General features: G+C 39.0%; 1 protein-coding gene across 1 annotated transcript; it reads left to right on the forward strand.

The window, feature by feature from the left end:
* Window positions 1–13,024: 13,024 nt before the first annotated feature.
* Window positions 13,025–32,389, forward strand: LOC140342312 (annexin A2-like). The gene is made up of 13 exons (XM_072428451.1): window positions 13,025–13,075; window positions 17,705–17,770; window positions 21,955–22,051; window positions 23,123–23,214; window positions 24,172–24,285; window positions 24,805–24,895; window positions 25,745–25,824; window positions 25,898–25,957; window positions 27,080–27,170; window positions 28,233–28,328; window positions 28,972–29,030; window positions 30,974–31,096; window positions 32,122–32,389. Exons 2-13 carry the CDS (start codon window positions 17,723–17,725, stop codon window positions 32,182–32,184), a joined length of 1,014 nt encoding a protein of 337 aa, XP_072284552.1. The 5' UTR covers window positions 13,025–13,075; window positions 17,705–17,722; the 3' UTR covers window positions 32,185–32,389.
* The last annotated feature ends 39,700 nt before the right edge of the window (window positions 32,390–72,089 follow it).

Raw genomic sequence — 72,089 nt, forward strand, 5'->3', positions numbered from 1 at the left:
GGATTCTATTTATAAAGATTCTCTTGGTGCAGAATCTTTCAGGTCCATGTGTTTCAATGGCAGTAGTTGATTCTCCACTAGGGAATCGATATTCAGGGAATGTCAGATTCACTGCTTTATTATTAGACTCCTCAGTGTACTATATCTATGAAGAAGCAGCAGTGTCAACCTAGAACAGGAAGTGTTCCACTTTACTTTGTCCATAATATAGGGGGTGAGGGCTGTACTTGCCGGATTACTCTAGAAAACTTTGGTTGCCAGGATGCCCTGCAATCCTGACATGTGACCGATGATCTTCGGAACATCTGTGCAGGCCCTGCCAATCAAAATGGCCAAAGATTGCATTCAGAAGGAAGAGCATGGTGGCTCTTTGTGACAGAAAAGAGACAGGTAAGTATTGTGGATTTAGTTCCTCTTTAACAGGTATTTTTGCATACATAAAATAAATAAAAAATAAAACTTTTTTGTTTGATTGGCATTTTCAGGTTAAACAAAGTCTTGGTTTATACTCGAGTATAAAAGTTATAGCTTGCTTTCAGTAAGAAAAATCAAAACCCTACATGAAGGGGGTGGTTGATAGATGTGGACAAAATTTTAGCACTTCTTTAATCAAATGTATTATGCATTTGAGGTTTACTGTCCCATTAAAAGCTTGCAATCAAGTATATGTTTTCAAGAGAGAAATTTCTGGTTAGCAAGAATTTTTTGCTTGTTTTTTTTGTGCTTCTGAACCATGTCAGTAACAATTAACTCCAAGGTGGAAATGAAATGTAATTACCAGTATATCCCACAACTTTGTGTAAAGAATAATTTATTCAAAACCAGCCCTATAATTACACGCTGTGCTGCCTCTGTCATTAGGTGAAAGTAAGTGTAAATACATTGGTCGACCTATCTGTAATTAAATCAAACTATTATACATGTGAACCAATTGCCAGGTACAAACTTTTCCTAAAAATAACAAACGCAAGCAAAACAAACATATAGGGCCCAAGAGAACAACAATCTAAGTGCTGTTGTTGGCGTTCAATCATTAAATTAGTTAAATTATTATTTGTTTTACTGGATAATAATATATTATTTATAAAGGAAAATCCTGTTTTAATGCAAATTGTTCACATAACTAAATATAACTAAATAATGCCTGACCTACTTTTAGCAGAGGAGCAGCAAATATGGTTAAATGTCATGTGACACTGTAATAAATTATAAATTACTAATAATGCCTATACCCCCACCTAACAAAATGCAAATTAAAGTCCAATTCTGATTGGTCCTTTTCTAGTTTTATTAATGCCCAAGGTTAATAAACTTTCTTACTTTAGGTGTTGGGTGCCCCCTAAGGTTGTGTCAACATTATAACCTGAATTCACAGTACAATGATGCTTGGATTTGTGCTCCCTTTATTACATTAACAACATCCTTTGCATCAATGAGGACCAGAGGAGGCACAGAAGAAGCAGATTCTGCATATCCATTGACCGACCTGAAGGTATCTAAAAAAGGTGAGTATATAAAATTAGTTGTGCTGCAGTTTAGTGAACATGCTTTTAGAAGGAGAGAGCAGGGTATAAAAAAAAAGAGCTCATCGGTCTGCTGTTTATTCTTTCACTGTCCAATCATGGCTGGGGGAGGGACAAGACCTGTGGGTGATATCAAACTATAACAAAGAAAAATCAGGTCTCCTGTGCTGCCGGGCTGAATTGTGTACATTTCAGGACTGAATAGACAAAATGCAAATCCTTTAGCTCTACTATATGTATTTCATCCATCTGTTAACCTGGAGTTTAGATTTAGGTAAGCTTTCCAGTTTTTAGTTGGTTTTTAGTTACAGTTGGTGTTGCTAATACTGTCTAAGCAGTGACAGCTCAGGTTTGCTTAGTTCTCTCTTTGTTAAAATAAATTCTTTATGATTACGTCTTATAATGAGAAACTTTGAAGTGTACACATACATACACACACACATATAGCAGTATGCCCCAGCCCCCAGTTCTGTATCAGTCGGACCTGCAGATTATGTAAACTGCTTTGAACAAAGTTGCTGTTATCAAAAGTATTTATGACAGAAGCTGTACAAACCTTTGCTCTCTTCAGAGTAAAAAACATGTCATCAGCTCATCCAGCTATCTTGTGTAAACTACAAAACATCTCACCCTATGTGATGGGAAAAAAGAGAGGGAATAGTGCTAGTTTAAATCAGGAGGGCAGACTACAGTGACAACACTGCTCCTCAATAGGTATAGTGCTGTGAAAGTTGTCATCCAGGGACAGGAAGTATGTGATTGACAAAAGCAACAGCTGAAAATGATAGAAGAATGCCTGAAAAAGAAAGCTAATGTAGCCATATCTGAAATATATGCACATTTTCCAATGTTTTACCCCATTTAATATGCTACACTTGCAGGAAAATACCCGTTTTTTGGCAAATAATTAGTAAGCTTCTGACTTTCAGCACTGACAACAATGCTCGGAACTTTTAAGGGCTGGTACAAAAAAGACCATTCTGATGCCAACTTTTCATTGGACTGACTGAGTTATCTAATTGGATTTCCAATGGGTAACTCTTTGAGAGTCCATGGGCATTGAACACACATCTGATTTCCCAATCAATTTTAACAGATAGGAAACTGATCAGAACATAGGTTAAATAATTTTTAATTCTATAGAAGGTTTTGTGTGTCCATGCAAAGTTTGCTACAAAAAGCTTGTCTTTGACATCTCTGATTTGTCAAACTAGAGGCAAGTTAAGTGTTAAGTCACAAGTTAAAGCACTAGGTGTCACCTGGGTATAAACCAAGATTCTTTTTCTAATGACATTTTGAAGGCACACATTTATGGTTTATACTTGAGTATATACAGAAAGTAATGTGCACATGGGTACCCAGCCTAAATAAGTGGTGTGAGCCGTACCTACTTTATTTTTGATGCCTAACAAAAAACATAGCTCTCCTTTCATCCCACCTTTGCTCCTATTACTATACCCCTATAATTATAATTATTCTTCCTATCATAATTCATAACTTATTCTCTGCACAGGCAGGGAGCACAGAAACATATACTGATATAACAATTTACTGTAAATTGTATAGTTGGCAGGCCCAAAAAGAGCACATTGAAAACATTTATTGTTAAGGTTTTAATACACTTTAAAGCCCCTCTCTAAACAAACAACGATGTCTGCTGCAATCTGATAAAGCGGTTTTTATGGGTCAGTGCCCTTCACATATCATCATTACTCTTTATCCTGGCATATAATCCTTAAGTGTTGGTGAGAAGAAAGTAAACATACAAATTAATCTTCCAAAAGAGTCTTAAAAAAATTAAATCACACGCAGAACTTCCTTGGTACCTGCCTAGCTGGCATTGGTGTAGTCTAAGTGATTTAAAGAGTGATCAGGTCACCTTAACAGTCCTTGGCATCAGATGGCATTGCATTATCATGTGCCAACATATTGGATCAACTCGTATGATAAATGCCTATGGTGTCTTGAATTCCCAGGTCATATCAACAATTTCTTTTTTAACTGGTTTAGATCCAGGCCCCACCTTGAAAACTTTACCAATCACCATGGCAGGCCAATAGTGATGCTTAAGTGGTTTCAACAGTAAGGGTAAATAGGTCTTAAAACATAATAGTAGGTAAATCAGTTTTAGCCAAAAAGTTGACATTAGATTATGTTGGGAACATTAAATTAAAAGTCTATGACTAAATGACCTCTGTAAAATGTGTTATTATTATAATAATAATAGGAGGTGGGAGGGGGGGTCTGGCTGTGAACCAGGATAACTGATTATTATTTTTTTAATAAGATGTGCACAGATCCAGTGCACCCCAGACACTGAACTGACAAAGCATATAGGCAACCGGACCAAAAAACCTGCTGAGCTTCATTGTGCAAATAATGACTTTAGTGTCAAAGTCATGCTCCAGTTTACGCCCTGCAGCCTCCTACGTCTCACTACAATCACTGAAGATCTATTGAGTCAAAAGGTAATCAAAACCACTTAGGTGCCACCTAAATAGGCATTTAGGATTTATTTTTATATTTGTGGCCATGATGAAATCTTGCAATTATAAAAATAAACAGGAACAGGATAACCAACTAATTATATATTTAGACCTCAACATTTTCACAATGTTGTATTCTCTGCAGTATCTTAATCCTTGTAGTAAGAAACTTTATGTCTCTGGTAAAATTTTGGCCTAGCCTTGCATTTTATTGTCCTGCTCCTGACCAATTTTACAATACTGTATCAAGTTTTTTTTTAATTTCCATACTAAAACACTTGCTTGCGTCCTTTTTTCTAGCGAGTATTGGCCAATTTTGCCCTAATAAAAATATCCTGCCGTCAGCTAATTTTAAACTGTCGTATCCTCTGTAGTACCACAAATATTCTTACAGCAAAATATTTGCTATTAGTGTGTTTTTTAATGTGCATAATAAAACACTCTCCCTACTTTTATTAATTTTTTTTTGCTTTGATACATTCCCCTGTGGCAGTATTTCACCTATCAGCCCCTAAAATGGCCAGTATCTGTAAAAAGGATTCACCACCCACCCTTAACATTTTTGGATTTGCAAAGTTTAGGTTTGTTGAATTTAAAGCAGGAATTGTATAACTCTTGGCAGACAGACAAGAACAATTTAGACAAGAAGGGGCCCAGAACAAAAATAGGTGGTGGTCCACTGCCATTTTGTTAACTGGAGCCCTGAAATTGGGGGGGGGGGGGCAAATGTCTAACTAGCCCTGTGGAACTATCCCTAACTTGCCCATTCCTTTTTACATCTGCCAGCCTTGACCATTTCCATTTTTCCCTGATGTTTTCACTTTATATATTGCAGCATATAGTTCCCACATTCATATTGCATCATTTACAATCTATATCTTTCCTTTTCAAGTTGCTATATCTAAGTAAGTGCTGCCATCCTATGACTGCAAACAATAACACAGATTTTATTTAAATGTTATGTTTAAAGCAGAACTCCTCAAAGTGCTATACAGCAGATTTTTTGAAGGCAAGCAGTATCTTTAATTTATTAAAGTTCATACACTGCTTGCATAAATGTCTACAGAGCAAACTACTTCAATTCAAATAAAATATGCTATACTGGAAGCCTTTAATGTTTGTTATTATAAATATTGGTTAAAGTATTTAAAGCTAAAATTCCAGGTAAATATATTAGCCAAGAATTAATGCAGCTCTGTAATCATTAATGCTCCTAAATACAAGTAGTAATATGCATTCAGCTAAGGCCATATGGAAATATCAATATTATTACTCTAGTTAAATGATTAAAGTTGATCTTGACAGTTTGATGGGCGACATCAAAAACCACCAATCACTTTGGATTGAATTTTTACTGAAGGTAATAACCTCTGCTGTTTTTTTTAACCAAATATTCAATTTTAAACTAGTGTCATAGAATAAATGTGGTTCCTAAACAAGTAGGTCTCAGCTGGAATCACTAGCTTTCTGATTGTCTCTCTCTAATTGAAAACTTTCAACCTTTCAACCTTAACACTTGACATATTGGACCTGATTTATTAAAGTTCTCCAGGGAAGGATACACTTTGGATACACTTTCATGAGTGAAGCTGGGTGATCCAACAAACCTGAAATGGATTTCCTAAAAGTAATTTGCTATTTGTTAGCAAATGTTTTCAAGTCTGGACCAGATAAATTTCAGGTTTGCTGGATCACCCAGCTTCACTAATGAAAGTGTATCCTTTTCTGGAGAACTTTAATAAATCACGTCCAATATGTCAAGTGTTAAGGATGAAGTAGAGATGGGAAACAGCTTTGGAAACATCATTTGTAGCCACCCCATTGTGCTGTAAAGCTGAGACAATGGTAAAAGTCTAAACACCCCCATCTGTCAGGATAATGCAAGAAATCATGGGTGTATGTAGTTACCTTATAGGCAGGAAGGTTCTGCCAGAAATAATAGCACCAGCAGTATCTACACAGTCTAATTACATAAAGGAACATTTAAAAAAAATAATAATTTCCCATTTATGACTTTTTCATATATTAATGTAAGGACTGTGACTTTAGATCTTATTTAAGCATATGCAACATCATTCAGAAGTCAGCACTGAAAATTATTGCAATATAGTGACCCCATCAGATCAAATTAGGAACTGCAGGAATTTCATGTACTCTATAATCAGTGTGCTGATATTCTGAAGATAACTTTCTCCCTGACAGGGAGTAAAAGGAGAAGGATGCCTTTAGTAGGTTAGGAAGCAGTTGATGACCGGAAGATGAAGTCTGAATTTTGGTGCAATATTGGAGAAATTTGGTCCAGGTCTGCACAAAAAACTGACTATGGAACAAGGAACCAAAAGCAGAATTGTAGTCAGGACAAGCAGGAGTCAGCATGAGCTGGACAGCAGAGGGAGCAATTTATTCAGCCTTGGAGAGCTTTAATAAATTAGGGCCACTGATGGGGACAAGTGGCTGTTTCAACAAAAAGCAAAAGTAACAAAAAATGTTGCTATTATGCTTTGTGTCTTTTTATGTAGAACCAATGTCAGCAAACGCATGCAAATATTGCTTTAGAACTTTACATTTTCCCTGTTCATCTTTGATGCACAAAATAATGTGAAATTTGACTATAGGTGTGCCTGATCTGGATAAATGCCTAGTAATATGACATCAAACTACTATCCTATCTTGGCAAGATTGGTGGGAATATCTAAATAATTTGAAACTATATCTTACATATATTTGAAAATATCCTAAACATTTGTACAATATGGCACCCCTATAAATGCAGGACAGATAAGTTTATTATAAGCATCCTGCTCAGTGCTTATGTGAGAAATGCTCATGACACACTTATTTTGCAGATATTTCAACTGGATTACATCAAACTGGAGAGATGGATGTTGTTGGCGTCTTTGATCACCATACTCATATATAAACCTCTTTGTAATACAGTAGATAAAACATGGTAATTTTGCATAGGAAATATTGAAAACAGAAAATAAAGTTGAATGATATTTTGGGGCAAAGAAGGGTCCTACTCAACCTCTGTGTCTACTCTATTGGACATTGCCAAATAGATGGACTGATACAGACTAGACTGATTAAGCACAGTGCCTGGAGCAGACATAATAAAAGAAGCTTTGCAGTGTGAAGATAGTAGGAGGTTAGTGTTGGGCTGTGATAGCCCAGGGTGGTCAACAGCTCATTACCAAAAAGTAAAAAAAACATAGTGTTACACTTTATAGATGGGTTTTGGACTAGAATTATCAGGTGTTATATTTCATTAGTGTAGGCTATATAGCAGTGTTTATCAACTGGAGTCCCACCAGAGGCTCCTATGGGTTCCTTGAGCAATGAGAAGTTTGTGCGTTTTATGTCAACTTTAAGTTCCGTTTGACTATCTGTAAGGGTGATATTCTTCCCACTGGCCAGCAATGAAAGAGACAGTCTTCCCACTGACTACCACACTAATGTACTTGGAGTTGTGGATTATAGCAGGGGATTCCCTAAAACCAGAAATTCCAAGGGTTCCCTTGTGTTCAAAAGCTTGAGAAACACTGCTTTATAGTCTACAAAGGCAAAGTTATTTGATAAGCAGATGACACATGTTTGCTATAGGTCCTAAAGAGGGTACTGAGTCTCTGTGGCTAAAACATTAAGTTAACCCACCAAAAAAACGGTCTGGGCAAATGGTATTGTTTCCTAGAAATCTTGGAGAGTACAACCATTTGTGTCAGGCAAGAATCATCTGATTTGTGTCTGTAGCTCAAAGCTAGATAATTGTCACCCAAGACAAATGATCGCGATAATCCTAGGTTCTGGAGTTTATACAGCGGTCCACCAATATTTATCCATTCTAGCTGGCTGAGTTAGTGAGGACAACCGCTGTACTTTCCTATGGCAGAGAATATAGAGTGGTACTTCCCGCTCATCTTCCACTCTCCCCTTTTCAAAGAACTGAACTGTGCTGTGCGCAGAGTGCTTTTCGTTCTACTGTTGCTGGAAACGATCAGGAAAAATAATTTCCTGTGACATAAATCGTGCATGTGTACATTGCCTTAAAATGGAACTAAAGTCCAGGTGGTTATTACAGAAAGGGACTGGTGATGTGCCTTCTGCAATAATATGTCTTACTTGACTCAATGCACCAGGGAACTATCAAAAAAGTGGTTTCCTGTATGAGGGACACTTCTCTGTCATCCCCCCTCCATCAAAGCAACAATTATTGGTATTTCACAGTGCTTCCCCCAGACTTCCCTTCAGTCATACACAGGTATATGGGCTCCTGTCTTGTACTGAAATTTTTTAATAGTACAGATTTTTTGAGTAAGGGCAGATGGATTTGAAAGGGTTAAGCTACAGGTGGAAGAACCCAGTTGGGGTCAAACTCCTGCAATAAAGCACACTGTATGCGGTCTAACAAGTCCTACATGTTCTTCCTCGGGGCCCTTCTCCTGGTATGCTATGGCGCTGAGCCACTGCCTGCTGAATGCATGGAGATCTCTTTTTACAGGGCATGGAATGTGTTATATGGGTGTTGCCTGGAGCACAGAGATTACTGTGCAGGATCAACTGCAATTCTTTTAACATACCTTTCTTTCTATCCCCAGCTTTTTCTCTCATACACCATGGGAGGTGTATGGTAACACAAATTGCTGCATTTCTGCAAAATGCCAGATCAATAGTACTATATGACTACAAAGGGCTCCAAAAAATGTAAATTCTATCCAATCAGGTAAACTCTCGGTTCCTGCTACAACAGCATCTGACAATGTGTGGCCAACCTGAACTTTTCATAAACTTTTTTATTTACTTACAACTTAAAAGCAAACACCACTAGGTGCCTGCCAATGCATGAGGTTGGTGCTGCCACATTTCATTACTAAGCTCCCAGCACACAGTAGTACCCTCCTCTGATGCTTCACATTAACCCTCCCTAAAACTATTATTATTATACAGTATTTATATATTACACAGTGCTGTACATTAAATAGGGGTTGCAAATGACAGACAGATACAGACAGTGACACAGGAGTTGGAGAGAAATCCTTACACAAACCTTTCCAATAATCTCAACACTAATAAACACTTCATTAATGTTCTCCTTCAAACTTACATTTCCTATATTTGTAACTCTAACACTCACAATAACCTTCTCTATTATTGTAACATGAACCAATAACTTTTCCTATTATCGTAATACTAGTGCTCATACTACACTTCCCTAAAATCCTAACACTGACCCCCTTACTAACACTTATGCTAATCTCTCATATTACTGCAACTGATGCATGGTTACTTTTAATACTGATTACACTGGTCAACAAACATTTTCTTGCCAAACAGATTAAATTAATTTTAGGTTATGTTTGATGCACAGATTCCAAATATGGAAGTTGGTTTTGCTAGATTGGCTCTAGTTTTTGAAATAATGACCTCAATAATAACCTCATAGAAAACTAATGAGACATGAAAAATAAGCAAAATTAAACTAGACATGCCTATGTATACAAAATTAAATTTTTGAAATACTTAATGTCAAAACATTCTATATTCAGTATATTTACAGAACTAATCACAAAGAAGTAATTGAAAAACTGCTTTTGTATGATTTCCTTTTATGCTGATGATCAGGACAATCACTTTGAAGGCTCCAGCAGTAGTCTGCCATCATGTGCCCATCCCACCTGGCCTGATACCTTTCTTTCATCACCTTTATATCCTGATGGAACCTCTTCCCTTGTTTCTTACTGAAATTGCCAAGGTTTTCTGGAAATTTTTGCAAATAGCTATGGAGATAATGTGTCTCTATGCTCATAGTAGCACCCAAAATTTTAAAGTGTAAGAGCAAGTTTTGTGCCAGTTCTTCATAATTTTGTGGTTTATGGTTACCCAAGAAGTTCTTGACAACCCTGAGATAGCTTTGCCAGGCAGAAGCTTCAGTATCAGTCATGTAACTTGTGAAATTTGAATCATTTATCTTTTAATTTTTCAGTACTCAATCCAGAGAAGAATCTACAAACGTAATTGAAGCAATCATGGTCCTTGTTCAGAGCTCTAACAAAATTCTTTCATTAATCCCAACTTTATGTGTAGTGGAGGGAGAATGCTTTTTTTCTTTGTCAACCATTGGCTCGTTAATGATGTGCGCTGCACTTTTTTTCATGTTTTCCCTTGGAGGCCATGTCACTTTTTTTCCAGTGATCCTGCTTTGCTCTACTATCCCACAAGCAGATGAAACATGGGTACTTTGTGTATCTAAGTAAGAAGTTCACTATTTTTAGGTCCACACATATGGACTATTGGTGTTCATGATAGCAAAGCTTTTGTAAGACCATTTTGATATTTTTGAATTCTTCTTTAGGTTTTGTTGAGTGACCAATTGGAATTGATGCATAGCAGTTGCCATTATGCAGTAAAACAGATTTCAAACTTTGAGTGGAACTGTCTATGAAAAGCCTCCAGTCTTCTGCTCGGTATAGGCTAGTGGTCCAGGGATGTTACAACAGTACACAAGTCTCCATCTTCACTGAAATATAGTAGTGTAGTGTAACCTCTCTATAAACCGTTATTTTAACTTCCCGTCAAAGACAGTTCTTTTCTTTTAGCCTGGATGCTAAAAGTTCAGATGCTTGTTTTGACAGATTTAGGTCACATATAAATCACTGAACTCTTCTTGGGAGAACTGCTGGTTTCATGAAACTCTTTCTTCATATTTACTTCCCCTGCTAGCTCCTGGATTACACTCCAAACCCTGTATATCCTCCATGTCGGATACAGGAATATCAGGGACTGAACACTGGTATGGGTACATCAGCACCATGCGGCACAGGTCATCTTGCTGATTTCAAATCAGGGTACCCCCACTTGTTTTTCTTGTAATGATTGAAACCTTTTACTCTCACAGCACAAAAATAACAATCATTATGATAGTTTTTAGGCTCTCGCCATACCATATGTACACCAAATTACAAACTTTTCAGTTTTCCATTTTTCGACTAACATAGACACTCTACACAAGTTCTGCATACCATATGGGGAGCCCAATACTTATCTTGGTCCCCCAGTTTAATAACAAAATACGCAAGATATTCTTGTTTCACAAATTCTGTAATGTTTCTTCTCTGTTTTTGCTGAGAATATTCACCACAAATGTAACAAAATATATTAAAGTCATTTAAACAACTTCTTCTTGAAGAACTCATATTTCTGTAAAAAGAAAATGTCTGAATAAAAAGAAGGCAAATGAAAGTTTCATGAAAATAATGCTACATTTAATATATAAATGCAAAATATCAGTGTAAATAAAGATTGATAATATTATGCTGTGTTAACATTTGTTGTTGGTCAAATCGTCAATTCCAATTGTTGTATCGCAAGAACTAGAGCCAATTCAATGAAACTGATGTCATTTCTGTATTCAGCAGACCTTAAATACACTAAATATAATATAAAATCCTCGGCAAGTGAAAAAAAATTGCTGTGTTATTAATCAATTTGAGAAAAAAACATCAAATTGACTGTTCAAAGGCATGGGAAAAGCAACCAGAGTATGTGTAAATAAACCCCATGCACCCCAGAATACTGGCATCAAAATCCTGGCCTGCAACCACCCTTTTCCTGTGCCCCTATAACTTGTGTTTACTGCTAATGGCAATTCAGGAAAATTATTCTTTAAAATTATGAAAAATACAACCTATGAATGACCAGCTTGGCCCTCATACACCTCAAGATACTGGCACCAAAACCAAGGCCTTCTAACCACCTTCTTACTGTGACTTCTATAACTTGTGTTAACTGCTTATGGTAACAAAAAATTGTCTGGATCATCCAGGTTCTCACATGATAGCCTATCTTCTCCAGTCTTGAACAGCTTTAAATCAGGCCCATAGACTTAGTAATATGACTATGGACTCTGTAAAGCATTGCAATGGGAACCATGAGCAGCACAGAAGTGGAATCACTAAATCTCAGACTTGCATAGTGCCAAAGTATCTTACACATCAGACATACAGCAATGGGAGTGAATGTACATAAGTGCCTAGGAACCCTCACATACCAGTAAACATGCTTCTTCTCTAGGAAGAATTTAGGACATAGGTACATTTTTAAGCGAACTGCAAATGGGTCCCTATAACATAGCAAATCTTCCCTTTACGTCCACTTTGCTGCAGGATAACTGCCTTAAGCTTGTCAAATATTTTCTAAATACTTGTTGAAGCAGAAACTTTTCAGTTGGATCCACACCATTCTGTGTGCATTGCAGAAAGTGTGGTGACACATATGTGTAGGTGTAAATGGGCTCATATAGCTTACCTCTCCCCTTCACACTGAACTGCATTGTATAGATGTGAACCAGCCTGATAGATAAGATTAGGATTTCTACTTGTTGTGCATGAGTTTTGCTGCACCATTAGGATAGTGCTGGCATCCCAGCGCGTTGCTTTATCCCATTTGACGCAACATGCATTATTTTTTTTTTTGCGTCAAGGCAGTCCTTTCAATACACCAACATGGATGGAAAACAGTAATTTGTGTACAAATGTAAAATGTACACTTTAGTTTACTAATGCAAGGCCTCCTGGTTGAGCATAAATATACTTTTCTTTATGATAAGTTGTAAAGTACTAATAAGTACATATTTACCTTTACTACTTTCTTTCTTAAAAAGTATTGCAAATTTCAGGTTCCTAATAGTGCAGTGGTGGTGTCACTGTCCACCACCGGGACCGACCATGTTAGTCCATCCCAACTTATTTAATTGCAATCCCAATGTATTATATAATATCACAGGTAGCCAAACCTCCCACAGTTTAGGTTCTTGGTGATGAGCCCTACAGTTTGAGGGTATTAAAATCTGCCAGTTTACATGCTTCAAACAACAAGAAACTTTTGTATGCTTTGCTAATATTGCAGTGTGACATCCTACTCTTTTTTTGTACAGGTAGAGGAAGAAGAAGGTTAAGGCTTGCACAGGAAAGGGTGTAAATTAACATTTGGGCAGCCAGTCAACAGATTAGGAAAACCCGCCCTTGTGCTAGTGAATCCACATTCACCCTGACACTGATCTGCCTGTGCTATGTAAGTAGAATATTTGTATGTTTGTGTATTCTCTCCCTGCACCCTACAACGCATTTTGGATTTCCAATGCTTATGTACTCTACAGTAACTTTTGCTACTGCTTCTTTTTCCTACTTTAAACTACTTTAAAAAAGATGTCTGGCTCATCCTAACGGAGAAAGTGTAACTTTATGTACAGAAGTCCTTTTTAACTAGATTTACTCTGTGTCTTACTTTTTGGACTATTTTATTAACAGCAGCTCCCCTCACTCATCTCTTAACCGGTATTTGTTAGAATGGCAGATATGAACTTGCATATTTATGGAGCACACTGCAGCTGTTCTGAAAGTGGCCAGATTATGTTGGAATGTTGTTATAAGTAACCTATCCCCAATGTGAACCTCGTTCCTGTTGGTCTTTAAAGGCTGCAATGGACTGGGCTGTCTTATTTCTAAATCACCGACTGAGGCTGCACTCTGAAAAAGCATGATGACAGCAATTATTATTGATATAGAGTCTTTGGCATTGTAAAAGGTAAAATATACTAATAATGATGAATTATACAGATAATAAACAGACATAGTACAACTGAGCTATGAAAGACAGGGAACACACTGAAGCCGTAAGGACCTGTACCTACTATGCATTGGATTCTTGTAAAAAGGAACAAGTTGCCATGCATGTTGGTGTTTATTGCATTATTGCGTGTATTTGAATAGGTTGCCTAATGCACTGCAACATAAAAACTCAATGCTGTGCAAACATAAATGAATGAACTCACTTGCATGGTCATGTTAGATTATTCATGCATCCAGTGGCTAAGATCCTGAATTTGGAAGAAGCCAGTCAGAAAGCATGTGGATACCAACTCCTAACATACAGTTTAGTAATATTAGGATTTCATATGAGAGCTTTGGCACTTTGTCTCAGGAACGAAGGATGAGCCAGGGTACCTAGAGCTGGGCTTTAAAGCAACTTTGGTCCATTAGATATGCTGGCCGATTGCCAGTGTTATAATTTGGTGATCCACAAACTGTTACTGGTAATGTGTTTTATTAACCAAAAACTAAAAAGTAAAAGTTTACAGTGCTTTCCATAATTTTGGACAGAACAAGAATAACAAAACAATGAGCAATAATATATGAAAAGGATTGTTTGGCTTTAGTCTAGCGAGTAGACAGGCGCCTTCTCAATCTCCATCATTCATTACAACAATCACAATCATGTCAGCTAACTGCAAACCCAGCACCTTCTCTACCTCTGCTCTGCATTGTTCAGTGGCCGGCTGGGGCCAAACTGAGGACATTTGACTGCCTAGATTGCAAATAGTAATGAGATAAAATATATCTAATTGGAGTTTGTCATGATCTTTTTTTCTGAAAGTAAATATTCAACTGCAAGTTGCAGCAGAAGTAATTTCTGCAGGAGGCGCCCAGGGTTTTGTACAGTGTAGAAATATGCACAGCATGCATAAACATTATGGCACACTTGACTGCATTCTCCCCCTCCAGCGCCGCAACAGTTGCGATCTCTTCGCTTCTGCTGGCATCTTCACCTGGTCTTTTTCCAAGTTGGGGACTTCTACCATCTGCATTGCCATTGGGTTGGGATGGTGTAACTCCTGCACATGTGTAGGAAGCTACTTCAAAGAGAAGTCCACCCCCTTCTTTGGTTTTGGGTTTTTCCTGCCAGTGGTGAATGGGCAGCTAAACTGGGGTGTCAGTGCTCACTTCCCATATTGTCAGGACTATAGAAACAGTTCTAAATATAGGGATTATAAATGAGAAAGAAGCCAAAAAAAATGTTTTAAGACAAAATAATTTGTATTGTAATGGAACCCTTTATATTGTAATGTGACTTACCTAGCATTTGTTATATTTGTAAATGTATGACTACTAAATGTATATGCATAACTACAATACATAATATATTATATTGCCTAAAAAAACATTTATTGGCTTTTTTTCTCGTTTACCTTATATAATTTGGCCTAATTATAACTTTAGCAACTCACACAGCAGTGTGAGCGGGGTTTGGCTCCCTGCAAAAAATTACCTTTGGAGTTAAGTCTGTGATCTCCTATGTAGACTATAGAAACAGGACAAGACTACTGGAACCACCCTTCATTTTACTAAATAACATAGAATGGTAAGATAGGGTTCTGTTATTTAGAATAATGTAAATGATAATGCAGCACAGACAGAAAGCACAGGACAATATCAGCTGACAAGAGTTCTGGTAGAACCAACAGATATTTTCAGCAATGGTCAAATAGATGAAACTGAGATAGTATAGATAGCCCTGTTTCTTCTATAAAATGGAGGGGGGGGGGGGGGGGGGGAGAAAGCAAGACATACCCCACTATTTTAACCCATCAGATTAAGCAGCAATTGCCCCTTCTGGATATTTAGTGATCTGACAGGATAGATCTCTAAATGATATCAGGGGGTAGAAGCTAGATTGTTGTCAGAAGTAAAAGGCTCAGTATAACAGCCATGAAACCAGCATTCCAAAAAGCAGAATTTTTTAGTGGCAGCTTCCATGTTTCCACTAGGCAAGGTTTCCACTATACCTAAAGTTCATGTCTAAAAGCATGCACAAAAAGCTGCCTATTATTAAGCTGCTCATAAAGCTTTTTCGTTGTTACCCTCTGGTTACGAACTGCCTTTGCCATGTCCAACAATAGTCATGGAGGCATTCTCATTGGACAGGATAATGACCAGAATATTTGGTATTTTGTTGGCTGGTCATATAATTCACTCAGTCAACTTTTTAACAATAGAACTAGATTGCTGAACTTTTCTCAGCTTGCTGGAATCACCACCTTGTGTAGGTATGTGTAACACTGCACTGAAATTGCTATAAAAATGCAATGTTTATAAAAACTGCAACTCCGCTCCTTTGTCACACATATGAGTAGTTGTAAGCCCATCCTTTTTTCTGTTAATGCCATCTCTGTGACAGATTTCCTTGTATCACTGGAATGCACATAAATCTAGACTAGCATTCCTTTGTGATCAATGTATACATTCATTTTATGCTTGGAATCTGGAACATAGTAACATAGTAACATACACCGGGAACATAGTAAAATACAGGGGGGTGCCATGGCTTGTTCCCCAAGTTTGACATATTAACCAGGTCATTAGACACCCCAGTGATGTTTTTGAGAATCCCAATTGGTTTATCTTTAACCACTGAAGAAATGTGTTAAATGAGGTATGATTAGTAAGATTCTATACGTTATCCTCGCTCATGCAGGCTTTCTGTTTCTGTCCCTGAAGACCCTTCCCTTTCCTGTCTGAATAGTCACAGTTCTCTGACATCATCCCATAAAATGCAGGACCAACAATCCTATGTTGTACATGAAGATGCCAAATGCTGGCCCATCCTAAGCTTTGGACGCTGGAGAAGAGTGACAGCTGCTAGGGAGCGTAAAAATACGCTTATAACCTTATTCATCACCCCCTAGCAAAACTGCAAGGGTATATTTTTTTTTCTCTCCTTGGAATGAATTATATGGTGCTTTACGTTATTCCTCACTCCTGCAGACTTCATTTTCTTCGGCCAGTCGCCTAAAGCAGTGGTGGCCAACCGGTGGTCTGCGGCTCTGTCCCCCGTATGGACACAACCTGCCCACCGGCTCACTCCCCCATCGCAGGCTCAGACTTGCTTGTTAAACAACCTGGGAGTACAGTGGCGCAGAGATGTGGACACAACTTTTGTTGCATCCACAGCCCTGCGCTATTGTCCCCCCAGGATGTTCAGCAAGCAGGTCTGAGACTGCGATGGGAGAGTGAGCCGGTTCTGGCATCATGACGTCACTTGTTTCTTTCCTCTTAAGTGACACATGGCTCCCCGTGCCCTGTGCATGCACAGTCAGACCCCATGGATTTAGTGGTCCGTGAGGTCCAAAAGGTTGTCACCCACTGCCCTAAAGTCTCTACCCTTTGCTGCTTGACTGGTAACAGCACTCTGACATCATCCCAGATCAGAAGTCTGGCATTGTATATGAAAATGCCAAGGGTACCGGTAGTCTCATATTCCAAAGCTTCAGACAAAGGAGAAGAGTGCCAGCTGCATAGAGTGAGAGATAATATATTCTTGTCACCTTATTCATCATTCCCTATCAAAACTGCAAGGATAAATTAAACTTTCTCCGCTTAGATAGAATTTGTTTTTTTAGGTCTGTAGGTAAACAGCAACGCAGTGTTGCTCACTATACCAATTAGTACTAGGGTGAGTGGACATGTTGTACATAGCAACCAAGTTTAGGAATCTGATTAGTTGCTGAGAGCAACACATGCTTTTAATGTCCCCAACTTTTTAGAAGAATTTTGCTGCCTGATTGTTAAAGGCCATAACATTCCAGTGTGTTTGTGTTGGGTTGTGGGACATATCACCCTGTGCATAATATCTCCCTGTCATTACAGAGCTGCTCAGTTACTTCCACATTCCTTGACACTGTTCCATCTGAGAGCAAAGTATTGTCCACTCCCCTACCCTGCGATAGGACAGGCTGGTTGCTTGTTTAAGAACAGCCAAAACCAGTTATTCACTTTCAATAAACGCTTCATCCAGAGTTTCTGTAACCTTTGCAGGCGATCCCCCAAGCCTGCATTAACTTCACACATAACTTTTATATTCTAGAGTGACCAGCAACGAAAAATGACTTTGACTGATGAGATTTTGAGTTCTCTACACCTGGCAGATAAGGTGAGTGTGTCTTATCTCTTATTTTATAATGACTTTTGTGATATAACTGTAAACACAATATGACATCTCAAATGTTGAAGTACTGCAAATGTCAGACTACTGACCATACCATTTTTCTTATTTTGCCAGTATTTTGTGAAAAATAAATATGTTAGAACTTTTTTTTATTTGATGATGTCATGATGTGCTGGAGAGTACTTCTTATGCTATGCTATACATCTCACCCTAGTGGCATGGGAGTCAGTCTACAAATTAAAGATTCCCACATGTCATCTGATTTGTAGTGGTATGGTCCATGGGTCCCTTTTGGACAGTAATAACACAGTGTTGTACACCTCTGTAATCAACCAACCATACAATCTATGTAGGTGGAATATGTAGGCTGGGAAATTTCAGTTGTGGGCACCAATAATTATTCATTATGAAGACAGCTTATAGTCAACATCAACTATGATCTTCCTGATCATGATCAACCCATTTTTTAACTGTAGAAAATCTCATTCTAGGTTAACATGGGCAGATTTTAGTTTTAGAGTTAAAACATGTTCATGCAATTTACCCTAAATGAGTTTGTTAAAACCCATCTTGGTGCAAATCCCTTGCCCCAACTATTTTTTTACCTTGTAAAGCAAGGCACCTAAATCAATTACGTATGTCCTTTGGTAGCACAATTATAGTACTAAACCAGGGCCCATGCTAGCTGATCCCTGATAATCCCTTGTGCCGATATTACTGGTGCAAAAGAAAAGAATGTGAAGCATGACATGACTATAGATTAGCATGACTATAGACATAGCTATAGATTAGAATAAAAAGGCAATAAGATTTTAATGCCAACTTTTACTAGGGAGGAAGGGGGGGGGGGGGGGCATTTGTCCCAATATCAGATTTAAGTCATTGAAAGTGATGAGCAAAAATAATACTTCATGTGTCTTGCTGTAGGAATTATAGCATACCTCCCAACTTTTGGAGACAGGGAAGGGTAATATAAATAAAATAAGGGTAAAATAAATATGCAAAAAGGTTTTGGTTAAACTGACAAGCCACTCATTACCATTGGTTTGGATTTTGGTAAACCAAACATTCATATTACAACTCCAATGTACATTTTGTTTACCAACTACCAACATTTACATAGTGTGAGGTCCTATCTGATTGGATATTTAAAATTGGTTTATTAGGTAGAACCTCTTATTATGTGGTACTCCATTAACCTATATTATATTGGTTGTCCATTCAGACTGTAATATATTGGACAAGTTAAAATACATATTCTAAATTTCTGTTCAAATAGATGGTTGTATGTATGTCCAGTTTCACTTGATAATAATAGGGTAATATTTGGATTACCTCTTTTCCAAATATAGATTTTTCTATTAAACTTCTCATTCATCCAGACCAAAGGGTCATATGGCCAAACTGGCTCTGACTCTTTAATGACATGGGATCAGTCTGCAGAATAGCTCTGGATATCTGCCCATACACCACTTGTGCATTTTTTCCAGTTTGTCATATGAGTGAGCATCATTCAAATAAATGTCTCTGCCTATAATAGCCAATCAGCAGGCTGGGTATAGAATCAGTATTGTTAAGTTGCACTGGAGGTCAGGGATCTAGCTATGCTGTCCGGTCTGAGTCGCAAAACTGGTAAAACGGCATGACTTAAGATCACATATTTGTATTTTTACTTTGTACTCATGTGCTTCAATGGACGGCTCTCATTGTGCTTCAGTGCCATTCAAAATTATTGGTGGCCTGATGCACTGTACAGAAACTGGAAATGCAGAAAACATGGCACTAATGCTGCTGTGCTGTTAATTTGCCCACTGAGGTGCATTGGCAGCCCGTTCGTAATAAATGCCCCGCCTTCATGCATTGAAGCTGGTGCACCGCAATGGACCTATAGGTGAAAATTTGCACTAAATAATTTCTAGTTTTAAAGATTAAGAAAATGATTCTCACATTTATGTTACAGTAATTGTTTAAAGTGTGCATGGACTGAAAATACACCATTGCATCATTTTCTGGTAACATGTTGTGGTTATAGGTAAATAAGAGTTCCTTGGCTCATGCCATTGCTTTGTAGCGCATGTAAATAATGTCCATAAAAGACTGACTTTTCCTGTTTTATGTAAATATAATTCTGTGTCACTATACTAATTAAAGCTGAACTCCAGACAATCTGCTAAAAACTGTTTTCCTGCCATAAGATTGTGTTTTTGCTCATTCAGTCCTATAATGCACAAGGACAGCACAATGGGTTGAGACTAGACTTTTTCTGTTGCATTTAGGCGACACAGCTAGGTCTGTTCCTTGCCTCTGACCTGTTACTGGACAGTTAGGGCCATTTTAGACCTTTTGTGGGCAGCAGCATTCTGCCTTGGAGGTCCACCGCAGTTCCAGCCTCTCCCATTCAAGTGAATGGAAGTAGTTGAGAACATTTTTTGTATGTGGCAGATTATAGAGCAGCTTCCAAAAGTAACAGCTACCCAGTAGTTGCCTGCAGATTTGTGCTGTGAAAGCAGCTGGGTGCAAATCTGGTTGTCTATGGTGCGGTTTGCCTCTCCAGATTCCAGAAATGCGCCCGGTTTTACACCACAGGTTTGAAAGAGCCACATGTATAAAAGGGAAAAATGTGAAAATATTTTAGGTGAAAACATTTCTGAATAGAATTCTTAGTGTCAAAAGGCAGCTAACCCATTAAAATAATCTCTAACCAAATCCCCTAACTGCTGATAAATGCAGAGAGCAGTGACACATGACTGTTGCTGGAACATTGCTGATTTTCCCTGATGCATTGGAATGTTTTATTTCATAGCTAATATTTGTCTTCAAAAGAAAAAGTTGGTTCCTTTGCATTACATGCCACAATGGTATTTCAGGGGTCAGTGGATGAAACCACAGTTCACATGGGGCACACTGGCATGCTAAATGGAGAGATAAGGGATTGTTCACACGGGCTACACATAGCAGTTCCTGGGTGGCTCCTGGCAGCGATCAGCTGTTCAGCAGCCACAACCAATATGCTTGCTCATAGTGAATGGACATATGACTGTTTACTAGTGGGTGATACTGAACTGCCCACTGCCTGCCCCTTATTCATTCCCTATGGGTGGCTGTGTAGGAGGTAATTTTGTAGCAGGTATCATCTTACCATTGTAAAAGTATAAAAAATAAAAAAATGTGGCTCTGCAGAATATGAGGTCAGAAAGGAAGCAGTCTACAGGACTCAATAAAATGTAAACGTCATGCTGAAACTGGAACTGTATAATTACTGAAATGATTTTGGAGCTTTCAATATACAGGTCTCTGTATTGGTGTCCCATCCACTTTAAATTCTCTTTCACCTACAGATAGTCTATTGTCCAAAACAAAGCTGTATTTCTTGGTCAGGCAGCCTTCCACCAGAACACAAAGCTATTTTTTAATGGTGTATGGACACTAAAATCATTGTACAAACATTGTACAAAGAGGACAGCAGAACACATGTGTCATATAAAATACTCAACTGTTTACTGGGCATTGTCTGCTATATACAGGGACTTATGTATTTTTTAAATCTAATGTAACTATGTAACTTCTAAGAATAAGTCAATTAGCATTTACATTAATATTAAATGTAGTGATACATGTAGTGATCAATGCGCCTAAACAGTCATGCATAATGCATAAACCCCCCCTATTGTGTATCATATATATATATAAAAAAAGGCATGTTGATGAAAAAATAAAAGCTGAAGCTCAGATTACACATCAAACTCAATGGTTTAGAAAAGCAACTTATCCAACCTTGTCCCTTTTCTAAAAATGAATTACATTGACCTAAAACTATCATAGTTTTCTTTTACCTTTTTTTTTACATTTCAGATATAAATATATATATAGGAAGGGTTGGAGGCTCTAATTTTCCTTGCTGTGTGTTGCTTTGTATCCCTCTATCATTGGGTTGTCTCTCCAAAAGAAAGAAAAAAAAACTTTTACTTTTAATTCGTGTTGCCTATATTTTCTCAATATTTATGCCCCTTTCCCAACAAAAAGTCCCCCAGCTGCCATATCGTTTTTTATTCTTATTTTTTTTATTTATATGATTTTTTTTTAATATTTATTATTTATATCATAAAACAAATCCAGTACCAAATGTATTATCTGTAAGCTAACTTCCTTTGTTTTTGATATCCTTCTAGACAGGTGCTTGGGGAACGCTGGGCACAATAAAACCACAAAAAAATTTTGAACCTGAACTTGATGTAGAGAAACTTCATGATGTGCTTACAAACAAGGGTAACTTTATTTATCTGTTACAAATATTGACATATCGAAATTGACATATCAAAATTACACACAATGGTTTTAAATTGGTGGGTTCACCTAACCTGGTCAAGTACCTCCAGGTTCTAGGAGGAAATTCCTTTAGACCAGGGGTTGGCAAACTTTTATGGCCACTAGGCTATTTCAGGGGTGGGCGGGAGCACACTAGGCCGAACTCTGAGTCCCGCCCTAATGGCTCTGCACCTCACCAGGGAATGCCCCCTGAAGTGAAATCCCTCTCCTCCGTATTTATTGCAGAGGAGAGGGATTTCCCCTTCAGGGAGCTTTCCCTTTTTACCGCGGCGGCGGAAGTATCAACGCCGGCTGTTATAAATAGGGGAGCAACAGCAAGGAGGCGGCACCGTAGCCGCGGGTTGCTGGCTGGCATTAGGCCAGATCAGCCAGGGGGCGTTAGGCCGGAACGAACTACCGGCTAGGCCGTATCTGGCCTAAAGGCCGGAGTTTGCCTTTGCTTTAGACATTTGGGGTCTATTGATAAATCTGACATTCACTGAAACATTCTCTGGTGGGGAAGCTCCCAGATTAATGTTTTACAATGGCAGTAAATTGGATTTTCCACCAGGGAAAGTGTCAGTGAATACCAGATTCACTGCATTATAAACAGACTATGTCCCAAAGGATGCCCAAAACCTGCGCTGCTCTATAACGCACATAGGTTTAACCTCATCCAAATATTCCTGTCCCCTATTAGTCCCTAAATGTGAAAGGAGGCCTCCATGGACTGTTTCTTCTGAAATAAATCCAGTACAGTAACTTATGGCCAAACACTCTCTAGTGTTAAAGGTAATTGTCTAAACACAACAACCGATCACAATTCATAAAATACTGGTGTGGTCTTTTAGAAAGTTAAAATTGTTTGCTATGGGTTTCAGTCTTTTAATCCTTTCACAGTTTACTGCATAAGCATTATGGGTTTAATAAGTGACAAACTAATTTAGGGTATTTTTCACATGCATATTTTTTTATCTGCATGTAGAATATAGGAAGTAACCCCTGTAATAATTCTGTCTTGTATAATAACAGGTAACAAGCAAACAGTCATTGACGTCATTACAGGGCTTAACAATGAACAAAGACAAGAGGTCATTCGCCTGTACAAGGAAGAACTACAGAAGGTAAGGTCAACGATCTAATCTCAATTATACGTTTTATTACATTAGTGGCATCCTAAAACTTATAGGTGGCCACAGATAGGAAAATATCTCCTCATAGGAAAATAAAGCACTCATTCAGTAATTTGATGCTGCAATGCTTTATTACAGATCGCTATGTTTGTGTGTCTGTTTCTTTATGTGAGCAATTACCTATTTCCTACAGGAAAAAAAGTAGAAGCTTCTATCACATTATAACACTTTTTACCACTAATTGGTTTTGAAATAGAACCTTGGGTACAAATAAACCATACAGACATAACACATGTCAACATATCAGATTTAGTTTGTCATACCACTATAAGGACCAATGTTCCTGTAGAAATAACAATGCAGTGACCACCTATCGGCCAGCAATCTTCCAGCCTGGTGACCACTCTCATATTTAGCTGCTATATGTGGCTAGCTCAGTGACTGTGATGCCCACTTATATACCAAGAGTACATGGGATGGCATTGTGATCTTCCTAAAGTTACAAGGAATGAAGCACTGCTGGATTTTCCTCCAAGAAATCCCGCTGTGGTTGACATCAGTTGTTTCCAAGGATCTTTAAAAGGAAATTTCCTTAAAGGCTGGTGCCAACCAATGAGGGGTGCAATGGCAAGGTAATGGCAGACTCCCTTCTAGTGCCACAATCACTGGTCAGAACTAGTGCCTAAAAATGAATATAAAATTTAAATATTACTCCCCCGCCCCCACCTTACCTGTCTGCTTAATTCACTCAATACTTTTCTCAAAAACAGATATTTTTATGGGTCACCGGCTCTGTCTGTTGTCATAAATATTTCATCTTTGGCAGTGTCTCCTTACAATCTCTTTGTTCTGTAAATAACCAGACATGACATGCCAGTTCAGACGCTGGTAAGGGGCAATAAAAAAAATATTAAAGTTACATTTTATCTTATCTTTCTATGTTGCCAGGACTTGCTGGAGGATATTAAAAAAGCTTTCTCTGGAGATCTGGAGAGGGTAATTGTTGGTTTGCTGAAGACACCAGCTGCATACGATGCTCAGGAGTTAAAAGCGGCAATGAAGGTAAGCTGTCCTTCAGAGAAGTCTATCAGAGAAGACAGAGAAGGGAAAACATAGACCACCTATTAAGTTTTTATTGCTGCCTGTGTCCCCATTGGGGAGATTTTCTCTTGCTTTTTGAGCAAAAAATATCCTGATCTGGAACACATAAAGCAGTAAAAGCTGAATGCAAAACTTCCCTGTACTGGGGATACCCCTGTACTTAGGGTTAAATGCCCTTTTATGCCTAGGGCTACCATTTTCTTATCCTTCTTTTTCACCATCTCTGTGAGATTGGAACACAGTACAAGCAAGCCTCTGGTGTCATCGTGTGCAGGCAGGACCAGCAGTCCGGCATTTTAAATGAGAGTTCCGAGGAATTCTGTAATCCATAGAGGAATTATTAAGCAGAAGATGTTTTTTGTTATTGTCTGAAGCCAATATGGAGTTGATGGGGCATTCTGGGGAATTGAATTATGGTTAAAAGGATCTAGAAAAAGGGGAACAATAAATGGAAACCTGTATTTATTATCCTTATTACAGGGATTGGGGACAGATGAAGCTACACTGAGTGAAATCCTCTCTTCAAGATCAAATGAACAACTGAGAGCCATCCAGGCCTGCTACAAGCAAGGTAAGACCAATACATGTAATTTTTTGTTGCAAATGTGTTAGATAGCCAAACATCTAGAATGTACCCACTGCAACATTACACGTAGTTACATATTTTGAGCATCACTTTAAAACAAGCCCTTTCATCTACGTCTGTAGCTATAGGCAGTATGGTGAAATTCATCTTTAAATTTCACAACAGAAGCTGAAATCTTTGATTTTTTCCCCATTACTTTCTTTTCTACCAAATTCTGGCAGCTTGACAGTCTTCTAAGATAAACAACCAGCTGGTGTTTCTAAGCTGTCAGAACCCTACTGAAAACGTAAATCTTTGTTGTGATCTTTGAGAATGTATACTTTATTGTACAAGCAGTTACAGAGGTCAGGGATGGCTTGTTTTAAAGTTAGGAATATAGAAATGTTTTACCATCCATAGTCTAGATGCAAGCACACTTTAAACAAGTGGTGCACTTTGCTCACCATAAAAGAGTGAGGAAGTTTTTAGTGCATTTCCTTAAGGATCCTCAGGAAATGGTTGGGTATACACAAAGAAACATGTAGTTGTGAATGGCCACTTGCATCCAGCTCCCACTATATTGGTAGGATGTTTCCAAAATGCATATGAATTGTCTTGCATTGGCAGCCTGCTTATATGAAAGGGCAGACCAAAACACTACACTGCAGGCTGTGCTACAATGCACTAGTATAGTGCATTGGGGTTGCCATCAGAGGTACCAATGTCATGTGCATTGCCACCTGCGCAGAAATACGTATGTAAGACCTGGCTTTGATGGTTGTAAATGTATTCATGTTACACATTAATAGTTAAATTCCAATTATAGCCTGACCTGTCAACTTTCCATGTTGTCAGAGTTTAAAACAGAGTTGGAAAAGGACATTACATCGGACACAAGCGAACCATACACCTCGCTTCTCTTGACCCTGCTCAAGGTAACAATTGAATTATCTGAAAGTACCATGCTGTTCTCACCTATGATGAAATAACACACACCTTTCCTTCCAGGGTAAAAGAGAAAGAGAGTCTGGGATTATTGACTATGGGCTGATTGAGCAGGATTTTAAGGTAATGTGTAAGTCTAATTCAATTGTGATCTTTTTGCTCCACCTAATGCCATGCTCCACCCAATGCCTGTATTGTCTGCTGGTATTTAGTGGGTTGATTTGCTAAAGGGATGTAGGATGCTCACAAAGCAAAGTGAATTATCCAGTAGCAAAGGATTGGTTAGACATGACTCTGGATTACTGTTTTGTTATTCTCCTAAATCCACTCTTTAATATTAAAGTAGCAAGCACACACTCAGACTTTGCTACTGAAAATGTACATGGGTTCATCCTTTTTGGCATGCATTTGTACTTTCAACTTTAGAGGATCGTGGTGCAATTTCTGGAAACAACATATTACTTCTGGCTTTGTGGTTGCTATTTCTCCTTTTGAGGAAGAACTGCACTGCCATGGTAACGCATGCAAATGTGTTACCCTGTGGTGCTGTGTGCCACTCCTGAGAGCAGCTAACCACATGTTTTCCACCAATTGTGTATGTACAGTATGGAAAAAAGTATGCACAGTGGAAAATGCAGAAGCAAGCTGTAGCAGACTGAATTCCTAGAAATATTCCTAATGCAGATCTCCACATGCTTTTAAGGTGGCCAACACTGATTAATTGATGCGCAACCAGGTAAATGATTGATATATCTATGATTTTGATCATTGATATCATTATCTGGCATAACAGCCACTGACCAGCCTGACTAAGCACCACTTGGCCCCTGCTGCTTCAACAGGTAAAAATAAAAAATGATAAAATGATAGGCATTTCTGAACAATATTTCATTGATACATCAATCACTCATTGATCAGAAATGCTCTTATTTTTAATAGATTTATTGTTTTTGACAACTGATCTAATCTATTAAAAAATTGAACAGTTTACATTCATCAAAAATCTAGAAGGTACAAAAAATGTATCTTTAAATCTTGTTTTCTACCTTTGTGCATGGCCACTGAATGCTTTTTTTTTACCTACATACATACATTGTAGAGTCACCTTCTGTTTTAACTGTGTCTCTAGTAGTGAGGCAGACACAATTCCAGCCCTGGAACATGCACCTTCAAAAACAATTCCGGGTTGACAGCTTCTTTTGATCTATCTGGACATCTCTGAATAGTATTCTTTTTTTTTAACAGACATTAAGTGACCTGGGACCTAAGAAGACCACTAATGATGCTCAATGGATCACAATTCTTACAGAACGACCCAAAGGGCATCTCAGACGAGGTAAGCAGTAATGGCAGTTTAGAAGCCACTGATTTTATTATTGTTTATCATATAAGGGTCTGAATATAAAGAAATTGAAGTCTGATTGCCTCTTCTTTTAATTTTTTGGAAAATCTGATTGCCACTTTTTTTAAAGGCTGATTACATTTCATATGGTTGTGATTATTGCTTTGATCTCTTCACTATATTTATTATTATTATATTATTCTTAATAATAATAAACAGTATTTATATAGTGCCAACATATTAGGCTGCATATTAAATAGGGGTTGCAAGTGACAGACAGATACAGACGGTGACACAGAAGGAGCAGAGGACCCTCCCCAGAAGAGCTTACAATTTAGGAGTACATTGAAATATCAATCAGAAACTTCATTCAATGGAAAAACTGATAGCCCTATTGGAAAAAAAATACCACTGATCCATATTGTGGCCTTAGGTGTCTGCAATTAATAAAGTGCTAATATGCAATCTGTAAAATGAAAGCTAATTTTAACTTCTTTAAATGCAGTGGTAGTAATGATCATGATGCAGTGATGATCATGTTACCTATAATCATCAAAGGTTAACTCAAGGTACACAGCCAAAAGCATGGAAAGAAATACATTTAAGGGGACTGATTTTGCATGAAAAAAGGATATGAATTTTTGTTCATCCATTTCTAAGATTTGTGCTGTACTGACACAGCAGAAGACTTGATTTTTTTTCCACTGCAGTTTAGTAACATATGCAGGTCTTGTCCCTGCCCTGCCCCAGCCTATGACTGAATAGTAAAAAGTGCAAAAAAAAGAAACAGACTGGTTAGCTAATCTCCCTATATTACAACACAACTGGTTGGCTCCATGTATTACTGTAATCTCTCCCAGTCTAAATTCTGATGTATAGGAGACTAAATCCAAGCCTAATGCACTGATAAAAGGTGCCCATCCCATTTCTGACAGTGGTACCATTTCTGTACCAAATGTCCATGGACAAGGTGTATAGGGTTAATTAGAAATGTCTGCATCATAAAGCACAAGTTTTACTTTGCCCTTACTAACCATTGCACATCTTGGGTCCCAGTGTTTGATGTCTACAAGAAATCCACCTCTGTGGACATAGAAGAAGCCATAAAGAAGAACTTCAAGGGGGATTTCCAAAAATCACTTTTGACATTAGGTAAGTGTCAGTATATGCATCTTCATCAGCATTTCCTAACCTTTTACAAGTCATGAGACATCACAAAAAAACCTTCAAAAAGCAAAATGTGTCCCCAACAGAGACACGTAAAAAGACATTCCCTGTCTAACATTCCCAGCAGTGACCGATTCAGGTCTCAGTCACGCCTGCTGTGGCCAATATATATCACAGACCCCCAATTAGTCACCAGCATAGATGTCAGTGTCCCTGGAAGTGATCAATACAGATCTCAGTGTCACCGGTATTTACCAGTTTAACGCACTGTGTCCCCAGCATTTACCAGTAAAGATCCCAGTGGCCCCAGCAGTTACTAGTTTAGCTCAATGTCTTCCCAGCATTTGCCAGTAAAGATCTCAGTGCCCCCACCAGTAACCAGTATAGCTCAAAATGTCTCCAGCAGTCACCAGTGAAGAATCCAGGTGATCCTGCAGTGTGTCCAGCGCCAAGTTTTTTCCTTTTTGCTCCAGCTTATAAAATAGCAAAATGCTGAGACTATATTTTATAGGAGATTGCTTTATCTGCTCTGCACTGGATGTATTTATTCTGATAATCATTTGTTATCTGTTAGTAAAATCAAATAAATAATTTCATGTCTCTATTTTTCAATTTTTTAATCTCACAGTGGCTGTAATTAAAGATGCTCCTCTTTATTTTGCCGACAAACTGTACAACGCAATGAAGGTGATCATTTTTTCTATTATAAAAATGTGTTGTGTATATTCTGGTCTGTAACATTTGCTATACTTACCTTTGCATGTGTTGTCCTCTATCATTGTGAGCTCACTTGCTCAGCACATCCACTCCACATCTTCTCCTCTTGCCTTCTCCTCTTCACCAGATCTGGTGACTTCTTACTATGGCCATTTCTAAGGCATTGATGGCGTTACATTCGCTTTAAAGTTACATTGGGGTTGTTTTACAAATGGAATATAGGGTGCTTACTTAGCAATGTGAATTATAACCTTGCAAATAGTGAATGCAGTGAAAAATCACTGTGAAAAGAATATGTACATGCAAGGACATGCAAAGAAACTGTTTTTTTTTTCTCTTTGCACATGATGGATGAAGGTAAGTGAATTATCCCTTGCAGCTAGTGATTATTTTGCTAAGTGAACATCCTAAACCTCTTCAGGAAATCAACTCTATTATCTTGGCACCCAACTGCAACTTTTATAAATTTAATTCTGCTTTAACAGATGCTGCTCCTAAAATGGATAATATATTGGTTATAGGTGGAATCAATCCCACATTTTTTCATATATGTTGAGCACTAGCTCAGTTCCCATTGGATGTTCCCATCTTTGTTTGTAATGTTCCTACTATGCAGAATGGAAATATTTTTTGGTGGCCATTGTGGACCTGGGAACTCAGGCATGGAAATGTTACCACCAGTGTTACATATACAAAAAAGAAAGTAATTTAAATTTAAATAGCGCCTAATAGCGCTAATATAAATAGCGACTAATAGCGACTAATATAAATATCTAATAAAAAACTGAAATAGAATCTTGGTGAACCGACTCTTTAAAAGTTTTTGTTCAGTTGTATTTTTTTTCTCTTACTGTTTCCTTACTAAGTATGCAAGTTTTATTTCACACAACTTTACAAATTTGTAACAGTTGGCGAACAGTTGTGGCTTCCCTGTCCCTGTAAATTTGTTGCTATCCTGTGTATAAGCATGAAATAACAGAATCATGGAGACTGAAAAAGCTACCCTGAAATTGCTTGACTGTCATGATGACTTTCTAGAAATACAGACCAGCAACAAAATTGGCCAAAAGTGGCCAATTAAAGCTGAAATCTGGCCAAACCCTTGCAATTGGTCTATTTACCACCACAGGGATAATTTACTCATTCTGTATAGAGGATGATGCTTTCATAGAAAGACTTACCTTATTTTTTCCTTCAGCTGCTGGGGCCCTCCTCTGCTGCCCATTGCTCCTAATTGTGGGCAGGGCCTTGGCATTACCCGGGCAGAGCAAGGCTCAAAGACCAGCAGTGTGGCTTAAATAGAAGCTTCTGGGAGCTGGTCTAGTGAGGGGAAACAGATTGCTGGCAGCTGCTGGGAAGGAAGGAAGGTAAATTTTAGTCCAAATGCATCACTGTCTAAACAAAACGAGCTATTACACACTCAATAGGGAGTAAAAGCATTCTATAATGTACCATCATTGACCTATCTAGCTACTTGTATTGTTAAAGTAATTCATTCTCAAAAAATCACTAATGGTCCCCCGTCATGACTCGGGTCACTTTCAGAAATCACTAATGGTCCCCCCTTACGCCTCGGGTCACATTCAGAAATTACAAATGGTCCCCCCTTATGGCTCAGGTCACTTTCAGAAATCACTAATGGCTCAATGGCCCATCCACAGCTGCTCTGTGTTATTGCACATCAGGTTGCAAAGGTTATGGTGTAATAAAAGAATAATAGATAAAGAGCTAAGATTTCAGTGCAATTAAAATTTTCCACAAAGTTACAAAGCAGGGAGCATTCCTATCCCTTAATAGCCATGAGCCAATGGGAACGCTCCCTGTTGTGTCCATACTTTAAAGTAAGTGTATGCAATGTATCCTCCAAATACAGAATGTAAGGGATTTCTAAAGCATCTTATGTCCTTCTACAGGGTTTGGGAACAGACGATAAGGCTCTTATCCGCATCTTGATTTCTCGGAGCGAAGAGGATTTGCTGAGCATTCGAGTGGCATACAGGAGGAAATATGGAAAATCACTTTACTCATCTATTGAGGTACTTTGTGTTCTGCAACACTGGAACTACTCTTCCAGTGTCCTAGGCCCTTTCCCATTCAAGCCTCCTGATCAGTTCCAGGCAGCTCCTGAAGCACCAAATACATTTACCTTTCATTTATTTGTTCATCTTTAAAGCGTAGCTAGAAAAATGATTAAAATTACCATTTCAAAATGAAAAGACATCGATTCACAAAGAAATACAGAATTCTGCATTCTCACAAAGTTTCTGGATTTTTTATTCCGAAAAGTTTAGGTTTTGTACAGCGGGTCCATAGCATAAAATAAACAAAACAGATTTTTTTCTGATTAACAGGGTGCCCCCAATAAGTTTCTTAAAATAAACTTGAATTTGAACCTTTTGAGCGTTCTATCAGTAGTCAGTAGTTAGGGGTGCTCCAGAGGTTAATATGGGAAATTTGTGACTTTAGCTCAGTTTAAGTGACACCAAGGATCTCTTTATCTGTAAGAGTGACATTCTTGCTAATATCTAGTAATGTAAGCAGCATTCTTTCCACTGACCACCACACCAAGACACCATGCTGTGGATCAAGTATTAATAGCGCAGGGTACTTGATTTCTGTATATATAATATAATATTTTACTGTGCATACCATATCACTTTTCTACACATGTTATGGTCTTTGTGCAGCCACTTTTACTGTGTTACTGCGCAACATACATGTTTCTTATTGCATGCATGTAATTTTGGTCTTTAGATGTCACAATGAGCATGTGTATGTAGGTCCCTGGTATGTTTTGTATGCTGTCTAAAAATGACAGTCAAAAATAATGATTTAAAGATATATAAACTGAAAAAATAACTTCTTTTTGGTAAAGTATTTGCAATGGAAGTGAGTCTTTATTGCCTATAGCTCTCAGCTCTTGACCATTTCTAGCTCAGGTTAGGCAATAAAAATCTGTTTTTATCTGTTTACATTATTTCAAAGCAAAATTTAGAAAATACGGTCATGCTCTACTTTCTTCCCTCACAGGAAAATGCTTTATTTCCAATTTGTTTTTCAGAGTGATACAAAGGGAGATTACAGATCTACACTCCTGCTGTTGTGCAGGGCTGAAGATATCTAAAGTTTACATTGGGATTTGTGGGGCAATCCATCTGACCTGGGATAATCAGCAAAAGTACATTCTTTGCAGCCAATGTGCTGATCCTGACTTCCTCACCTCACCAGCCAAGATGATTTTATTGTATTATATGTCAAATATTGGTGTACGCTACTCCACAGCTTTATATTTACATTAACCTTTCCATTAAAAGTATATTTCATATGAATATTTCCTTGTAATAAAATATGGGATTGTATGTAAACCATTATATATATAATTGCAATAGCTACCATGAGCGCAAATATTATTTACCATGTGTAAATGCATTGCTCGACTCCAACACATTTACCTTGAGCGCCAGCGAATACAAATGCCTATTCCTGAACCCCAGCCTGCCTGTAGTCTTGCACAGCTACAACCTCCACTCCTGGACTGATAATGCCTAATTGTATTTTACAGCATGTTGTGACAAAGTCCGAAGGGACACCCATCATCACCCAAGCCTTCCCTCCTAGTATTACATGGGGGCATTATCTACAGAAGTTTGCATGTAAATACAGCCTGCTTTGGAATGCCTACTTCTCCAGAATGACATCCACCCATCATGACATTTTGATTCCTTGGTAAAAGGTACTGAAGCAGGCTGTTGTGATGCTTTCAGAAAGCTATGTACAGCATCCTGCTGCTCCTTTCCAATAGCTATGCTCCACCTGAATTGCATAGAGATACCCAGTGATAATGTTATTTGACCTATTATTGAGTATGAAATGAAAACAGAAAAAAGGAAAAAATGTTAACATAGATGGGAAGTCAGCAGGTGATTCAGATGCTCTGCAACCAGTTGCCTAACCTTAGCTACTCTTTGCAGCAAGCACTTACAAAATCTTAGCTCAACAACCTGCCCCCGGACCACATGAACAAGCACCTAGGGCAGGGGTCAGCAACCTTTACTATCAAAAGAGCCATTTTGCCTCCTCTTCCACTAAAGAAAAATAGTCTGGAGCCGCAAAACATAGTAGATTTATTTCACTGGTGGATTTTTTTCATTAGAACACTGGATAGGGAATCCCCCTCCTCCGCAGTGTCTTGGGAGGAAGGGGATCCCCCATCAGAGATCTCCCCGCGGCAGCCGAAGGGAGCCACAACAAGGAGGCTGAAGACCTCTGGAGCCGCAGGTTGCAGACCCCTGACCTAGGGGACTGTGGCAGCCCATTTATTTCCAATAAGCTTTCTTTAAGAGCATGTGTGACGAATGCCCTCTCAGCATGCACCGCTGCGCATAGACTTTTCAGCACTCTCAGCAACAGTCCACGCACCAGCAGGCTGAAGGGGGGCCATCAAGGGGCCAGGTTACCCACTCTGTTAACCCTTGCCAAACACAACTTCACAGGTAGACTGCCACCACATGCTTAGACGGAAGAACGCACCGTTACCCTATAACCGCAGTTATACGTCTGATTCTTTAGTGTCATCCGCTGCCACTCCAGACAGAGATGTCACAGAGATCACAATGCTTATAGTAGCGTTTCGAGTTAGCAATTTACAATATTTCTACTTAGAGTATTCAGAGATTCAGATACACTTTTTATAGTGTTTATTAAGTAAAAACATACAAAAACAGTGCATGAACAAATTACAGAAAAATATAAACTAATCTAAGAACAAAAGCAGAACAATAGCCACAGAATAAATGAATGGGAAAATCACTAATGATCCCCCCTAACGACTGGGGTCATATTAAAAATCACTAATGGTCCCCCCTTACGACTTGGGTCACTTTCAGAAAACACTAATGGTGCCCCGTACGACTCGAGTCAATTTCAGAAAACAATAATGGTCCCCCTTACGACTCGGATCACATTCAGAAATCTCCAATGGTATCCCCTTACAACTCGGACCACATTCAGAAATCACTAATGGTCCCCCATTACGACACGGGTCACTTTATAAAACCACTAATGGTCAACCTTATGACTTGGGTCACTTTCAGAAATCACTAATGGTCCCCCATTACGACTCGGGTCACTTTAAAAAACCACTAATGGTCCCTCCTCATTACTCGGGTCACTTTCAGAAATCACTAATGGTCCCCCTTTTCCACTCGGGTGGCTTTCAGAAATCACTAATGTTCCCCACTTACGACTCGGGTGACATTAAAAAAACACTAATGTTCCCCCCTTACGACTCTGGTCACTTTCAGAAATCACTAATGGTCCCCCCTTACCACTCGGGTCACTTTCAGAAATCACTAATGGTCCCCCCTTACGACTCCAGTCACTTTAAAAAATCACTAATGGTCCCCCCTTACAACTCGGGTCACTTTCAGAAATCACTAATGGGTCCCCCCTTACGACTCGGGTCACTTTCAGAAATCACTAATGGTCCCCGTTTACGTCTCTGGTCACTTTCAGAAATCACTAATGGTCCCCCCTTATGACTTGGGTCACTTTCAGAAATCACCAATGGTCCCCCCTTACGATTTGGGTCACTTTCAAAAAACACTAATGGGCCCCCTATGACTCGAGTCTCTTTCAGAAATCACTAATGGTCCCCCCTTACGAATCCGGTCACTTTCAGAAATCACTAATGGTCCCCCCTTACACATACTCCTGAACACTGCACATACTCCTGACCCCTTCACAATACGCCATACATACTCCTGACCCCTTCATTATTTACCATAAATGCTCCAGTCCCCTTCATCACATCTAAGGACTGGTAATCTTTGCTTACAAACTGGCAGCATTATCTTTCAGACCAGTAGCACAATAATAGGATAATTCAATTCTAATACAGAAGGATTACACAAGACGTGAGCTCCCTGAAGATTTCACCAATTACAGAGGAAAACACTGTTTCTATACGGTGAGGCAGGTGGATAAGGTTTAATTACAGTGAGAAAAGCATGTTAAATGTCAGATGGGATTACTTAACAATATGGGATCACGGATGGGACAGGTTTAGAAGGATTCGGGTTGAATACGGTGTAAACTAAGAACAGAAAAACAATGCCGGCAATTGAGTAAGAACCTACCCTATGCCATATTAAAGTGTCAGATGCTGGATTTTTCCCCAAGCTGACCATGAACACTTGTAACCAGGCAATAAAAATCTAGAATCAAAACACTAAAAGTGTAACTTTGCTTAATTACTTTTTCTCCTACGTTTTCTCCTCCACAATAGTAAATACTAGTGATCATTAACAGCCAATCATTTAAATGATGTCAAGGGTTTTATTAAGTGGCAATGGGGGCCAGGTGTTCAAATGTTAGGAATGCACCATAGACAAGTACAAGCAAGGAAAAAAAAAATCTATCCATGGTTTTATTATTATTGTTATTGCTAAAAATTTGCTAAGAATGTAACCTCACCTCCATTTAACACCACCTTTTCCACAGAGTGACAACACACCAGTGTAATTTTACTGTAAAACAAACCAGCTTTGTCACTGGCAGGTCTTCCACCAAAGGAGAAAAAGCATTGGAATGGAGAGAAGCAAAAAGATGCTTCAAGGAACAGAACTGGATTTAGCATCAGTGTTACTTTTGGGGTGAATATCCCCAAAGGGATTACAGAGGGCAATAACAAATTTTGACAGGAGACCCTACTTCCACACCTCAATGCTCCCTCTTCAGGAAATGAGGCTGGCTCTGACTTGGTGCAGCATCTAATGCACAGGAGAGCTGCATGTACAACTATGCAATATAGTAGCTGTCAATTGAATTACTATGTTTGCTGCCAGGCTATCACACCATATCAATCCAGACACACAGCCTTTTGTGAGACATAAAAAAGGCGATCTCACCATGTAATTTTATACCAGACGTGACCAAACATAAAGGAAACACAAGTTATTCTGCATCAATTTAATCAGAAAGAGATAACAGCAAAAAAAAAAAAAAAACAGGCAAAGTCCCCAAGGCATGTATAAAGCCATGTTTCAGTCATGTGTGCACATGTGTGTGTTTGACTGCCAATGTGTTTGTGACATTTTTGAGAAGGAGTCCTAAATTTTGAACTTCTAGCCATAACTTGTACAGCAGTACATTATATTGGGGTCTAAATCAAACTAGTCAGAGCTTACACTTGGTGGGGGGGGGTCTTTTATTTGTCCTGTGAAATGAACAGTAAACTAATACCCCCTTTTATTTCCTGGGGCATTAATGAAGTATACCTTTCAATAAAATATAAAAGCTAGATTTTTGCCACCAAATAAAAAAAAAAAAAAAAAACACACACCAAAAAAAATGTTTGCTTATTTTTGTGGAGGACACAATGGAGGTGACTCCCACTTGTCCATTAGGGTAGAGAGTGCAGGGGATAGACCATAATTAAAAGAGCTACAGATGTTTTGCATTGATGATTATCTTTTTTTCCAATGGATCTGGCAAGCTTGGTTCTGTATACTCCTGCATGTGATATTAATCAATGGTCTTACCTGCTCTGTAGATGATGCCCAGCATTTTAGTCTATGGTTTATTTGGCATTCTTTACAACATATTGTATATGAGCACCTACAAGGTGTTTCAAGCTTGTTACTCATCCCCTGAAGAAATGGGTTTACCTGCGAAACACATCAGAAAGTAGTGACTGACAGGCTGTTTCCTTTTGGATGTTCATTTCTCAACACATTGATATGTACCTTCTATGTATGTTACAAATGTTTAACCTTAAGTGCAAATTGTTATAAGGTTTTTTACTTTGTAAATAATACAATTTTGGATTAGCTCCACAATTCAGCCTGCAATGTATTAATGTCCTGTGACATCAAGCACCAACATTATAGTGTTCAGCAGAGAATTGATCTCTTTGCTATCCATTTACTCCAAAATACCACTTCACTCTTAAATCAAAGGTCTATTTTTTTTTTAAAGAAGCTTTGCAGCAAAACAAAACTAAAAAGTTACTATGGACAGAAGAGCACATAAAGTGACCACTTACTTCAAAACAAATTATAAAGGATTAAAATGGATAGCAAAGTTAACTACCCAAAGAGCTCATGATAGGATTAAAATTATATTTTACTGTCTGACCCTATTCTTTCCATATGCAGTTTGTTGGCTTTCCCCTATTTTTTCTTAACAGTAGTTACCAATAAACTGACACTTTGCTTTATAAATAGATGCTATTGAATCTGACATTCACTAAAACATTCTCAGGTAGAGATTCAGTTACTGCCATGGGAAAACATGGACCCAGAAGGGAAAATTTTAGTTAAAGTCAATGTTTTATAAATTGACGACTTTGAATGCTCCATTATGGTGAGTGTACTGGTGTATCCAAAAGCCTCTGTATTGATCCTTTTATTTCTGGTGGCCTAAACTCAGTGGTAGGAGTGAACTCGAACCCTATCCCTATACATTCCCCCTACATTTCTATTGAGCCCATAAAGCAGTATTTCTCAACCAGGGTACCATGGAGTCACAGGGTTCTTCCAGAGATTCCTTAAGCATTACCGTTGAAAATCTTCAGCAATGTAAGATGAATTCTTCCCACTGACCAACACGCACATATACTTTGAGCTGTGGATACAGTAATAATAGCAGGGGTTCCCTGGAGATGTAAAAGTTTTTTCAAAAGGTCTCCCCCCTTACCACTCTGGTCACTTTCAGAAATCACTAATGGTCCCCCCTTATGACTTGGGTCACTTTCAGAAATCACCAATGTTCCCCCTTTACGACTTTGGTCACTTTCAGAAATCACTAATGGTCCCCCCTTTTGACTTAGGTCACTTTCAAAAAACCCTAATAGTCTCCTTTACGACTCGTGTCACTTTCAGAAATCACTAATGGTCCCGCCTTACGACTCGGGTCACTTTAAAAAAACAGTAATGGTCCCCCTTTACGACACGGGTCACTTTCAGAAATCACTAATTGTCCCCCCTTACGATTTGGGTCACTTTCAGAAATCACTAATGGTCCCCCCTTACCACTCAGGTCACTTTCAGAAATCACTAATGTCCCCCCTTATGACTTGGGTCACTTTAAAAAATCACTAATGGTCCCCCCTTAAGACTCGGGTCACTTTCAGAAATCACTAATGGTCCCTTCTTACGACTCGGGTCACTTATATATATAGTGGGCCAAGAGTTAAAATGGCATTGAATCCTTTATAAACACCCAGGAACTGTAGACTGGCTTAGTGCACAAATTAAGGGTGACGTGGTTTGAAAGGACTCCCTTCCTAAAATATATAGAGAGTCCAGGAGCCTTGTCATTCTTGGCACAGCATGGCGTCTCTTTTTCCTCTTTTTGCTACATTTTTACCTTCCAGAAAGATGTACAGGTCATGGAGGACCTTGCGCGACAGACATAAACGCATATTGACATTCTGGTCATTGGTTTGAGGAGCAAAAAAAAATGAGTTTGTTGGCACAAAGTAATAAAATATATTAGGCACTAAGTTAAATTGTCCCTGGTATATTTCTATACAAAATTACTAATACGATTAGAATCACTTAAACACATAAACAAAGCATACTATGTAAGAGTGCTTGACCCTGCTTGTGGGCTTAGCAATCAATGTGGTTTGATGTTGTGCTTAGCAACCTGGAACTAGTTCTATCACCATCAGGTGTGTTAGAATACGTATGCAACTCAGCTGGACAAGTAATTGACAACCTGTTTGGACAGCAAGTGGAAGTGCGTTTGTATGCAATAGTGCTAAGATCAGGCAGCACAGCACAATGACAACAAACCTTTAACACTTCAACAAATGAACAGAGGAGTTGTGTGGCAGCAAATCAATATGAGTGCAAATGTCAGAGTAATAGATAAATAAATGTACATTTACAATACATTCAAAAACCAATATGTGAAAATGTGACTTTGAAAATGGGACAAAGGCAAAAAGGGGATTCAAGTAGCAGTTTGAAGTGGAAACAATGCAGACATTTGTACTGAATATTAGTTTTAAAAAAATGACAAAACATTGCTGAAGATTTGCTAAACAACAGAAACTGCCATTACAAACCAAGCACAAAAACATTGCAGCAAAAACATGAAACTAACAATAATGAGTATTACAAAGTTACACCAATGCATACCATCCAAGCAAATTTACTTGATGACCCCCCCCCCAAAAAAAAAAAACAGTCCAGTTAAATAACAATCATGAAAATGCATATGTATTTATATGCATTTAAATGTACTTTGACATACATACACAAGTGAAATCACTAATTGTTTTTTGATACATCTTTGGCAATAATCCTTTTTTTAGTTATTGATTTCTATCAAGCCAAACTACAATTAAATTTTAATTAGATCACAAATGCTTGGTGGCAATTTTTTACAATTCATACTATTGTGCGATGACATATTATGAAGTGTTAACTAGTATATATATATATATATATATATATATAGCTTGATCCAAAATTAGTTTGCAGTGTTGCAAAGCAAACCAAAAAGTATGAAAACAGTGCAACAAATGTAACAATAAATTAATTTGTTTAACGAGTACAATGTAACCTAGAAAAGTAGCACTTACCCAAAAGAAGATGAAGCACTAAAGATTCAAATTGACCTGTAATGGTCTGTAGATGCGCACACAACAGAGAGCAGGTGTGCGCTAATTATTTGCTATGACCTCACAACTGACAGCGTCACAGATCCTCCTTAATCGTGCAGCTGAAAACTAATCACCTTAATTGGCAGATTCGCAACCCCGATTGCTCATTTTTCAAGGCATGAATCTGGCTGTAAAATGAAGGTGCGTGTACTAGCTCTCGGCTCTGGCCCGTGGAAAAACGCCTCGTATATTGGTGCGTACACACATTTCTTTTATAAATCAGGGCCATTAGGTCTATAATTAAGTATGTGTAACAAAATTTTTCATGTCGCAATCAAATTGCCCATAACAAGCTTGAAAAAAAAAATCTGTAAACTGCCATCATATCAAATTTTTATTAAATTGTTGAATATGTGAGTGTGGTTTGGGTCAGGTATAACATGACTGTACCAGTGCAAATAATGCAAATATGAGAGTTTGTGTTTTACATAAAGTAAACCCCTTGTACAAAAATGATGTATAATCTGGGAGGGGGGGGGGGGGTCCTTTAGAAACCAAAAATACAACAATGGTTCACAAATCCCAGACATCAACCTTATATTACTTAGAGTTATATTTAAAAAATGCTTTGCCCATCAGAATTGTTGATCTTTTTTTCCCTGTGCAGTGTTCTCATGCATATTAAAACTAACACTTATTATGACACCTAGTGGCAAATTACAGTAGAGCACAGTAGTCACAATCTCCAAAAAAAAAAAAAAAAAAAAGCCAAAGTGACAAGCGAAAAATAAAAAAACACCTCTTAGATAAGTGTTTCCTGATTTTTTTTTTAACATTGGGGTACCCTTAAAGTAACTTTCAGGCCTTTAGGGAGCCCCTACTATAGTTGCTATACCCACACGCATTAGTGGGAAGAATGCCTCTTACATTGGTGGCCAGTGGGAAGAATGTCATACTTCCAGATCATTGGTGTCACTTACAATGATCTGAGAAGTACAAACTGCTCATTGCTCAGGAAACATCTAGCAATCTCTGAGGAGCACTGGTTGAGAAATACTGCTTAGAGTAATTCTACCAGCAATATATATATCTAGACACATTTCTTATGTTCATATACCTTTTGCAGTAATAATATTTAATTGCCATTGGAGCCTGTGTAAATTCACAGGAAGCTCATCTTTCAGCTTAAACAGATAAAGGGAAAATCTGTATTGTTTTAGTTTTTATTACAGTGATCTACATAGTTGTGAATGTGTTTACCCTTAGTTCATAATAAAATGTATTTAACAAAGTGTTTTCATTGAGAAAGCAACAAAAGACAAAATAGGAAACAAGATGTGATGCTGGAGATGAAGACGAGGGGGGCTGCTGCATGTAATTCCCAAATGATAGACAACACCATCAATGTCAAACGTCTGGTTTCCGAAAGAGCAGACAGAACGCGTAGCACATCCATGGAGTCTCGGGCCAACACTTGGTCCCACTGAAACTCAAAATAGAATAGTAAATACTTCACAGTTAACATAAATACATAAAATTATTCATGTCTCTGTGAATCAGGCTAGCCTTGCATACACTACAAAATACAGCTCAGAACAGTAATCAATGCCAATAAAACTATTTGTCCTTACTTGTAAAGTGCCACAAACTTTTTTCTAAAAATCTAGGTTTATTACTGAGAACATACAGTACTTACTAGATGTAAGTTCCACATAGGTGCAATATTTCTCTTGCCCTGTGCACTGGAGCATACTGCTTTCATCTGTCGAGGAAGGGAAACCCGGGCAGATGACTCCATTTTTTGATGGACTTTTTTCTGGAACTTAAAAGTAGATAACAATGATTAGGTTTATCAATCCTACCGGACAACATCAAAATATTGTTTTTTATAAAGAAAATTATGCATTTGAATTTTCTGAAGGTACAATATGCATAATAACAATAATTTTAGTGGGTTCTATTGATAAGTTTTGTTTTCAGCCAAGATTTACCCAACTTTACTCCAAATGCACACATTTATAACATTGGACTCAATTTAAAAAAGTGTAAATCAACATTTACTCAAAATTCTTGCATTCTTATGACTGAATATTACTTGAAAAAATTGTACATTTTGGGTTAAAGTTGGTTGAACCTTGAAAACATTTATAAAAAGACTCCTCTCTGAAAGTGAATGTGATTGCAGATGAGGTTAAGGTATTATGGGTGGAGTTGAATGTGGGGTTGATTAACAGACAATTAATGATTGGAGCCTGCTATAGGCCCCCCACTGCTAAGGAAGAAATAAAGAATCAACTACTAGCACAGATAGAAAAAGCAGCAAAATGTGGAAGTGTTTTGAAAACAGGAAAGATGAAAACATTTAATTTTAAGAGAGCAAATTTCCCATTATTAATGGCGGCTCTCTGTGAATTGGACTGGGAGACAATATTTGTCCCCAAAGAACACAAAACAGAAATGGGAATGTTTTATGTTTGTTCTACAAAAGCACACTGAAAAATATATTCAAATTCTTAATAAGTTTAAGATGCTAAAATTCAAACATATGTGGCTTACAGCTGATGTTAAAAAAGCCATAAGGAACAAGAAAAGGCATTCCAGCATTCCAAAAATAAAAAAATGAGGTTCGCCTTTATCGTTTGAAAACTATAAAGATTATAACAAAAGATGTAAAAAGGAGATAAAATGTGCAAAACTTCAAAATCAAAGACAGATTGCAAAGGAAAGTAAGGCAAACTCCAATTTTCATTTTTTTTTTAAAATATATTAATAGCAAAAAGATCAGATCTGAGCATGTAGGCCCCTTAAAGGATATCGCTGGGTTGGTAACTGGGGATAAAGAAAAGGCAGATTTACTAAACACTTTATTTTAGCTCTGTGTACACAATGGAAAATGGCAGAGCTCAAGTCCAAATTCATAATAGCAATGGCACTGCCTTAATTGAGTCACAATGGCTCAAAATTGATATGATTGAGAAACAGTTGGGCAAATTAAGGTTGACAAGGCACCAGGACCCAATGGATTACATCCACATGTCCTCAAAGAGCTGAACTTGGTTATTTCAAAGCCATTATTTTTAATGTTTAGAGACTCTTTAGTCACTGGCATGGTACGGATGGATTGGCGAAAGGCCAATGTGGTTCCTATCTTCAAAAAGGGAACAAAGTCATTACCAGGTAACTACAGACCGGTTAGTTTAACGTTCATATTTGGAAAGGTCCTAGAAAGTTTCATAAAGAACCACATTAAGGAGTTTCTGCTAGAAAATAATATTATAAGAGATAGTCAGCATGGCTTCAAGAAAGACCGAAGTTGTCAAACAAATTTACTCTCTTTTTATGAGGAAGTAAGTGAACAGGTAGACAGTGGAGTAGCAGTTTATTTAACCCCCCTAGCGTTCTAATTCTGTCAGTTTTTTGATGCAAAAAGTGATCCTAATTTTTTTGCATAGAAATGTTTCTTTATATTGTGGGCCTGTAATTCTTAGGATTAACTCCCGGGTATGATAATTATATTTATTTATTATATTATAATCATAAATTATAATTTAATACATAATTATAAACAATAATTTTAAAAAATAATGAAATAATAGACAACAATGTAATCCTAAAATAAAATATAAAATAAAAATGTACTTTTATTTTTATTTCATGTTGTGTGGTGTTTTTGTACTGTAAAAACCATTTAAAAGCAGATTACAGTAATCTGCTTTTAAATGGTTTTTACAGTACAAAAACAGTAAAGTAATACATCACCACTCGCATCACCCGGAAGATGTCACATCCTCCCAGGTGACATCCTCACCCTGACGCTGAAGCTGCTGCTCTGCATCTCCAGAGAGATGCAAAGCACAATGCAGGACTTCTGCATTGTGCTTCACATCGAACTGGGGATGCAAGCAGCGGCGTGGCCGGGACCCAGGTGATATCTATTACTGAGTAATCTGCTTTTCAATTTCCCGCCAGGCCACGCCCCCCAGACGGTCCGGTGCCCCGGCTTCACAGCGGGACCATCCGATCGCCGCTGGAGCGTGGGGCAAAGGTAAGGGGGGCTTCTAAACTTATCCCGAGTGTGACTTTGGATTACCGCTTTTTGCATGTAAAAGCCACCTCGAGTAACACTCGGGATTACCGCTAGGGGGGGTTAATGTATTTGGACTTTGCTAATATGCAAGTTAGAGTCAATAGGTTTAGAAAAGTCAGTCTGTAAGTTGATAGAGAACTGGTTTAAAGATTGCATCCAGAGAGTTGTAATAAATGATTCATACTCTGAATGGTCTAAGGTTATTTAGTGGTGTACCCCAGGGTTTAGTGTTGGATCCTTTACTGTTTAACATCTTTATGAACGATATAGAGTTTGGGACTAATAGTAACACTTGTTTTTTCGGATGACACCAAACTTTGTAATGGAATTAAGTCTATACAGGATGTCTATAATCTACAAGCAGACCTGGGTGTACTGTTTGATTGGGCAGCCAAGTGGCAAATGACATTTAATATAGATAAATGTAAAGGTATGCATTTGGGAACTAACAACATGGATGCTTCATACTGTCTGGGGGGAATACATTTGGGGGAGTCAGAAATGGAAAAGGATCTGGGGGTTATGGTAGATCATAGATTTAATGCTAACAGCATGCAATGCCAAGCAGCAATATCTAAAGCTAGTAAAGTATTTTCTTGTAATAAAAGAGGAATAGGCTGCAGAAATGGATACATTATCCTGCCCCTGTACAAAGCATTGGTCAGACCACATCTGGAATATACAGTTCAGTTTTGGGCACCAGTTCACAAAAAGGACATTGTGGAGTTGGAGAGAGTGCAGAGAGGGGCAACCAAACTAAACCAAACTAAAAAGGAATGGAGGAGCTCAACGTTGAGGAGAGATTAGCTGAACTTAACCTATTCTCCCTTGAGAAGAGTTGTTTAAGGGGGATATGATCACCCTGTATAAATATAGAAATAGTCCATTTAGAGAACTCTCTTCCCAATTATTCACTTTGAGATCATTACAAAGAACAAGAGGGCACTCTTTGCATCTGGAGGAAAAGAAGTTTAAGCTCCAGATCAGAAAGGGATTCTTCATTGTAAGGTCTGGGAAAATGTGGAATCAGCTCCATCGGGAAGAAGTTTCAACAACTACTATAGAATGCTTTAAGAAAAAGCTGGATGCTTTTCAAGAAGCACAGAATATAACTGAGTATTAAGGATTTAAAGTAAAGATAACAGTGACTGATGATGAACATCAGATTTCCTCATGGAAGGAGGAAGGATTTTTTTTCCCTATGCATTTCCTTTTTTCAGGAAGGATTTTTTTTCCCTGTTGAAGCAAATTGTACCAGGGTTTATTTTACCTTCCTCTGGACCAACTATGTCTTATAGGATTTTGTTTATTTCGGTAGTGGTTGAGCTTGATGAACTTACGTCTATTTTAACCTAACCTACTACGTAACTATGTAACTATAACTAATTTGCTTGACTAAATATTTTTACATTTTTACAAGGGTATAAAAAGCTTTTATTTCATGCAATGTTTTTTTTTTATTTAACAGACTCATGGGGCTCTATTTATAACTTAGTCCCATGTTAGTTTGTTCTAGATTCATTCATAATGTACATTACTACATGGTTACATTACATTGTACTATACATACAGTAAATCTATAAACTAAACATTCCTACAGTAATTTAGGCTGTTAACTTACCATGGTGAATTATCACCTTGCAATGGCATGATTGCTCACTTTGCAAAGAATACCCAGTGATGTGCAAGGATATCTGAAAAAATATTTTTTTGTTTGCACATGAAGTCATATATATATATTTATATATTTATATTTATTTATTTGAAGTCATATATTATATTTTAAGTGAAATAACCCATGCAAGGGGATATTTACCTTTGCTAAGTAAGCAGCCTAAGTGTTTTATAATTGCAACCCCATTGGGTTGATCACATTTGCGTAACATCTGATGCTGCCTATGTGGAATGTTGGCACTAATACAAGACATTTCAGAAAAGTGATGGAAGGTGAAATGGAATTTACGTACATTTAAGAAGTTCTGGGGTGCAGTTGTCTGTTGTACAGCAAGATGTAGATAACTGCATTTTTTCACCAGGTGAGGTCATGGTCCCAGTTATACCACAAGAGTATTCGTTGGGTGCACAGGCTCTGCCAAACAATGTGTATTCCTCTGGGGTGGAAAATATAAAAAATGTAGCATGCATAATTAACATTAATAAAGTTCATCTTAAAAATTGTCCCGCCCCCACAACCATTAGATAAACATTAGTATATAAATTTTTTTTTTTTAAACAAAATAGCCATTGTACCCACATACAACAGACTTTTTTCAGGTGTTCAATTCCTGCATGATGTGACCCTTACTTATTGGCTGTCGAGTCTGCAGGGGATGGGATCAGTCTGGGGGACAACTGCGGACAGGCAGATCTGCTGTGCTGGATCAGTGGCCCCTTGCTGCCAGAAATGGCTCAATGAACAAGTCTATGAGAATTAATTTTATTTAATAGGTTGGCGGGGGATTGGTTTCCTAATTTGAAAGTCCCATAGGTTAGGCTATCATGCAGCCAAGTGAAAATGCTACTTGCAAGGATTATTAAAGTAAAAAAGTTTTTGGTCTTTTGTTAATGGCATCACTTTGAGACATTTCTGAGATACTTTCTGGGATAATTTTAGATTTCATTGATGGTTGCATTTGACCTGCAATTTACCCAACCTACTATGAGTAAGTTTTGCATCCCCCTTAAACTTGAATTAAACTGACACCTGGCGCAAAGAAAAGAACAGATTCAAAGGCATTATCATAAAGACAGTAACATAACAATTTTGAAATGTTTAAAAAAAAAAATCACAAAAAATAAAATAGGCACTTTGGGCTTTATTTATAAATTATTCCTCTGTGAATTTGTCTGAAATTTGCTAAGTGGTCGAATCTCTCTACACTTCTGTTTTCAGTTACTATTAAAACAATGGCTCATTCTGTCACCTTGTGGCCATTCTCAAAAATGCATTACTGTCATAAAAGGAAATCATCAATCAATTTGTATTAAAAATTAGGGGTAAATCTATTTTTATTTGCATTTCAAATGGTAAATTCCAACACTGTATTAAAAATGATGTACAATTCTAAAACGGGAATAATTTATAAACGGAGTCCTATGAGACAAAGACCAGTAATGAAAATTTTCAGTTACCAAGAAAAAAAGTTTAGGACTTGAATACCTCATACCAGACTATAAAATATAACGTCTCATTGTTAACAGAAAATCAACATTTACAAGCACCTGTTATTGAAAGCATATACGTCATATGCCTGCAGTTTAAAGATCTGCAGACCTGCTCCTTCTACTGATGGTTTCTTTATAGTGGCCTGTAAATGTTTTCAATTGGGAATTTGCAGGGGTTTAACCAGAAATCAGTAAACACCCTCAGCAAAAATTTTAATGGGGTCCCTCGATAGTGCATGGTCACGTAAGCACCTATGTGAAGGGTTCAGAAGTATGTATCATACACATTCCAGAAGTCAGGACTATGTATCATACATAGTAGTATATAATGTACACATTGCAAAGGGAAGTATGTATCATACACATTGCAAGGGTTAAGGGTATGTAACATACATATTGCAGGGATGAGAAGCATATAACTTACACACTGTGACAAGCAGGAGTATGTACCTCACATATTGCAGGGGTCATGAGTATGTTACAATCACACTGTAAAGGTCAGGAGTATGTAACATACATATTGGAAGGGTCAGGAGTTTGTAAAGTACACATTGCAAGGGGGGAGTATGTAACGTACATATTGCAGGGATGAGGAACATGTAACATACACACTGTAGGAGGCAGGAGTATGTTACATACATATTGCATGGATCTTGAGTACGTAACATAAATATTTCAAGGGTCAGATGTATGCAACATAGACAATGCAGGGGTGAGGAGTATGTAGCATACACACTGCAGACTTCAGGAGTATGTAACATATGTATTGCAAGGGTCAGGTGTGTGTAGAGTACACATGGCAGGGGGATGGCAGGAATTTAACCATTCGTTGTCCAAAGAAGTAAACTTTGGAATTATATTCACTATAAGTGAACTTGATAGATTATATCAGATACACAAACTTTTGACGACAGACTATGCCATGTAATCATTCTGGCTCAGCACTTACAACTTAGTACCAAAGACTTACGGAATGAAATGAGTCCAGACATACAGATCCCTGTACTACATTTCATAACTGGACCAGTACAAGACGTATTTTTTATGCTATAGCATTCCAAACAAGTCACTGAATATCCTAAAAAAAAAACAAAATAGTTAGTTTTGGGTCAAAAAAAATGTAAAAAGTCTATTGATCTAACTGAACCTGTTCACCTAGCAAAGTAAGTAGTGGTAAATAAGTTGGGCTTGTTTTCATTTCCTAATACCGAATCATAGGTGGGAGAATTATTTTTTTTTTAAAAAGCAGAAACATGACTGGCTGATTGAAGTGAACATAATGTCATCATTATGAAGGAATTTTTTTCCTCTGTTGAAGCAATTTGTAACAGGGTTTTTTTTTGCCTTCCTCTGGACTAACTATTTCCATAAGATTTATATCTGGGAGATGTTTCTTTCCCTAGTGGTTGAACTTGATGGACTAATGTCTTTTTTCAACCTGACCCACTATGTAACTATGTATGTACTGTGCAGGCCCTTAATCGTGACCTTGCACCTGCGCAGTACTACCCGATTGTCGATATTTGTACTGCACAAAGCGTGTAATTCGAAACCGACATCTCCGCAGTAGGGATGCAGGAAAATTTGTGTTTTACTGAGCTGTATACTCTGAAAAATTATCCAGATGACATTTGGGTTTATGGTGTGAACGTCAATCCTTGAGCTAATGTGATGTAATTTGAAATTTTATTGATTGCAAAGCTATACAAAAAATCATTGTGCCAATTTGTTTCTTCATGTAAATGCAATGCTTTAACAATGAATTTTGTTTTCCTATGCATTCTAATGTAGTCTTCAGTCTGCTCACTTCAAACATTACCATTCTACTAGGTTACATTAAAATAACATCTGATATCCTTTTCATCAGCTGAATATAACGGGGGAAATATTTGGGAATTGCACAATTTAAACTATTCATTCCTAATTTATACCTGGGAAAAAACAATACATATATCTAAATCTGCTACTAAGTGATAGATATATCTGTCCAGAAAAACTATTGTACAAAGCTAGTTCAATGCCTAGCACAGTAAAGTGGTGGGGTTATTTCACTGTTTTTTTTTGTAATGACTTAAAGTGGAACTTTCACCCCTCCACCCCCCCCAAAAAAAAGACCACTTAACTTTACTGTTGAAAAGCCCTTGATTCCCCCATAAACTGAGCCCAGCGAGTCCTGCATTATGCAGGCTTTTCCCTTTCCACTGTGGATGGAACAGCAGGCGTGACCATTTTTGTACTTCCCACATCTCTTAATCTCGCACTGTGAATGCGTAGGATTGAGCACATATTTTTTTCAATTCCAGAAAAGCATGTTATGACACATGCCCAATGTCGGGCTTGGCACATATGTATGCCAGGGGGCTGCAGAATTCTCCACAAAAAAATGTAATGTAAAGTTAAAAAAAAACAAACAGGTTTGCATAATAAAAGATAGCCACCATTTTATACTATGTGAAAAATGTTATAGGTCTGCTTTAAAAACATTTGAAACGCGGTTACTAGCATTTCTAATTCAAATCCATGGAGGTAGCAGGGTAAGGCAATTCTGCATGTAATGTCCCAAAAATGCACAACAACACTGTAACCTCCAATCTCTTGGTAATTAAAGAAAAAGGAAAAATATTATTAAAAATTTATTTCAGGTTTGCGTTTTTTTGCCTAAAATCACTTCCAACTACTGCCAGTGTGTAAATGTCTTAAGTGAGGGTAGACTAACAAAGTCACAGTGCTGACCTAAAACTTTTCCAACATTAAAAAATGCTCTCAAGGAGAAAAATTTTTAGGGACATAAGTGGTCACATCAGTTTTAGGTATGTTAAAGTGGTAGAAATATATGAAGAAGGGCTGAGGAACCTACCTGGGGTCACCAGAGATAAAAGAAAACCAAGGATTGGCAGGACAGAGCTCATGGTTGTTGATCCCTCTTGAAGTTACAGGTTATAAAACATGGACGTCCAGGGATAATTGAAGAAGTCACTTTAGGAAGGGGCTGGCCTTTTGATCTACGTGCTGTACTGTCCTCCTATCTATACAATAAAATGTGTTCTTTCTTGAGTTATGATCTTGTCAGGAATGTGGTAGCAGAGGTGTGATAAGGACTTGATTGTCCAGTTTAGACATTCAATATATTCAGAGCTCACAAATGAGATGTTTGTTGGAGATTTTAGCAAGTCTCCAGGGTATACATGTAATTTAAAGGAATAAAGTGTGACATGCCTTTGCCATTGGCTATTGCCCTGGGCCTACCATAACTAAAGCAATGTTAGGAATGCTGCTTTTGAAGTAAATTAATTGATACAAATGTTGTAGGTAAGTTTTGTGTAAAAGTAAACTAGTCACAAAAATTCTCAGCTTGATGGATACAACAGGTGGGGGTTTTGCAGTGTTATGCATTATACACAGGCATGATCTGTTATTGTCACCATCAAGAAAAAAGATCAATCCAATAATCACATATCTCCCTCATTTTGCTGAACTAGTATGAGAGTCAAAAAGAATTTTTTTTTTTGCCAGTGTTAAGCTAGCCATGTGGTTGGTTTGTAGCACCTCATGGTTGGTCATCTGCTTAGCGGATTCCAAATGTTTGAAAGCAATTGTAAATAAAAAATTTAAGTGTTTCTGCTCACTATACTTCTTATTTCATGTTCAATACAACTGAAGCTAGAAAGATAGCTATTTAAGCCAAAATGCCAAAACAGATCCTGTAATATTCACCTGTAACTGCTCCTGGGAACCTAGCAGCTAAAATTAAAGTGTGTAGGGCCCATGACTTCTCCTATCCATTCTCATTAACCAGTTTGCAAAGAAGGACGTCATTTTGCATAACTTAATAGCTGGGACAAAAGCCACCACTTGGAGAGTCCTAATCTAGCCTCCCCCTCTCCCATCTGTCCAGGGCCAGACCCTTTTTATTCATTGGGTTTCAGTTCTTTCAAGTATGGAGGCTTCATGTCACAAGTGGGTGGTCTGCAAGAGGTGTAGCAATGCTTTCAGGAAGCTATGAACTGCATCAAGATGGCCATCTCTGTACATTTTGATGTGAAAATGATTGTGTCCTACTGCGAATTGGACATGGGGTTACTGGGTGATGGAGTCACAAGTCCTATGCAAACAGGTTTGGTCCGATACACCTATTTGTCACAAGTGAGCTAGTAAAATTGTGTATTGGAGTCATGGTGTATTTTACAGCTTATTTTATGAGGTTATAAAGTACTGACACTTGCACTGGATTTCATGGCAATGTTTTGTTTCTGATATCCCAAGATATTTTGGTTGCATAGGCAAAAAATACACGGTGAAGCTGAGATGTCAATGTAGGTGGATGCTCAGATATATAGTCTAGCGCCAGCATGAGAAGCATTAAAAGAATTAGTGTGGTAAGTAAAAATTTCCAAATTCAAAAGACCTAAAATGATGAACACACCAATGGCCAGGCTCCACCAAACTCTCCTAACCTCCAACTTTTCTCAACATTCCACCATTCTTACTCGCCCATATTGTTATATTTTAAAAGGCAATATAAAAAGTTTTTGGGACCGGTGCGCCGCACTGAAGCTACATTGTGTCCAGTTATATTTAGGTCCATACAGGGCTGGTTGTAGAAGTAAGGAAACCTGGATAATTGCCAAGAGCCTTCACCTTCTCTAGGGACCCAATTAATAGAATGGGAGTGGTACAGGGAACTGGAATTTCATATTTGCCCCATTTTTACTATAACATCCGTGAATCCATGACAAATAAAGGATGTCTTTAAAATATTCTTTGGTTAATTAGTAGTTAGTTGACTGGTGTCTGTTGAGAGTAAAAAAGTATTTTAGTAAGAACAAACACCAGTCAACTTCCATTACCAAAATCTCAAGCCTCCTCTTATGAGCGTCTTCCACCACCAGTCTTAGTTGTAACTAACTAAGTAACATTGTAACTACACCTTCTATACATATGTTGACCACCTTACTTAGGACTACTGATATCCCTATACAAACAATACTTTCCACATATATGGAAATTTTAATAAATTAGCATTTACAGCCAATACATAAAATAGTATATATTCTGTCTAAACAAATTTATGTTTTTGTCTCAGCAACCATTATAACTATTAATGATCCCACCTCCCCTGATGAAGCTGAGCTTTCAAAACCCATAGGAAATAAGTGGACATCATTCCCGCCTCTTCCTCCTTCCCATTCTTTAGGACGGTGCTTGATTAACACAATTTTTTGTGTATAATTACTTCCTCAATAGTGGATCTCTTTTAGTACAACACCTTGCATATCTATGTAAAATATTGTGTTAACATGTCACTCTGGCCACAAGACCCTACTTTTCTCTCTTTGCCATTATACTTTGGGTTGGCCATTACTGTCTAAAAGGGCTGAGGGGCCTCACTCCATTATTCAGATCATTAAAATGTTCTACACTAAGTAATCTTTGTTTGCTTTTCTCTACAGTATCTTTGCAATAGAGAATAGGGGTAATGTCATTACTAGAAGCCACATGTCCAAAAAAGAAATATTGAATATGAGGTCCTTAGCACATCTACACCATTCAACTGATGTTCCTATCATGGAAGACTCAGGGAGACCCCTGGCTGGAGTGCTAGGAAAACACACATTCTGCTTCTGGATTTTGGACTAGACTGTATTCTTATGATTTGTGTTGTCATGCTTCTACTTTACCAACAACCAAGGTTAAGGTAAAGCAACATAGAAATCAGCAGTACAATGAGTAATCCCTCTAAAGAGACTAACAATGTGATTGATTTGTGAGTAATTAGGCTCATTCGGTTCTGTTAAAACACTGGTGAGCAATGCGTATATAGGTTTGAAGGACATAGAATATGTATTGGTTTCACCCTAATGATGTTTCACTCTAATGCTGTAATAATACATACTTGAAATTAGGAATTAACCTATAAATAGGGTTATGGACACTGTCTCACAGTGATTTGCACACATATATTTAGTCACTAATGTTGTGTAATAAGGCAACATAAAAGTTATGGAAGTCATATGTACGTCTACGTTAGAAGTTCTAACTAAATCAATAAATATTATTGGTGTTGGCAGAATGTTGGTGTATGGCCCTGTTCAACACCAGCCCCCAATCTAACACCATAGTCTTCACCTTTAGTAAGCCCCTGCTCAGCCTCGGGAGACTGGTTGCGTCTCCCAGCACTCTGTTGCCCCCAGGACTTACTGCACATGGGATGGTGTCTGGGAATGGGCTGGCAGCAAGCCAAGAGCCCTCAGATAGCAGTACCAAGATTCAAACAGAGCCAAGTCCAGAATACAGAGCAGAGGTCATACACAGAATATCCGTCCACCAAACGAAGCACAAAAGAAAAGTAGAGTTGGGGGCAAAGGTCGGTCCAGGCAGAATAAACTGGCAATGTCAGAAACAGGCAAGGTCAGCAACAGTAAATTAGACGATAAATCTCCAGCATAGATTAGCCCAGCTAAATGCTACAACAGGCACTGATAACTGAGAGCAGAGAGGCTTTAAAGTCCCAGCAGCCAATAGCAGTGCAGGACTGAATCAGGAGCTGTGCACAGCCTAACAATGGATGCTGGGGATGCCATATATCCATCAGGCTGCACATCTAAAGGGAAGCAGGGGCTGCTGGTATCCCAGCTCTGCTGGCTGCTGCAATTGACATTGCTGGATGAACGGACAGTGTTTATTATTATGACGGTGCACAGCACAGAGTCGCTGGACAGATGAGCATTTCCTAACAGTTGGTTTTAGTGTGTATTATATATAGGAAAGGGCTTTTTACCCCAGCTCCTCCTCCATTCCTTCTGTGCTTCATTTAGGACAATTTTTGAGAGAACCTTTTTAGCTTGGTCAGCGGTGGTGAAGAGAGAGAGTATAAAAGATGATATCTTAAGGATGATGTTATATTAAAGAACTCCTATGTAAGGTAAGGTTTACAAACATTGATTATATTCACAAAGTCGCAATCTATGCATTATTTTTTTTGTGCATTTGCATATTTGTTTTTTGTATTTGCATAACTAATTGGTTCCTATTAATAGGAAATTGTTCCCTTCAATAGGATTGTTCTCTAATCTCCTGATGAAGCAGACTGAGTTGCTTCATGACGCATAGAACACAGAACAATATCAGAAAATCTGTAGGCAAAATTACTGATCAAATATTATGAATGCAGGATGAAAAAAGACTGACTGTTTCAGGTGTTTTTAATTGGAAAATAAAATGCTTGGTATCACTAGTTATAATTAATTGTTGATGAATTTTATTGAGTTGAGCTGCATAGAGAATTGTGTTTTATGGCTGTTATTAAAAAACATACATACATACTGTAAGGAACTTGCCCGCGGTGTCCCTGGGGTTCCCAGCCACAGAGGGGGACGCCGCAGTAGCAGGCAGCATGGCCGAGGCTGCTGCCCTGCTCGCAGCTTGTCTGTCTCTACAGGCGGAGGGATCCGCCCTGGCCAAATTACTGTTCAGCCAGGCAGCAGCCCTTGCATCCCTTTGGATGTGGTTCCTGCTCCCAGCACTCCTTTGCAAGTGCAAAGTAGTGCACGTCCTAGGGGTACTGTGGGAAGAGGTGCGCGTGTCACCATGCGTCCCTCTTGTACCCCCCGAGGGCGTGGCACTCGGCTGCCTCGCCCCAGGGCGGGACATAGTTAGTTTGAATTCCCTGCGGCCAATCAGCCGCAGGGGATTTACTCAGTCTCCCATCAGACAGTGCCAGGTGGCGCAAGGTGATTGGTCATCCTGGCCATTTAAGGAGAGCCTGTCCATTACACCATTGCCCGCTATAGCCTCTGTTACCACAGTGTGCTTGGGTGTGTCTTTGTGTACTTTAAACTTATCTGCTTGTCATCTCCTCAGTGACCTGGTCTGAAACTAACTCTGATTGAACTCTGCCAGCCCTGACCTCGGATTGTTATTGACTATTCTGCCTGCTGCCTGCCCTGACCTCGGATTGTTACTGACCTGCATTTGCCTTATCCTTCTGTACCTCGCTTGATTGAATTTAACCCTTGCTGTGCTGTACCATTTTGAATAAACCTGATTCAAGGATATCTGGAGTTGGTTGTGGTTTGTGTGCCCAGGCGCATTACAGTATAGCGGGCCCTTACACACCACCCAGCCCTAATGGAGGAAATGCAACGGGGCCTACAGGAGCTTGCATTAGGGGCTACATTAGGGACATACATTTTCTGTAGCAGTCACATAAATCCCAATTTTGTATCAGTGAGGTCATCAGAATGGAGTCACACTTACTGTGTTAACAAATCAAAAAGTAAAGAACTACTTCAACAACAGGAGCCTAAAAAAGGTCAAGGATTTGACAAAGGCAAGGAGGCAAACACCATTGCAACCTCTGGGTAGCAATAGTACCATCTCAACAAAAAGCCAAAACATCCCACATGTTCTTCAACTACAAATAAAGCTCTAGTAGTATTAAAGCCCTTTAGGAAGGGGATACAAAATTAAGTATTTCAGAAAATCACACAACACATACTTAGATAATCTGGGAACATCACAGCATTTACAGGTAAAATAAAAAAATAAATAAAAAAAAAACAGCTATAGGGTGAGAAATAGGAAGAAAATTGTATAAAATCCTTAAGTGAATTGAAGTAAATCCAAACAGGGACGGAATCAGGAATAAAGAAATGGGAGGGCAGTGACACTGCCAGAGAGGTTTCCACTAATGAGGGTAGCAGAACAGAGAGACCAAAATCAATCCAAAAGACAGGCTGGGACTTTGCCAACAAAATCCACCCCAAAAAAGAGGTCACTTTGCCAAAAAGTTAAAAAAAACATGTCTACATCAGGAGAAATGCAAGTGCAATGGGAGATACTTAAAAATCAGTCCTTCAGGAAGGCAGTCAGTAAGTGTCACCATTGACATATACAAAAATCTATAGTCAAAAACAAAAACACAACAGTGAGGAGTCTGCTAACATCAAGGCAGAGCACTACTTTACCTACAAAACAAGGTGTCAGCTAGAGGGGTCTGTGGGTTCAGCTGGCAATATTTTCATAGAGAGGCCCAAATTCTGTAGGCACTTAGCAGCTTCATCTTAAGCGTTAACAATATGTGTCACATCTTGGTATATAAATGACATCCAAAATGGGAAACCCATTGTATGTTGAATGTGGTAATATGTGTATTTTTTTGGATGTACAGTTTCATAACCTTCTGTTTTTGAATAGTGGAAGGAACCAGGTCAGCAAATGTCTGGTAGCAATATCCCTGGAAGCTCATGGGTTTTTGTTTACTCTAGAGACCCCAAGAATATATTTTTTTGTAAGGTAATACCAAATTTAAGTACATCACTTAGAGAACCACATGGTTACTGCCTTGTTACGCCACAATAAACATGATCAATCCATAAACAAGGGTTGAACAGATATTTGAGGCACCAGTTTCTGGAGGAGCAAAAGCAAGGTAGAAGTAAGATCAAGAAGTAGTTCTGGTAACCCCCAGATTCTGAAATCACTATTGCTCCCCCCCCCCCATTACCTGGGTCACTTTCTGAAAATGTCCCCCATTAAGACTTGGGCCACTTTCAGGAATCTCTAATGGTCTCCCATACGACTTGTGTCACTTTTTCAAATTACTAATAGTCCATTGCTGTGACCTGGGTGACTTTCTGAAACTACAGATGGTGCCCCCTTATGACTTCAGTCACTTTTAAAAATCACTAATGGTCCTCCATTATAACTAGGGACTTTTTCTGAGATCACTAATGGTTCCCCCTTACCACTTGGGTCACTTTCTAAAAACAAATGGCTCTCTCTTATTACTCAGATCACTTTCTGAAATCACTAATAATCCAGCCTTACCACTCAGGTCACTTTCCAATATCAATATTGGTCCCCCCTTACGATTTAGGTCACTTTCCAAAATCATAAACAGTCACCCTTTACGGCTCAGGTCACTTTCTGAAATCTCTCTTTGAAATGCTCACACATTTTGATTTCGGTCACTTTCTGAAATCACTAATAGTAGGGTTGTTCGAATTTGGGTCGTCCTAATGTTCGACCCGAATATGACGATTTGCTGATAGCATCACAACCTTTCTGTGCTGCTTGGCTTGCTTTCTTTGTCAAAGTGAAAAAAGTGCTTTACTATGGTAGACTGTGTCACACTCACACTATTAGTCAGATAGATTGTTGATAGTTGATAGATAGATACATAGATAGATACATAGATAGATAGATAGAAAGCTAGATAGATAGATAGTCAGTCAGTGTGTTACATACACGCAGCCAGAGGCAGGGTCCCCTCGCTGACTGCATACATACACATATATATATACATATATCATATTAGCTACAAAGTATTTTGCAGGGTGTTAAGCCACATAAGTAAAAATATTACAATGTCTGGCCAAAGAGAAAAGGGCCGCTTTGGCAGGGGTGGCAAGCAAACCAGTATGAGTTTGTTTTTACTCACAGACCCAAGAACAAGAAGCGCTGCTATTGGTGGTGGGTGTCCATTATTGCCACACCAGGCAGAAGAAGTAGTAGAGTACATGACCCAGTCTGGGTCTAGTGACTATACCCCCTGTTCATCCCAGTCCCAGACACAGGCCTTACAGGTGTCGCAAACAGTCCATGATACACCTGTTCGTCCTAGTTCCTCATCAGCGGCTAGAAAGTCACGTGTACGGCAGTATGTAGAGGAGTCCCACCAAGGGGTTGGAGAGGCAGAGCTACAATCATTCATTGAAGGTGCTCAGTTGTTTGAGTCATCTGACGAAGAGAGTCAGTTCACAGGCTTTCCCCCCAGTTACCAATTCAAACTGGCACCAAAAGGCCGCTGCTTCCATTCGGCACATATAGAGAAACTGTCTCATCTGATGATGATGATGATGTCCTTGATCCGACATGGGGCAAACAAGGAGATCATCATAGGCAGGAAGAAGAGGAGGAGGAGGAGGAGGGGGAGGAAGAAGAGAAGGAGGAGGTTGCAGAGCACCCTCAAAGGCTCAAAGGGGGAGAGGGAGGAAGAGGGTAAAAACTGCCCACACTCTGCATTCTTCAAATACCAGTGAGGCAAGTCATAGACGTAAATCGTCGGAAGCTGTCACCACATGCCTCAACAACCGCGGACCGCTACCACAAGCACCAGCTCCAGAGCACCTTTCGCCCCAGTTAAATGTTCGCCAGTGTGGGCATTTTTTAATGTCCATAGTGATGACAACACTATGGTCATCTGTAAACTGTGTGCTCAACACTTGAAACGAGGTAAAAACCCAAACAAACTTGGAACAAGTTGCATGAGCACTCATTTAAAAAAACCACGTCTCAGTGCTAACTGCCTCCTCATCATGCTGTTACTGCTGCTGCCGGCCTTGTACCCAACTCTACATACCACTTACTAATGTTGTCCACACTCTGTCTCAGTGCTAAATGCCTCCTCCTCATGCTGTTACTGCTGGTCAGTACCCAACTTTAGATGCCAGTTACTAATGCCATACACACGCCGTCTCAGGGCCCACCTCCTCCTTCTTCTGCTGTTACTGATGCTGCCACCTACCCAGTAACCAGCTGTAGGTGCCAGTTCCCAATAAAGTCCACACTCCGTCTCAGAGCCCACCGCCTCTTCCTCCTGCTGTAAATGATGCTGCCACCTGCCCAGTACCAAACTCTAGATGCCAGATACTAATGCCGTCCACACTTTGTTCAAGAGCCCACCACCTCTTCCTCCTTCTGTTACTGCTGCCGCCTGCCCAGTACCCAGCTGAAGATGCCAGTTAACAAGGCTGTCCATGCTGCATTTTAGAAAGTTACAGCTAGCAGATAGGAAAAGTTAGTGCCCTACAAAGCAATGTCTCCAGTAGCTACAGCTTCTACACTGTCAACATAGGTGATGGCTTTATATTGTAATGCCCTCCTTGCTCCGTCTCAGGGCCCACTGCCTCCTCATTCCAGTACCCAGCTCTAGATGCCAGACTAGACTCCAGATCAACAGGGTCTTCTTTCCCCACTAATTCCTCCAAGCCCAATCCCTTTCATGTGGTTTCGCTATATAGTAGGTAAGGACAGATTGGAATCTCGCTCATTCATTCATGTCTCCAATAGCTACTGCTTCCACACTGTCCACATAGGTGAGAGCCCTCAATTGTAATGCCCTCCTTGCTGCGTCTCAGGGTCCACCGCCTCCTCCTCTCAGAACCCACCTCTAGATGCCACACTAGACTCCAGCTCAACAGGGTCTTCTTTCCCCGCTGATTCCTCCAAGCCCAATCCCTTTCATGTGGTTTCGCTATATAGTAGGTAGGCACAAATTGGAATCTCGCTCATCCATTCATGTCTCCAATAGCTACTGCTTCCACACTGTCCACATAGGTGAGGGCCTTCAATTCTAATGCCCTCCTTGCTGCGTGTCAGGGCCCACCGCCTCCTCCTCCCAGTACCCACCTCTAGATGCCAGACTAGACTCCAGCTCAACAGGGTCTTCTTTCCCCACTGATTCCTCCAAACCCAATCCCTTTCATGTAGTTTCGCTATATAGTAGGTAGGGACAGATTGGAATCTCACTCATCCATTCATGTCTCCAATAGCTACTGCTTCCACACTGTCCACATAGGTGAGCACCTTCAATTGTAATGCCCTCCTTGGTGCGTCTCAGGGCCCACCATCTCCTCCTCCCAGTACCCACCTCTAGATGCCAGACTAGACTCCAGCTCAAAAGGGTCTTCTTTCCCTGCTGATTCCTCCAAGCCTTATCCCTTTCATGTGGTTTCGCTATATAGTAGGTAGGGACAAATTGGAATCTCGCTCCTCCATTCATGTCTCCAATAGCTACTGCTTCTACACAATCCATATAGGTGATGGCCTTCTGTTATAATGCCCTCCTTGCTCCATCTCAGGGCCCACCGCCTCCTCCTCTCAGTACCCAGCCCCTGATGCCAGACTAGACTCTAGCTCAACAGGGTCTTCTTTCCCCACTGATTCCTCCAGGCCCAATCCCTTTCATGTGGTTTCGCTACATAGTAGGTAGAGACAGATTGGAATCTTGCTCATCCATTCATGTCACCAATAGCTACTGCTTCCACACTGTCCACATAGGTGAGGGCCTTCAATTGTAATGCCCTCCTTGCTGCGTCTCAGGGCCCACTGCCTCCTCCTTCCAGTACCCACCCCTAGATGCCAGACTAGACACCAGCTCAACAGGGTCATGTTGTTTCATGTGTTTTCGCTACATAGTAGCTACTAGCTATGAAGTTATTGAGCTCAGCAGACGTCCAGAGACTTCTACACAAAAAGTATGTGGCCGTCCTGGGAGACTCTATTCAAAGATCCGTCAACAAGGATGATTGTGAAAATACTGAAGAATGGTTACTTTCGGACTGAGAAGCAGCTGAAAGGGAAGGGTGACATTTCATTTGCAAACGACACGTTGGGAGATCTCTGGCTGAAATGCACAATGCCATAATTTACCGCCAAGTGCGTCATTACAGAACTGACCACCAACTTGTACGGTTCTATTTCCTGACCAGTACATAGAGAACGTGCTGGCCAACTTCCAACATGAACCTTAGCCCGACATTGTCATCATCACCTCGTGTATATAGGATGATAGCAGGTATCATGATGAGCAATAAGTCACTGCAAATGTACAAAACCAACATGGACCACCTGTTTATTCGGCTCACCGAGGTGCTGAGCCCCAAATGTCTGTTGATATGCAACACGTCCATGTCTGTTGGATTCAAAGCTGGTGAAGTGCTAGAGTACCAAATTCCTAATGTGCGCTGGGACATCATAGAAGGGAATTTTTACAGCACCACACTGGCATATTTGCACCCATTGGATGTGATTGACTTGCACTTCCACTTACGCTTCATGCATCCTGATGGCTCATATCAATTAGGCCTGGGGCATGCAGCAGGAACAGCAGGAAGAGGAGGCGGTGGGCTCTGAGATGGAGCATGGACAGCATTGGTAACTGGCATCTAGAGTTGGGCACTGGGCAGGTGGCAGCAGTAACAGCATGAGGAGGAGGCGGTGGGCCCTGAGATGGAGCAAGGAGGGCATTAGAAGTTGAAGCCATCACCTATATGGACAGTATCGAAGCTGTAGCTATTGGAGACATGAATGGATGAACGATATTCCAATCTCGGTAGGGACAGATTGGAATCTCATTCATTCATTCATCATCCCTGGTCCGTCTCAGTGCCCACCGCCTCCCCCTACTGCTGCTGCTGCTGCAACCTGTCACTTGTAACGTATAACAGAGCTGTGTAGCTGGCTAATTTTTGGACTGAAAGACCCCCCTCAGAGACCTCTGCCTGTACTCTGAAGCCTGTATATGGCTTGTAACGGAGCGGTAAAACCTGGTGGCTAATTTTTGGACCAGAGGAACCCCCTCATGTCCCTCTCTGCCTCTACTCGGAGACCGTGTAAAATCGGACATGTTCCCTTGGCCGTCCCATAAAATGGCGTGAGCTATTCGACCAACACTACTTGCCAGCAACAGAAAAAAAGACTTCCTTATTTTTTTTTTACTTGTACAGTGTTGTGCAGAGCTGGGAAAGTATTGACATGTTTTTTTAAATGTATTTATAGGCTGTAGAAGCTCTCCACCGACCCGAATAACAACCCAAATTTTTCCCCCATTGACTTTAATGGAGTTCGAATTCGATGTTCGATCACCTGAATAATTATGCATTATTAGACCGAATAGCGGACAAATCGAATAGTGAGCTATTCGACCAACACTAATCACTAATGGTCCCCTTCTAGGACTTTGGTCACTTTCTGAAATCAGTAATGGTCCTCCCTTACCATTTGGGCCACTATCGGAAAACACTAATGGTCCCTAAGTACAACATCGGTCACATTTTGAAATCCCCTATGGTCACCCCTTACGACAGAGGTCGCATTCTGAAATCACTTATAATCCCTCCCGTGACTTGGTAACTTTCATAAATCACTAATGGTTACGCCTTACGACTCGGGTCACTTCAGAAATTACTAATGGTCCCCCATTACGACTCGGGTCACTTTCCAAAATCACTAATGGTCCCACATTACAACTTAGGTCACTTTCTCAAATCACTAATGGTCTGCCTTATGTCTCAGATCTTTTTCTGAAAACACAAATGGTTCCCCGTTTGGCTCTGGTCACTTTCTGAAATCATTATTGGTCCTCATGAAGACTCAGGTTACCTCCAGAAATCAGTAATGGTTCTCTATTCATTATGGTTGACTCAGGTCATTTTATGAAATGAATAACGACTTTCTGAAATCAGTATTGGTGCCATCTCACGACTTCAGTTGTGTCACTTCATTTACTTCAGTCACTTTACCACTCGGGTTACATTCAAAAATCACTAATGGTCCCCCTTAACACTCGGGTCACTTACTGAAATAACTAATGGTCCCCCCTTATGACTTCAGTCACTTTCTGCAATCACTTATGGTCCCCCCTTACAAATTCGGTGACTTTCAGAAATTACTAATGGTCCCCTCCTACCACTTGGGTCACTTTCTGAAATCACTAATGGTCCCCCCTTACCACTCGGGTCACTTTCCAATATTAATATAGGTACCCCTATGAGATTTCGGTCACTATTTTAAAATCACTAATGTTCCCCCCTTACAACTCAGGTCGCTTTATGAAATCACTAATGGTGCCCTCTCCCAACTTCAGTCACCTTTAGAATTCACTAATGCTCCCCCACTACCACTCAGGTCAGTGTCTGAAATCACTAATTGTCCCCCCTGACGACTTCAGTCACTTTTGGAAATCACTATTGGTTCCCCCTATGGCTCTTGTCACGTTCTGAAATCAGTATTGGTCCTAATGAAGACTTGGGTTACTTCTTTAATTTACTAATGGTTCCTCTTACAATACGGTTAACTAATGGTCCCACCTTACAACTTCGGTCACTTTCTGAAATCACTAATGGTGCCATTTGATGACTTCAGTCACTTTAGGAAATCCCTAATGGTCTCCCCTTACCACTCGGGTCACTTTCTGAAATCACTAATGGTCCTCCTTTACCACTCAGGTCACTATTAGAAACCACTAATTTTCCACAATGTAACTTCAGTCAGGTTCAAAAATCACTAATGGTCCCCCTTACCACTCGGGTCACTTTCTGAAATCATTTATGGTCTCCCTTACCACTCAAGTCACTTTCTGAATTCATTTATGGTCCCCCTTAGGACTTCAGTCACTTTCAAAAATTACTATTGGTGCCCCATTAGGTCTCAGGTCACTTTTTAAAATCACTAATGGTCCCCCTTACCACTCCGGTCACTTTCTGAAATCACTAATGCTCTCTTCTTACCACTCCGGTCACTTTCTGAAATCACTGATGCTCATTCCTTACCACTTGGGTCACTTTCTAATATTAATATTGGTCTCCTTTAAGATTAAGGTCACAATTTTGAAATCACTAATGGTACCACAATATGACTTTGTTCACTTTCTGAGATCACTAATTGTGCCCGCTGACGACTTTGGTCAACTTTAGAAATCACTAATGAACCCCACTTAACACGTGGGTCACTTTCCAATATCAATAATGGTCCTCCCTTAAGATTTAGGTCACTTTCTGAAATCATTACTCCCCTCACAACTTCTGTCACTTTTAGAAATCACCAATGGTCCCTGCTTAACACTCAGGTCACTTTCTGAAATCCCTAATGATCCCTCTTGTGACTTGAGTCAATTTCAGAAATCACTAATTGTCCCCCATTAGTCAGACAGTCTATATTGTCCCCCATTAGTCAGACAGTCTATATTGTCCCCCATTAGACATCAGTCACGATTAAAAATCACTAAAGGTGACTACTGAAATCTTAATAGGTTTACAATCAAGAACCGTTATTCACTTTTGTTATGTCACCGATATAATTTGTGACAGTTTATGCAAATATTGATGGGTTGAATTTGAAGTGTACAAAGAGAGATAACACAAAGACTTGAAAGATTATACTTTTTAATAATAAAGACAGATAGATTAAACAATGCAGTAACAGTGTTAAATATAACAAAAATACTTGGGTGCAGAAGTGAGTTGCATTCATCCAAGGAGTCTTCCAAATTAATGGCTTGGCAGATGATCAAAAAACATGTTGCATACAGTTAGTTCTGGTCAAGACTAGTTAATTAGGTATGGCAATGTGTTTTTAACTACTCAGGAACTAAAACAATGGCCAGTGTTTGACCAGTACTTACCAATGATCATCCTTTAACCAGTATTTTACCTTATAAGGATACCAGTTAAAGGATATGCTGCATTCCTTTAGGATGACCTCATATATAGTATACATGTACCAGTATATACTGGTAAAGCATTATTGTTGGTGAGACATAATTGACATTAAATAAACTTGTGCTAACCCAACAACTTTCGCTTATACCAAAACTCCTGCAAACTAAGCAGACTGAGGTCTGCTTAAGTCTTCACCAAGTTAGATTTACATGGGACTTACAATCTGATAAGGTTTCAAAATGGTGATGAATGTTGATGAGTATTTGGTCTCTTCATAGCCCCAGCTACCTTTCAGCACTTTGTTAATGATCTCTTCTATGATCTCCTTGAGGTGTTCCTTGTAGTTTTTCTTGATGATATCCTAATCTTCTCATCATCTCTGGAGAAGCATGGATGTCACGTCAGGAAGCTTTTAGGTTACCTCCAAACCCATGGGTTATATGCCAAACCTGAGAAGTGTCAAGTGAGAAGTGGTGGTTGTTTAAACTTTCTATTCTGGGGCTGGTTTTACTTGGAATCTGCCAAAGTAGGGTGGGGCAGATTCCCAATTTCCCATTTGGTTCTAACCCTTTTATATATAAAATATAAAATTCATATATATATATATATATATATATATATATATATATATATATATAATATAATATAAAATATATATATTTTAAAAAGGCCAAAAAAATACTACTATCTGTAATATACAGTTAAACCACAAGAGAGAGCTAGAACATTACTGATTGTTAATCTATATCACTGTTGGGTTACATACAAAATGACATGATTTCTATTTCCTATTTCATTCAACAGTAATCCTTCCATCATTCCTTTTGCATTTGAAACATCTTTACATCTCAATAGCGTAAAAAAATTTCATGTAGATGTTTTAGGACAATTTTCATTTTGTGCTTTTATAGTGACTCCTGAAAAATGCTTTTATTTCAATTACATGGCTGATGATTGTCAGGTTTGCATTACCTTTTACATTGCGTCACACTGTTGGAGCAACCAGCAATCTGAGCTTGCATACAGGGTACATATAGTTTCTGATTGCTAAGAAATCTGCCCAACACTCCCACTTTCCCTGTCAGGGTGATAAATGTTCTCTTATTTCACATGAAAATTGGATTCTGCTCTCTCTAGCAAATGTTGCTATTTCAGCGCAAAGATACAGCAAGTTAGAGCCAAGTGTGATTTTTATCCACAGCAAGGGCAGCCCTAGTTAACTTTTTAACATTGTCAGAATTGTAGCAAACAGATTAGCATGACCCTGTGCAAAGAACTATGGAATTACTATGTTTAAAAGAAGAATCTGTACATAATATTTATGATATGCTGGAGAGGACTGCCAAAGAATGAAATTGGAGACATACTTCAGAAAAGACAGAGACTAGAGATGTGTTACATGAGGATCACTGCTATACCATCTTCACCAAATCAATGCTCCCACCCCTGCTACTGGCTGCAAGTGTCCAAAAGTTGCTCACAAATTCCAATGGGCTCCATGGCTGCACACTTCCAATCTTTTAGAGAAGCAGATTTTTTTTAGCTCAGAATATGTTTATATTAGCTTTTAAAAATTAACAAACAAAATTAAAATGCTGGATAAAAAGTTTAGTGCAAACTCACACTTTTTAATAAATACTAAAGGTATGTTTGGACCTGCTTCTGGTCTAACAAAATGTGGTTGTTAAATGCTCCTGGAAGTGCAGCTAGGCTTCCACAATCGTTTCAGGCATGCCTGTACAGGGGGGAAAAGTGAATGAGAGCAACAAATTGCAAAGCTGCACTAAAAATGTTATTGTGATATCAATTGGGAAGTGTGAATAGTATGTTCTACTTCAGAAAGCAACCTGGTGGAATATATTCCTATTTCTCATAAAGTGAGCCTAAAGTACAAAATAATTTTTGTAAGAAAGAAAGTTATAAAATACCCTACTAGTTTAAATAGGATTCTGGTATAAATTTTGCCTAGTAAAGGCACCATGGATTGATTTTCTAATAGAAACAATGAGATACTTTGCTGTTGAGCAGTTCAATATAAGAACAAGCTTAAGGAGCCATAGCTAGTGTTACATGAAATCAGTCAAGGAATTGCTAATGCCATTAAAAATTGAAAATGGCTGGTTGCTTGTTCCTTCTGTAATAAAATATGCTTACTTATCTGTTCTTACCTACCTGTTTATAATTTTCTTGTTTTTTTTCATAAGGCTGTGCATGCACATCTTGGTGAATTATGCCATTATCCCTGCATCCCTCATAAATGTCAGTAATAATTTAACTTTCGTGCATCATTATGTTCTGGCAAATTCAGATAGCTGAAGATGTCAAAACTGGAAAAGAACCCGGTAAAGATGGCGCCTGCAAGTGAGTGGAAATGGATGAATTTATTTAGAAAATTGCAATTAGGCAGGCATGGTTAATATTTTATTGCAGAAAAGACATCGACTGTCCCTTCTGCAATAAAGTACCTACCTGGTTGCATGCGGTTTTTCTCATTTTAATCAAAATTCCTGCTTTAAGGAAATTTCATGGAATTGTTAGTAACCCTGTATTTGATTTATTGCTTCCTAGGGTTTAACCCACAACAGATTTCTGGTGTTCCACCTTAGTGCGCGATGAGTCTCCAGCTTGCTTTCATCCCAAAGGCCCAAAACCCTTTTAGCTACCACACATGCTTGACCTCACAATGTTTCTTGTCTTAACCCTGCCCTTTCAACCCTCCTCTTGGGGTCCTACCTGGGTGTTGAAGATTCAGCCACCAGACCCTGTAACTATAGCTACAGAGCTTTAGAAGATTACAGACATTATCTTCTAATGGTGAAAGTAGTTAAATATATAACATAAAAAAAACACATAACATAAAACATTTTTAATATATATTTGTTATTTATATGTTAAAACTAGTTACTATGCTTCCCACATGTCTCCTATTGCTATCTGATACACCCCATTTTAAATGTTAATGGTTCCACTGTGGAGAACATAATTAAGTATTTATACATGTTAAAACTGATTACTCTGTTTCATGCATGTCTTCTCTTTTGGTATTGTACACTCACAGTTGGATGTACACTCATAGTTAGGTGTAAACATTTGCTGATGCTCTGTCATGGAGGCAGCAGCTGTACTCCCATGGGGTAATTTGAGCTACTCACACTTACTACAGGGTCAAAAAGCAGGTCGGGAAGCTTGGGACAGCCTGCATTGCCCTCACACCAATATGACGCTGCAATGTGCAATGTGCATATGTAACACTGCCAACACATTGGAATGTTACATATTACACCACTTCTCACCTAAAAACCTTCTCTTTAGACATTGTCTCTTAAACAAAAGTATACTTTTTGCCTCCTTGGTCCCTGAACTTGAGAAGTCTTCTCCTCCATCTTTCCAAAAAAAAAAGTGGGGTTGCCATCCTCCTCAACAAAGCCCTTCCCTACCAACTTGCCATATTGATCCCTCTTCTAGGCTCATTTTAATACCATTTTCATTGGAAGGCACTAAACAGTTAGGTCCATAAATATTTTGACAGAGACAACTTTTTTCTAATTTTGGTTCTGTACATTACCACAATTAATTTTAAATGAAACAACTCAGATGCAGTTGAACTGCAGACTTTCAGCTTTAATTTAGTGGGATGAACAAAATGATTGCATAAAAAGGTGAGGAACTAAAGCCTTTTTTTAACACAATCACTTTGTTCCAGGGGCTCAGAAGTAATTGGACAAATTAAAAAGCTGAAAATAAAATGTTCATTTCAAATACTTGGTTGAAAACCCTTTGCTTGCAATGACAGTCTGCAGTCTTGAACTCATGGACATCACCAAATGTTGGGTTTCCTTTTTAATGCTCTGCTAGGCCTTTACTGCAGCAGCTTTCAGTTTGTTTGTGGGCCTTTCTGTCCGAAAATTAGTCTTCAACAAGTGAAATGCATGCTCAACTGGGTTCCGATCAGGTGACTGACTTGGCCGTGTCCTAGTGCCACGGGCAGCCATGCACGCCCAAGCCATCACACTGCCTCCACCATGTTTTACAGATAAGGTGGTATGCTTTGAATCATGAGCTATTCCACACCTTCTCCATACTTTTTCTTGCCATCATTCTGGTAAAGGTTTGTAAGGGACTGCCTTTTTCTATCTGCTAGCTGAGCTGTGACTCAGTGACTATATTGCAAATATGTTTACTGCCCCTGATAGTGGCCTTAGAAACTCCACTAGGATATAAGGAAATGCCGGAAGTACAGAGGCAGAGCTGAGAACATGTGCTCAGCCAGGGTAGGTGCCTGCATCCTTTCCAGAACACACTGACTGCTTGCTATATCTGTGTGTAGTGCAGTATTATATCATTACCCTCTGTATTAATGGGGTATATGTGATATCTGTTATCTGTGTCTGTGTATAGTGCAGTATTATATCATTACCCTCTGTATTAATGGGGTATATGTGATATCTGTTATCAGAGATCACTTTGGGAAATCCATACTGTCAGTGTATCAGCTACATACACAAATAAATATTGGCTCTGCCCTTTCAGTTTTCTTTGCTGATCTGCACCCTTTGTCTAGTTACATCTAGCATAGGTTAGGCATCCGATGGCCCATAGGTAGCAGAGGTCTGGTTGCATTGGCAGATTAGTGTGATTGCTAGGATCTAAGTGGTAATGCAGATAGATTGTTCCTGAACTCCAGAGACTTTGCCTGCATCCGTGCAATGCATGATCACAGCATACACAGCCCAATTGTCAGTTGGAGGATCTCCTTGCTGCTGTTTTCAGGATCATCTCATCGGGACATCCTTGCTACAAGCAACTTCAGAGGCCTCTGCAACTCATCATGACACTGATCATAACTGGAGGTATTTGTGGTTATAGACTATATATATATACCCGGGTATATCTGTGCACAATTCTCCTCAGGACTCTTGCCATATGTATTCATTGATGGTTATGGATTGTAAATATTGTTATTACTGTTTTGAGATAAAAAAAAACTTACAAATACTCTAACCTGTGTCTTCATTTAGCTGCAATGGTTAATATTGTATGCTGGATGTAGTGGTTTCTTGTATGCTGTTATATATTAATGTTATTAATTCTGGTTAATGTCCCAGGAAGGGAGCCCCCCTGCTAACAGAGACCCTGTCCTGGGTGGAGGCACTGCCAACTTATTATTATCCTCACTCTTCCACATAGCGAAGGCGCAGGCTCCTCTCTGTTATCTACAGGTTAGCGCCATAGCCTGGTTTGTGAGGGTCCTTTACATTACCCCCCCCCCCCATAACAGGGCTACAGGTTGATCTTGGTTTCATCTGCCCAAAGAATGTTTTTCCAGAACTGTGCTGGCTTTTTTAGATGTTTTTTTAGCAAAGTCCAATCTAGCCTTTTTATTCTTGAGGCTTATGAGTGGCTTGCACCAAGCAGTGCACCCTCTGTATTTACTTTCATGCCATCTTCTCCTATGGTAGACTTGGATATCGATATGCCTACTTGCTGGAGAGTGTTGTTCACTTGGTTTGCTGTTGTGAAGGGGTTTCTCTTCACCATGGAAATGATTCTGCGATCATCCACCACTGTTGTCTTCCATGAACATTCTGGTCTTTTGGCGTTGCTGAGTTCTCCAGTGCTTTGTTTCTTTCTCATGATGTACTAAACTGTAGATTTTGCCACTCCTAATATTGTAGCAATTTCTCAGATGGGTTTTTTTCTGTTTTACAGCTTAAGGATGGCTTGTTTCACGTGCATGGAGAGCTCCCTTGACCACATGTTGTCTGTTCACAGCAAAATCTTCCACATACAAGTACGCCCCCTCAAATCAACTCCAGGCCTTTTATTTGGTTAATTGATAATGGCATAATGAAGGAATAGCCTTTAAGTCAATTGTCCAATTACTTTTGAGCCCCTGAAATGAAGTGATAGTGTAAAAAAAAGGCTTTAGTTCCTCACTTTTTTTTTTTGCAATCTTTTTGTTCAACCCACTGAATTAAAGCTGAAAGTCTGCAGTTTAACTGCATCTGAGTTGTTTCATTTAAAATAATTGTGGTAATGTACAGAACCAAAATTAGAAAAAAGTTGTCTCTGTCCAAATATTTACAGACCTAACTATATACTCCCTACTAAAACATTTATGCCCCCACTGGGAATAATTCAGACTTGTTCATTCAATCAACCCAACTCCAAGTAGGAGGTGACTACCCCAACCTCCTGGTGGTGGGTTTTTTCAACGCAGTCCACAACTCCAAAGTAGACAAATACCACCAAAACTGGCATCAGCGCCCAATACTTTATTTCTAATTGCTCTTTCACTTTCCGGTCCTAACCCCTCCCCCCCCAACCACCCTATTTTCTTTTAGGATCATGCTACAGGTTCTGTACTACCACCTTTACCCCCAGATGGTGGCTAAAACCTGACTTTCTAAGTACTTCAGATGGGGCAATCGAGCTGGATCCCTCCTGGCCAAGATGGCTACCCTACATGGCCATTCACTCTCTTACCGACCCTGCTTTGGGAAGAAAGCTCCACTCTCTTTGTTATATCACAGCTCTTTTTGACTCTTACTTTGCTAATATCCACTCAGATGCATCCTAAAACCCAAAGCTATAACTGCCTTCCGGGAACAACAAACCTACCTAAATTATCACAGGAACAACAGCAATTTCTAGATGACCCCATCTCCCAAGAGGTGGCAAAACCCCGGGCCAGGATGGACTGGCAGTGGAATTCTCTAAGCCCATACAAACCTTAAATAACCTCTTTTTACAAAATATTGTTGGACACCTGTGTCAGCAGGAGTGGACTTTTGGCAGGACAAGTGTTCCCAGACCAATGGCCCCTAAAGACCTTGGCGATTCCCAGATTTAAGGTTCAATGTGTCTAGTACCTGTGCCAGCAACAGCAGACTTTTTGGTCAAAAAAATTAAAACTATTAAAACTGTATAACACTAGTCTAAAGTGGCATGGCAGCAAAAAAAAAAAAAAAACATTTTTAATTGGCATTAGCAATATTGGCACACACAATAAAATCCATCCTCAGCCCAGTAAATGTAAGAAATTAAATTCATCACTGCTAGTAGACAGAAACTGTCATTCACCTAATGAACTAGGGCCTCATGAGTCCAGGGTAAGCTCACAGGGTTGGTCCTGATTGTGAGGTACCTGCTGCTTCAATGTGCAGTGGTCTAAAGATCTGCTTTGACGTTTTTTTTTTTGGTTGATGGGTTTTGCCACACAGTATCTACTTCCCTACCACTCATCCATCATCATTGTTCGTGAACCAGAATATGCCAAGCATTTTCCACCATAACTGTTCTATAAGCCCTGGTTTTTGGTAATAAAAGGGAATCTGTGCCTTCAAAGAGGTTATAACTGTTGCAGAAGAAACAGAGAAGTGCTGCTTCCCATGTAATGTATCATGACTGCAGTCTTCATTTCTCTGCGATGACTGAGATCATGAATGAGCCAGCTAGTCCACAAGGGAGCGAAGGTTGGCTGGGAGGAATCTTCCTCATTCTACCCTGTGAAAACAAGTATAATGAGACCTCTTTCCGCCTATACCACTGATGATGGTGTGTTTGGTAGTGGTGTTACTGATGCTCTTCCTTGTGCTGCCACCCATAGTTTGGTGAATCTTGTATCCAGACCCAGGCGTTTGGGTGAAGGATCCACTGGGGAATGCTTTTCTCAGGTGAGACCAACCATATTTCCACCTAATGTGGACATTTTAAAACATGTCAAAGTATGAGAACATCTGGCTAAGTTTATTATAATTTTCAAATCTCCCACTTTCCTTATTAACAGCAGAATAAAATGTGGGCTTGAAAAAAAATAAAAGTGTTCTGAATAAAGATATTTTATTTTTTAGACATTCTTACTTCTGTCACCAAGGGAGTTCCTGATTTGGACCTCAAATTCAGTCATGACATGGCTTTTTTTGCCTTCTATATTGCTC

Source organism: Pyxicephalus adspersus, chromosome 12 (assembly GCF_032062135.1).
Source record: "Pyxicephalus adspersus chromosome 12, UCB_Pads_2.0, whole genome shotgun sequence".
NCBI classification, from domain to species: Eukaryota; Metazoa; Chordata; class Amphibia; order Anura; family Pyxicephalidae; genus Pyxicephalus; species Pyxicephalus adspersus.

Excerpts from the sequence above, each read along its gene's own strand:
- LOC140342312 (XM_072428451.1), top strand. The coding sequence starts at position 17,723 with ATGACTTTGACTGATGAGATTTTGAGTTCTCTACACCTGGCAGATAAG. Across the intron at positions 24,286-24,804 it reads AGTTAAAAGCGGCAATGAAG|GGATTGGGGACAGATGAAGC; the intron begins GTAAGCTGTCCT and ends TCCTTATTACAG. Across the intron at positions 27,171-28,232 it reads CAAAGGGCATCTCAGACGAG|TGTTTGATGTCTACAAGAAA; the intron begins GTAAGCAGTAAT and ends CTTGGGTCCCAG.